We start from the raw sequence: 60,948 nt of genomic DNA on the forward strand, positions 1-60,948 counted from the left end.
GGACTGCATGAGTATGTTCCTTTTGGGCACCAAATGGCTGCCTCTTTGGGACATCTTTCGCTAAATATCCCGCTTTAAATTCAGAGCCATCATGTCTCAAACTGCATCCACCACCCACCCAAACCTGCTCTGTCAGTGCTCCTAAGCTCAGCAAATGTCACCTCACTACTCACATGAGCTTTTTTAAACAAATTCTATTGCTGTTCCCTCTTAAATATCTCCCCAATCCATTTTCTTCTCTGTCTCCATTGTCCAGAAACCAATATCTCTTACTTAAATTACTCTAATAGCCTTTAAAGGACCATCTTATTTCCACTTTTGTCTCTCTCAGTACATTTTCCACACAGAAAACAGATTGCTTTTTCTAAAGTGTGTGTCTGATTATGTTGTTCCTTAGTTTAAATCTCATTTTGTTCTCATCTCAGAGTCATGGAGCTTGTTATTTCCTCTATTTTTATTTATCTTCGTCTAAATCTTTGGGTGGTTGGCACATTTTTATTATTTTGGACTCAATGCAAATTGAAAATTTATTAGAAATTTTTCATTGGTGAAAACTATATAAAAATTAATAAAATACATTCTTGTGGGAAGACTGTTAGATCTGCCTGTTGGTACTATCAGGAGTTCTGCAGGCCCAGATCTCAATTTATACATAAGAGGTTCTAATCCCACAAATCTAACAGCCATGTCAATTTCCCTGGTATAATAAATCCAGTCTCTCCGTCTATACATCTGCAAAGATATTCAACAATAACTCTGAATAGTGGACTCCAAAATTTCTAATTCGTTTGCCTCTGCCTCATCCACAGGGATGTTTCCTTCTCATTGAACCCAGAGTAAAAATAATTCTATTTTCAATAGCGATCTTTTTACACCCCACACCACAAAACTACTGAAAATATCAGTCAAATGCACAACAGTGTTTTGTTTTATGTACTATAAGTCAAGTTTTCTTGGGCCAGGATTTTTATAGGAAGAGTAGATATGTTCAAGCCATGAAAATGCCCAAGTCTTACCTTTGGTATACTCTCTCCACTTGTGGAGACATCTGTCTGTCTTTGACTGTTCATTGTGTGGAAAAGAACTGGTGATGGGTAAGATGCATGAGTTATATATGAACTTGTGGTCATACATAAGGTTATATAGAACTTAGAGTTGAACGTTGCCATAACCTGAGCTAATAAAAAAGTTTTCTAGTAAATCAGTTAATGATTTTCCAGTGGAAAAATGCTCTCATGCCTCTGGCCTCTTTATTCATAATTCAAACCTTAAAAATGGAACTATACCCACCACCTTCCACTCCCACTTAAATAACAGCAACAAATCAATTATTATTTTACACATAAATGATATGGTTCTATTAGTATTATCTAAGAGTGGTTCCTTAATAGACAGCTGGCCTTGCTATCTAGTATTGTCATAGGAGTACAAATCAAATATTTCAAACTGGAAGTTCCCATAATTTAATTACTACTACATATGTGGCAAATTGTGTAACTTGAAATCATGTTGCTCTTTCATAAATAATTAAGTGGAAATTTTCTTATGCTTCTTTTAATATTTCATTGCTGTTAATTTCGAACTTTTTGAGGAACTGAGAAACTGTTTTCCATAGAGACTGCATCATTTTACAATCCTACTCGTAATGTATCAAGATTCCAATTTCTCCATTTTCTCATCAATACTTGTTATTTCCCATTTAAAACAAAAATTACAGCTATGCTAGTGGGTGTGAAACAGAGCAACAAAAAGAGATTGAAAAGTTACTTCCCTTCACTCTCATGCCTAACCAAATTCAAGCTGAGTTCCGGATTCCAGAGGGAATAGCATACATGCAGGTCCAGAAGGAAAAGAGAACATAGGTTGCTTGAAAAACCAAAAGAAGTGCAGGGTAATTGTAACATAAAGAGCATGTAAAGGAATGAGTGAGAGGAGAGGGGAAAGTTGAGTCAGTGGACACCAAGTGATAACTGATTAGATCCAATCTTGCCATAAAAGGCTTTGAAGTTATGTTAAGGTATTCGAGTTTTATTCCAGGCTAAAGGAGTAACTTTTGAATGTTTTAAGTAGAAGATTGACATGATCTAGTTGGAGTTTAGTAAGACCACTCTAGTTTCTGAGCAAACAATGGTTGGGAGATAAAAAAAATTTAGAGGGAGCAAATTCCTAATTGAGGCTGCTGAAAAAATCCAGGAGAGAGAGAAAGTACTGATCATGTTTTAATGTGAAACATGAATGAACTTAAAGGATATTCGGAAGACATAATAGCAAACTAATTTTTAAATAATTAAAAAAAATAAATAAGATAAAGAGAAAGGCTTTGGCTTGGGAAACTAATTGAATTCCATACCATTTAATAAGAGAGAATTCAAGAAAATGGGTGGATTGTGAAGAAAGGAAGAGGAGAACAAGGTAATTTTTTTGCTTCACGTTAATTTTGAAGTTTCAGTGGGATAGTCAAGAGGAATCATCAAATAGAGAGTTGGCTGTGTGAGACAGAGAAAGAATTGAGAATAGAGCTTTAGACTTGGGAACTTTCAACACACCAATAGTTATTGCATTTATGTGCTGAATATGTGCTAAACAAATTTAACCCCACAGCAAGCTTATGAATTAAGTAGTATTTGTTCCTTTATTTTAAAGTGAGGAATTTGAAACAGGATAAAAGGGCCAAAGGAAGAGTAAAACTTTTATGCATTTATGTTCTTGATGGTAGAAAATTAGGATTTTTCATTGGATGCCTATCATTTTCTTGAGACTTGAAAAATCCTTTCATTTCTCTCTCTCTCTTATACTACCAATGCATTCTTTCAACAGAATTAAGATCTTCAAATTTGGAGGCGTTAGATCCATTGTTGGAGGGCTTTCTGCTAGGCATTTACATAAGTAATTCTATTAAATCAAGATGATTACTTGACTTCCCACAATCTCTCTGTCCATGTTCTCATCCCCAGGTCACTGCATCCCTTTAGGAAAGAACAGAAAGATGACCTTCTCCCTGATCTGCTTTGTTTTCACACCATAAATGATGGGATTGAGTGCAGGAGGGATTGCCACATAGAGGTTGGCAAACAAAATGTGAAAAGTGTGAGAGATATTGTGGCCGAAGCGGTGAGCAAGGACAGAGAATATGGCTGGTGTGTAGAATATGAGAATGACACTGACATGAGAACCACAGGTGCTGAGGGCTTTCTGGCGGGCATCTCTGGATGGAAGGTGGAAAACAGCACGAAGGATGAGAGTGTAGGAAATACCAATGAGGATCAGGTCTGAGATAATAGTCATTACAGGCACAGCAAAGCCATACCAGATATTGATGGAAATATCAGCACAGGCAAGCCGGGCCACCCCTATATGCTCACAGTATGTATGAAGGATGATACGTGTCCTGCAGAAAGGCAAACGCTTCACCAGGAAAACAACAGGCAAAATAACACTAAAGCTCCGACCAGCAATGCCCACAATGATCCTGACAATTCTCTTAGGTGTCAAGATGCTCGTGTATCTCAAAGGGGAGCAAATGGCCACGTAACGATCAAATGCCATGCCCAATAAGATGGCTGAGTCCAGGAAAAAGCTGAAGTGGAGAAAGAACAACTGGGTGAGACAGCCAGGAAATGTGATTTCCTGAGCATTCAACCAGAAGATGCCAAGTGTTTTGGGGACACACGTGGTGCATAAGATGAGGTCTGCAGAGGCCAACATTGAGAGGAAGAAGAACATGGGTTCATGGAGGCTGCTGTCCACAGTGATGAGGTAGAGAAGGACACCATTACCTGCAAGGGCCATAAGGTAGATAGCGAAGAAAGGAATGCCAATCCAGATGTGGAAGCGCTCCAGCCCTGGGATCCCCACCAAAATGAAGGAGCCTGGATTGAAACTGGTAAAATTTAATGTGGCCATCATGGTGATTGTCATTCCCTGAGGACAAAACATGATATTTGACTTCTGTCACTAACAGGCCATAAAGTCCCTTCAAGTCTCCTTACAACTAAGATCCCTTGTTTCCATCACACAATAAACATAAGGAAAACACGACCTACCTCTTTCACAACCTCTACAGCATTTACCAAGAGTTGTCAAGAGACCTCAATTAATACAATCATTCCCTACCTGTAGACATGACAATAACCAGATTGTTACTATGGTGGGACTATGTACCAACAGATCGATGACCTGGGAGCATATTGGCCCTTTGTCATCAAGTAATATTCCAAGATTGTCTTGTCCTCACCACGTAACTACATCTGAGATTTCTCAAAGATGCAAGTATTGAATTTCTACCTGGCATAAGTCTCAGGAATATCTTCACCAAGGTATCCATTCAAAGAAATAACAGGGGCATATGTGAATTAGCAAATCTACATTCTCAATGTATTATTTGGATGCTGGGAGACCCAATCTACTTCTCCCTACTTGCTTCCACCTCTTCAAACTCTAGCAGAAAATTTCCACCTAAACATTCCTCTGTCAGTTCATCAAGAATTCTCCAAGATTCATTATCTTCTTCCTTCTATCAGCTTTGTGATCAGCTACCCCACTTCGTCATTACATCATTCTCTCACTGCTGAGGCGTGATGACCTGAGGGTTGACTGTGACTTTTCTTCCTGCTTCAGTCCCTATATCTCATCTGCCAGCTTTTATGATCCTTTCTGGAAATCCCTGTTTTATCTGCCTACTCCATTTCTTCTCCACTTCCTCCCTGACTCAAGCCATCCTAATCACTAATTGGAACCATAGTAGAAGAATTCCTATTCTTCCCAAATCTTGCAAACACTTTCTTCATCTCATGCTGCCAGATTGATCTCTCAAAAATTTGAAATCATCAAGACGCTCACAACCTTGTTTAAAAGCATGTAATTGTAGGTATTATATCAATAAAATATATTTTATTTCCTGTTTTACAGTCAGTACTTTCCCTATATGTGTTAGTTCTACCTATGTGAATGTGTCTTACTTCTTCCCTAAAATGTATGTATATAGGCCTCCACATATTTCTCCATTATTCCTACATCTCGTTGCTTGTATTGCTGCCTTTTCCCTAAATGCAATCTTGTCTTCTCTCAATGTGTCTAAATTTTACTCAGTGCTCTTAATCCTTACAAGTACTACTGTCTCCAGGGAAACGTCTCCAGCATTGCTGAACCATGCAATCTACTCCTCTGCCTATACTATCACAGCTTTAAATCATTTGGACAAAAATCTATCAGATGGTTCCACTGAGCTTTGCATTATTTTACTGCTTATTCTCTTGGATTTGTCTTTCCTAAGTATGTCTATCCTGCCTTGATTATTGGGAGCTCCTCTAAACTACAAATTTTCTGTCTCCATATGTCTCTTCCAGAGTGGAAGAAGACAAGATTTCATACAGAGTAACCATTCCTACAGTCTCAGTAGTAAAACTAATATACCAAGCCTGTCATTTTTTACTAACTTTTCTTCTTTTCACATAAAACCTCTGAGTGTGTCCCATCTGGGCCAGAAAACATGGAAGGTTTATTACATCTTCCTCCATCTTCAAAGCTAGAAACAGTGGATTGAGTCTTCCTCATATCTCATTATTCTGACTTCTGTAACCACATATCTCTTTCTGATTCTGAATTCTTCTATCTCCCTCTTATACTTTCTGATTCTGAATTCTTCTATCTCCCTCTTGTACTTTAAGACCATTACGATTACATTGAAAGCATTCAGATAATCTTCCTATTTGAAAGTCAGCTGATTATCAATCATAAGTCTCCTTTCACATATAAATAACATATGTGCAGATTCCAGGAATTAGGATGTGCATATCTTTGAGGAGCCATTCATTATATTGTTTACTCAAGGAGCTTTAACACTATCTGATCTTTCCCATTCTGCCTCTCCAAGACTCCTACCACCAACACCACCTTTACCACACTCAGATAATACTCACAGGCACCTAATTTTGATGCTAGTGCTGAGTTAAAAAGTCAGATGAGGGCTTGAACACGATAGTTCCAAGGATCAGAACAGAGAGATACAGGAGGGCACACAACACAACTGGAGAGAACATATGAAAAGAAAGAACGGGAGGACACCCAGATGAGAAGTTGAAGCTTGAGAAGAAAGAAATTTATTTCCATCTAGGAAAGACAGACACAGCTGGATCACATAACCTTTTATCTTTTGTTCATTTTTCTCAGGGGATTGAGGAGACTCTGAAAAATGAGGGCTCTAAAATCTAGGGGGCCTCCAGGGACTCCAGTCCCCAGTCAACGATATTAGTATGTAAATGCTTACATTTACATTTTCCTGGCCTGGAATGACATCATATACACATAGGATACGATTCAGGGCTTTGGACAGAGGAGGGAAATCAGGACTTCTGGTATTCTTCAGCGTATGGCCTGCATAAACTGGTCATTTATAGATAGTGAAAATTACCTTTTGAGAGAATAAATGAAGTAAAATAGCTAGGAAGAATGGTGTGATAATGAGCCTTTAAATTCTGGACCCCAGAAGATGTTTATGTGAATGTTTGGAGAAAAGACAGTTGATTGGCTAGGGACACTGGTGAGTTCCAAATGATGTGGTTGTAGCACAGATATGAACGCCAGGCTTTCAATGCCCTCTACATTCAGATGCATTCAGTCTCCCAACCCCAATACTTCTCTTAGGTGAAGGTTTTCCTGGGATATGATGTCATCTTCTATTTCATTGAATGGGACTGTCCGGTGGTCTCTACTTGTAACTGCATTGAAATATTTCTCGGACTGAAGAAACTCAATGACTTCAGAGCAAGATGAGTTACACCTTTACATAAATGACTCTCCAAGTCATTCCATATTTATTGAATGCTTACCATGTAGCTGGAGCTACATTATTAATATCTAGCTGTTTATGGCAGAAACCTAAAAGTTATTCATACCACCACGTTTTCTCTCACTTCCCATATTCTCCTTTTATTTTATTGATTGTCTTAATGTATTGACAAAAAAGAACCACCATAGATCTCAGTGTCTCAGAGAGACTTTTCATACTGGAATTTTCTTGTATAACAGGGTAACATATACAATGCAGAGCAAGCTTTGCATATCACAGAAAGAGCTTAAGGTGCATTGTAATTTTGTGGTGCTAATTATGGTTTCCATTTTACTAAATCAGATATAAATATTAAGTGCAGAATGACTCAAGGGAAAACAGACCCAGAATATTAAAGGCAGTCATATGCTGACTAGCTTGATATACCTAGTTTGGCATATAAAAATGGGTGAAATAACCTCTGCTACACTAAATTTTTTTTTTTGACTCTGGCTGTGTCTTGCAGATCTCTCAGTTTCTTACATGAAATTGGCTTTCTCTCACTTCAACAAGTCAGAATTGGAATTCCATAGCAAAAAATCTAATTGAGCACATGACACCAACCGCATCCATTCCAACAATATAAAAAAAATAGCATTTTTGAATAAAAACACACAACATAGACACACACACGGGAAACTCTTAAAAACCAAAGTACAATATTAATAGATTGAAAACATTTAGAAACTAAACTGTCACATCCAAGAGAAGATTAAGGGGACATGATGACTAAATGTAATGAAATTTCCTAGGGAAGACTCTGGGATAGAAAAAGGATATTGGTTAAAGCTAGGAAAATCTGCTATGGCCGTGTGTGCTAAAGTGTCCTTTGTCTCTGACCAGGACTCTGTCTTCTACCAGTCTCCATGAAACTGCAGAAAGCTAACTTAGCTTGCAAATAGAATAAACTTTCAGAGTCCTCACAGTTCTTGACATAGACAATTGGATATACAGGATAATTATATCATAACTTTGAGCATAAAACTAGGTAAACAAAATGTCCCTAAGAAACAATGAGTAACAAAAATATAAACTATCTTCACTATGGTCTCTTCTCTTTATTAAATCATCAAGATTATAATTTTTTGAACAAATAAATTTAATTATAAAGTGATTTGTTGAAAATGGAGCATATATATTCCATTGAGAATATTGTATCAAAATAGGTAGGTTTAATTATAGTTCTTCCGAACAAACATGACTTATTTCCTGAACTTATGAAACATATAGTAAATGCTCAAAAGATCTTTAACTATTATTATTAGCTATTGCATATAATAAAGAACGTATATGTATACATATTATATTATCTGTTATACCAAAGAAAGTTTGGTATACCATACCCAGTTTATTACCATAAAGTTATTTATCTGTATAAATAATCTTAAAGAATTACACACTAGTATTTCCACTGCAAATATACTGAAAACAGATAAATCTTTCTGATATATAAACTCTATCAGAAATGGACTTTGGTTTTTACACATTTACCTTAATTAATAATAATGGGTGATTCATTCATGGGTAATCAATCAGTTCACTAATTATAACTAATGTACCATACTAATGTAAGATACTAATAATGTCTTATTATTAATTAGAGGAAATCTCAATACTATCTTTGTAAGTTCTCTATATCAGAAACTACTAAGAAAAGAGTTTATTACAGTAACAGTATACAAGATGATGTTTTTAAAAATCATTGACATTTCTCCTGTTACAATAATTCCTAAAAGTATGAGAAAAAAATACTCCTCTCATTATAGTTCCCACTTCTTTTTTTCCATTCTCTCCTGAACACTCTCCAGTCTCTAGCATCCCATGGAACGGTCCCCATCCTGGTTCCCAATGATCTCCATAATGTCTCATCTCAGAGGCAATGTTTAGTCTTCAATTTACTCGACATATCAGCAGCATTTGAAAATTATGAACATTTCCACCTACTTTTATTGTTTCCTATCTTCATGTCTGAGTTTTTCTAACTTCTCCTGTCCCTTCTTCGATTTCATTGGCTGCTCCTTAATTTCTCCTTTTCTGGAGCCTCTGTCTCTTTCCTTTTTCAAACTCTTGTATTATCCCAGTACTCGGTTTTTAGCTCTCTTCTCTTCTCTTTCTAATTTTACTCCCTAGATAACCTGAAACAGTGTGTGTGTTTTAAATAACATTTATTAACTCATAACTCTAAATTTATCCTCCAGATTCATAAATCCAATCCTTTTTCAACATATCTACCTGGATGCTGGATAGGCATTTCAAGCTAAACATATCCAAAATCAGACTCTTACTTCTTCTCCTTAAATCACCTCATCACTGTAAATAACAACCTCATCATTGTAGTTGCTCAGAAAATAGCCTTTGAACCATCCTGCTTTCTTTTACATCACACATGCAAGCATCATTAAATCTTGTTAGCTCTACTATCGAAGTGCATTCAAAATCTGACAGTTTTCAAAACCTCTAATTCTCCCTCCCTAGTCCACATGAGCATAATCTGGAATTTTGCATAGTTTGGAATATTGTAATAGCTTCTTAAATGGTCTCTCTTCAGTTTATTTTCTATGTAAAAGCCAGAAATACTTCAAAACATGTAAATCATAACATATAATTTCTCAATGAAAAATCTTTCTGATGACCCACTATGGACAATAGCTTGGCAGTTCTTTTTAAAACCAAAAAATAAACTTACTGTATAACCCAGGAATTGCACTCTTGAGCATTTATCCCAGAGAAATATATATATTCTCATGCATGAACATTTACAAGGATGTTCATAAAGCTTATAATAGCTAAAAACTGAAAACTACACAAACATTCTTCAAAGGTTGAATGACTAAACAAACTGTGATGTATCTCTTTCATTGAGCAAAACTTGGAAATAAACGCAAACTACTGGGACACTCAACAAATTGGATGAACCTCAAAAAAATTATGCTGAGTGAAACAGTCATTCTCAAGAGAATATATGCTGCATAATTCCATTTAAGAAACATTGGTAAAATAATATAATTATACAGATGGAGAATAGATTAGTGGTTGCCCAAGGTTAGAGAATAGAGAGGGGATGGTTGTGGTTATAAAGGAGCAAAATGAGGGAATCTTGTGGTGATGTTACAGTTGAATAACATGATTTTAGTGGTAGTTATGCAAGACTCCATGTCATAAAATTGCATTGAGCTATACACACAGGCAAAATGAGCACACGTATACATGGGGAAATTGGAATTAGCTCTATAGACTGTACCAATGTCAATTTCTTGGTTTTGATATTGTGCAATAGATACACAATAAGGCAACATTGGAAGACGCTGGAATAAGAGTGCATGAGAACTCTCAATACACTTGTTTGTAAATTCCTTTGGATTTATTATAATTTCAAAATAAAATGTTAAAAAAAAAACTCTTAACATGTTTCTCCAGCTCATTAAGAACAAAATACAATCTATATTTCCTGGCTTACAAGGCCCTGAATGATGTGGCCTCTTCCCCACTCAACCACTTACCCCTACCAATTCTCCAACCACAATATGCCACTTCCTGTTCCTCAAATACATGAAGCAAGCTTATGTCTCTAGGTTCTTGTTCCTAATTTTACCTCTGCCAGGGATGATCTTCAACCAGAACTCTGAATGTTTGGCCTCTGAGTTGGTGCTGATCATATCCTTTAGATGCTCAGAATGTCTGTTAATAGATTTTTCTCTCTGGATTTGTGCCAAAACATATCCCCATGTGCCTTAGACCCTTGTGTTGAACAGAGGCATATTGGCCCAAATGCTGGGGGAGGAATCGGAACTAGAGAATGGAAGGATACACAAAGGGAGGAGAATCCTGCTCCTAGAGGAGAATCATTGCCCCCAAAGGAAAGAAAGGAATAAATACCACATGAGGCAAGGCCCATGATTCAATTCCATATATTAAGGAAGCCTAACCCGTGTATGAAATGTTGAATGGAGAAACTGTGAGTCTGAGAAGGTCGCATCAGGGAGGTAGGTCTAGGTCAGATATTTTCAGGATGGAGAGGAAGTTATTAACATTAGGAATGAATGGGGAATGGGTACCAGATAAGGAGACAGCTTTTTAACAATGTTCAAGGAGAAGCTGAGGGCTGAAGGGAAGAGTGGGATAGGGTAGCTGGAGTGAATTGTGTTCTCCTGGGGAGTGGGATGGGAGAAGAGCGGTTAGGATGGTCGCTTTACAGGTGAGGATGGAGGAGTGATGAGTAAGTGATCCTTGTCCCTAAGCGGGATGCAAGCATCTTAAATGACACATAAACTCTATCCCCAGAATTGAGGAACAATGGAAGGAAACGTTATTGTACTGCATTTGAGGGACATTTATAAAGGATGAAGTTTCAAGATGAAGCAGTCAGGTAAAGGATCCAAAAAGGTGGAAATAGGATTTCACTTAAATGAAGAGATATCTTTTCTGGTATGTTTTTTCAAAGATGACAGAAGCAAGAACTAGAGGGTGAGAGAACTGGGCATATAAGGAGTAGGAGGTCTGAAAATGGGGGCTTCCAGAAACACAACTTTAAGCGGAACTCGGGGATGTTCCCTAGATTGGGGATGCAGCAACATCAGTGGGTGCCTGAATTGGAGTGACAACAGAAGTCACGTGGATGAATGATAGGGACATACTTTAAACAAAAGCTACTTTGGAGGTTGATTATTTAGAAGGAGAACTGACCTTAGAGAAGGAAAACTTATGCAGGTGCTAATGTGACTGACAAAGGTGGGATCATGTAATGGAGGATGAGCAGGAGTGAGGCTGTGCAAAGAGTGAGCACAACAAATGACACAGACTACAGACAAGAAGAGACCATGAGGACAGAAGACGTATGATTACAATCCTGTGGTTTTTTTTGGTATGAATGTGGTTCTTTGACAGTGTGAACTTATGTGGCTGAGTAACTCAGAATTTACCTAGTCCCTCATTTTTTAAATATTCACTACATGTCAACTTTATCCCAGACACGGGTGAATGAGACACAGCCCTGACCCTCAGGGAGCTCACAATATATTGGGGTTGAAAATATTTCAGTGTGATTAGTGCTGCAAAGAGAGGTAGATGATTACAGGGAAGTATCAGAGTACAGGGGAAGCACATTACCCAGCCATGGGGAATGAGAAAAGTCTTCCTGAATGAGAAGTATAAACTGGCTAGATTAAAGGGGAGGATGGAGGTAGAGGAACAGAATGTATAAAAGACTACAGAGAAAGAAGAGCATTTCAGAGACATGCGTTCTGTCCAGTATTAAAAGAGAAAGCAGGGAACATGGATGGGTGAATCTTTCAGGCAATGGGAAATGATGTGTGCTCAAGTAAGTACCATGCTCAAAATTACCTTTTGGAAGTATAACTTTTCTGTGGAGGCTGGTTTAGAGACCTGAAAGACTGCAGGCTAGGAGACCAGTTGGGAAATCTTTGGATAAGTGATCTGGAGTTCTGAAAAGCAACATGGATGGCAAAAAAAATAACTTAAGGGAGCTTTCCATACTTAGATAAGGTAAACTATATTACATCTATAACAAAGGGATCATTGAAATGCATGAGAAACATTAACACCACTTTCTCTGAGACTGGAAGGAACGAGAGGAGGATGGATGCAGAGATAAGATAAATGTACAGGGGCGGAATACTAATATGAGGAGTTGGCCTCTGTTAGAATTGAGGTCTCAGTTATATAGGAGGAAAGTTCAGTTAAAAGAGAGGAACAGGAAGTTCACAGAGGTAAAAGCTGTATATTGTGAAAACAGTTTAACAGGACTGAAGAGTCAAGCGACCTAATATGTAGTAAAGACTATTTGTATGGTTGTGTCATTTTCTTCACATCCTGACTATGTGTACTGAGGAAATCACTGGTTAGATTTAGTGGAATTCTGAGCATTTTCAGGGAAAATCTTGCAGAAACCAGCTGGGACTGAGAAATTATTTGTCCCGGCAGAAGAAGAGATGGATATTTAAAATATAGATAGGGAAATAAGTACAAAGATGTTCTTACACCAGTGATTCACAAACTTTAGCATTCATCAGAATCACCGGTGGCCTTGCCAAACCTAATATTGTTGCCTCCAACCCCAGAGTCTCTGATTTCATGAAGTTTGTTTTGCGGTTCAAGAACTCACAAGTTCCCTGATAGTGTTAATGATGCTAGTCTGGGGACCACACTTTCAGAAGCGTTGTTCCACATCTTCCTTCCTGTCCTGGATGATAGCACCACACTTCAGAGCCAAAGGGGTGATTCAGGAAGCACCACACAGTTTAATAAAGCTTCCAGACATGAAATTTAATTTAATACAACAACAGGACAACAATTATGCTCATTTTAAAGATCAGGAATTTGTTACTCAGAGAAAACACTGACGTCGAAAATCACAGTCACACTGACAGAGCAGATCTCAGAATTAGGTTTTTTTTTCACGCACTGTCCAGTGTTCTTTCCACATGCCACAGCTGCCTTCAATGTCTCCATACTTGTCACAGAGTCTGTGCCTGGGGGAAAGGAGATATAGAGTCTGCAGTACCCACTGCCCTGACCTGTTCCTCCACCTAGTCTGCTAAGCAGAGGCAATTGCCCATTGGTGCAGGACTCCAGCCCTCTGCACAAAGCTGGGGGTTTTGCAGAGCTCATTACGGTTCACATATCCATAGAGATTATCGAGATTGTTTTTGACATTCTAGCTATCCCTGCTCTTTCCAGAACCTGTCACACTGTGTGAGTATGGCAATGCTTTTGAGTCCTGTAGATGCCTGAAAGTCTTGCAGCTATGTGAAGAGCCTCTGAACGAGGACATAGAGCCCATCTGCAGGCTGAGCCTTTCACCGTGCACTTTGTGCAGAGCTCATGTGTGACTGTCTAAAGAGAATATACCCGTGTGCAGAGCCCATAATGTTTGTAGGACCTGTGAGTGCAGACCTTGTGGTTGTTTGCAAAGATTTATGTGCACTCTGCTAACATATATAAAGTCTAACCTACTTTTCAACTATGGCACAGGTAAGGGCTCTGAAGGAAATCATGGCCCTTTTATCTGCTAACAGCACAGCTGCTGTGAACAGCTCTGACACTCGCATGGCAGGCTGCTTGCTCATTGGCATCCCTGGGCTGGAGCACCTACACATCTGGCTCTCCATCCCCTTCTGCACCGTGTATGTAGCTGCCCTGGCAGGCAACAGCATTTTAATTTGCGTCATCCTTTCTCAGCCAAGCCTGCATGAGCCCATGTACATATTCCTGTCCATGTTGGCCAGTGCTGATGTCTTGCTCTCCACTTCCACCATGCCGAAAGCACTAGCCAACTTCTGGCTTGGTTCTAGTCACATTTCCTTTGATGGCTGCCTCACCCAGATGTTCTTCATCCACTTCCTCTTTGTGGCTGACTCTGCAGTCCTGCTAGCCATGGCCTTTGATCGCTATGTGGCCATCTGCTCTCCTCTGCAATATGCTATAATCCTCACAAACACGGTCATTGGGAAGATCATTGCTGCCACCCTGATCCGCAGCTTCATCATCATGTTTCCATCCATCTTTCTTCTCAAGTGCCTGCACTATTGCCAGATCAACATCATCACACATACATTTTGTGAGCACATGGGCATTGCCCGACTGTCCTGTTCTGATATCTCCATCAATGTCTGGTATGGGTTGGCAGCTGCACTCCTCTCCACAGGCCTGGACATCATCCTTATTGCTGTTTCCTATATTCACATTCTCCGAGCTGTCTTCCACCTCCCTTCTCGAGATGCCCGGTCCAAGGCCCTGAGCACCTGCAGCTCCCACGTCTGTGTCATCCTAGTTTTTTACATCCCTGCCCTCTTTTCTGTCTTTGCCTACAGGTTTGGTGAGAGACGCATCCCACGCTATGTCCATATCCTCCTGGCCAACCTCTATGTGGTCGTCCCACCTATGCTCAATCCCATTATTTATGGAATGAGGACCCAGCAGATTTTGGAAGGGGCTAAACAGATGTTTTCAAATCTTGCTAAGAAATCCAGATAAATTCTCCCAACTTGACCTCAACTTAGTCCTTTTCTATACCCGGCAATTGTACTATATTCACTCTATCCTCATCTCTACATCTTCATATTATCCCCATGTTATTCTCATCTCTGTCCCAATTTATTTAAATACATGTTCTCCTCAAATTCACTTTTGATTTCTTTTCTTAGAAATCTACAGTAATACCCATTCCACTTCCTTCTGTCTATTATTCTAATACTTTCTGATACTATATCACCTCAAAAAAAACTAATTAGCAGAAATATGATAACTTATCCAGAATCTACCATCCAAATAGGACTTTTCTAAGTATCCACTTGCATTTTCTCCCTAATGTGTTACCTAATCACTTGTATATTATTTTGACACTTAGCTTTGCCAGTTCAACATCATTATAGCACCAGTTAATTCCCAGAGAGTCTGTTAGATCCTAAAAGCAAAACACTTGGATCCTAAAAACAATATGGATTTATTGACTCCATTGTACAGCAAGAGAGTAGGCTCTAAAACCAAAATTAATTGATACTTAGCCACCTGTCTATTAACCATACTGATGCTTCAATTCCACTCTCCTCATTAATTGTTTTTAATATATGGTATGTGGGCATATTTTTCTGTGTTTTAAATCATGGAGGAAAAGTATACATTGATGCTGAGACCACAATATCACCATCTACTGGCCTCTGGTAATATCAAAGCCTTTTGTACTTGTTCAAGATCCTGACACAGTTCTTCCTTGCTTGGGACAGAAATTTCTTTCTTTTCCTGTTTTCCAATTGGTGCTGTAGCATTCCTGACCAAACTACAGACTGGGAATGACTGGATGAATTTTGAATTTGGCCCTATAGCCGGCTCTTCTGGCCTCCCCTGTCCTTTCAAGATACTTCTCCATCTCCTTCTTTCCTCTGTTAACCCTTCCCACTCCCAAAAGCTTTCCTTACTTTCTGTCCTGATCTGCATATTCAGGTATGGGAGGCGGGAAGCGGAAGCCAGGTGGACTTCACCCTCCCTACAGAAGGTTTCACCTCCCCTACCAGACTTCAGCAGTTGGCTACTGTTGGGTGGAGAAATGTAGGGAATTTTGCAGGTCTAAAGTGTGGCCCAAACTTGGAGAGAGAGCACAGGATAGCTGATCTCAGGCCATAAAGTGGCTGTGTAAAGGTTATTGTCTAGCAGACTCTGAAGCAGGATACTAAATGAGATGCAAGAGACAGCCCTGAAACCTTGGATAAACGGATCAAGCCATCAGATAAGAGGAGATTGAGAGACCAGCAGCCTATATTTCTCTTTCTCTTTCTGCTCCAGATCAACTCAGTTTCTTTCTTTCTTTGTTAGTTTTAAAATTTAAATAAAAGTTTTATTGAAATATAATTCACAAACCATACATTTTACCTATTTTAAGTGTATGCTTCAAAATTTTTTTATTATATTCATAGAGCTGTGCCACTATCAGCATAATCAGTTTTAGAACATTATCATTACCCTTTTTACCCCAACAAAAACTAGTATTTATTTAGCAATCACTCCTCATTTTCTCCCAGCCCACCTCCCAGCCCTAGGCAACCACTAATCTACTTTCTCTCTTTGTAGATTTAACTATTCTGGACATTTCAAATAAATGGAATTGTACAATATATGATCTTTTGTGACTTGTTTCTTTCACTTAGCATACAGTTTTCAAGATTCATCCAAGTTGTTGCATTTATCAGCACCTCATTCTTTTTCTATTGTTGTTACCTCGTTCCTTTTGATGGCTAAATAATATGTCATCGTACAGATATACCACATTTGTTTATCCTTTCATAAATTGATGGACGTTTGAGTTGTTTCTTCTTTTTGGCTGTTATGAATAATGCTGCCATGAACATTCGTGTGCCAGTGTTTGTGTGGAATTAGGCTTTCATTTCTCTTTGGTATATACCTAGCAGTGGAATTGTTGAGTCATGTGGTTATCTGTATTTATCCTTTTGAGGGACCATGAGGCTGTTTTCCAAAGTGACTATACCATATTACATTTCCACTTGCAATGTTTGAAGTTCCCAATTTCCTCATGTATTCAGGAAGTTGTTATCATTTGTCTTTTTCATTCCAGCTCACTCAGTGAGTATGAAATGGCATCTTGTGGTTTAGATTTGCACTTCCCTAATGCCTAATGATGGCAGGCCTGGTTTCCCGCCTGTTCTCAGTTGGCCTTCTTTTATACTCCTGGGAATGGGACTACAAATCCAATGTTAGAAAAGTAAATTAATGAATAAAATATGTTAAAGTCAATCCAATTCATTTAGGATGGTAGATGCCTCATATTTAGACTTCTGCTTTATTTTTCTTGAAGCCCATGCTTCAGCCCCCATCTCTTAAAGAAGATGATAATCTCAGCCCATTTTGTTCCCTGTATTGTCATGAAAATTGAATAACGGCTTGAATGTTTTGGGTGAAATTAAATGTGCTATACAAACCTGAAGAAAGAAAAATGGGAGAGAGTTTGTTAACAGAAGTGGGCTTTCCAGCTACTGACCAGACCAGGCGTTTACACAGCAGAAAGCAATGTCTCTGGGCATGCTGAGTGCAGTCTAGACCTGAAATTGCCATTTCCCTCATGCTTGTTCCAAATAAGTTTTCAGGTCTCCACTTGAGATGTTAGGGGACTACAGGAGAGGATGTGGTTGACTGCCTAAGAGAAAAGATAGCTCCTGGCCCCAGCCTTTTTCCTTGCCTAAAAAGAGATACTCCTTTCTCCTCTATCTGCTAGGTCAGACTTGGTAGACAACTGATAGACTCTAATAGAACACCATTATATCAGATGCCAGTCTGTGATAGTTTTGCTTATTGAAAATAGCTAGTTTTGCTATTGCTTATTGAATAAGTAATAGACATAATAAGAATAATGGAACAGAATAAATGTAGAACATCTTGCTGAAGTGCAGTGCAGCTCTCATGTCCTACAGTTCAAGTTGCCTTGGGTCTTTCCTGCAGTCCAGAGGAACATAGATTCTTTGCCTGCTGAACTAAAGTCAAGGCTTCAGAGAGGACAAATTGCCCTGCCATTCAGGTGAGTATGGGAAGAGCTAAAAGCAGCTACAGAAGGACCATTTAATTAAAGTGACCTCAATGCCACAGGAAAGGCTTTTATCGTGAGTGACTAAGCATGGAAAAACTCTAGAAATTCCACCATCTAGGGTACGGGTCTTGTATGGCCTGAGGACAAGACTTGGGTTCTTCCTTCTACAATGACAGACAGCATGGGTCATAATGCTACAACTCCCAGGACTGATTCAGAATTTGAAGAGGTAAAGGAGTCAGAGTGCTCCCAATGATGAGATCAACAAGCAGATTATGGCTCAGACTGCAGTTTATGTTGCCCAAGAACGAAGTTTGAAGTAATAAAAAATAATGTGAGGATACAGGAATCGGGGAGAATCGCCCATCCCAAGGCTCCTTTTACTTCACATTCCCCAATAATTTTGACAACTTGCCAAATTCTCTTGCCATAGACACTTGTCCATTCCTGCTGATCATGAATCTTGAAGACTCAGATCAGTGCCCCGTATCTGCTAACGGTTCACTATCTCATCTTCTGTGACCTATGATTCTCGTAATGGCTCATACCACACTTCACAAGACAAAGTGACTGACACTCCCCACCCCAACCCTATCCATGTATTTCTTTCCAGTACACTTTGTACCTCCTGTGGGAGAAAAGGTAAACAGGTTAAGTCCAGAAATCACAGAACACTGCCCCCTTTCAGAAAGGTTTAGTCCTGAGGTCATAAAAGCAAGATTAGGGCCCAGGCAGATTATCCTAGAGAGCCAACAGGGGGTCATGAAAAGATGCAAAAATAAGATCTTCAGGATTTTGAGCCTGAGAGTCTCGTGGGAGGCAAAAAGACGTCTATATTACCTTCTTTAGATGATCTGGTCCCTGAAAAGGAAGTCATATCCTTCCTTTCTTCCTCCTTCCCTTCCTTCCTTCCACAAGACAACTCTGAATAACTAGTATGTTCTGTATATTGTTCTACACTCTAGATATACACATTTAAACACAGAAATGATCCCTGACCTTGAGTCCAGTGTACTGTATCCCATGATTTTAACTCTCACATATTATGTTGACTCACAAATCTAAAAGGCTAGTGGCTAGACTTTAATTGGAATTGAATATTTATTAATCTCATATGAATGGTATCCAGGAAATGCTAACTTGATTTTAAAAACAACAACAAATAGGCATTTTCTGCAGCAGATTGCTTCACCTCCATAATTCGCTACCTTGATGAAGGGCCTTACCATCCTCCCAATAGCTTAAAGCAAAACCTGTCTTAGATTCCCCCTTCTTCCTCCCTCCAATATGCTGCTGTCACTGAACCTAATCATTCCACCTTAGCAACTTGTTTCATCAGTTTCTCCATATTTTCACTCTCCTGCCTTAGTTCCGTTTCATCTAGACTGTTTCAATAGTCTGTGGACTGATCACCATGATTTCAGCATTGTGCACCTCCAAGCTCCCATCTACCCAGCCACCCAACAGATTTATCCAAAATACAAATAATTACATTTTCCATTGTCTATATGGTAATAAAATCAAACCCCATAGAATAGAGATTTATTGAATGGAAAGTAGAGTTGCAGATACATTACAGGATAACATCTATTCAGTACGTGATCTGCCAGTTAACTTTAGGCAAACAAATGTAAATTGAGTTTCTTAGAGTTTCATTGTAAAGCAGATATGCCATCCTTTCACTATCTTCTCTGTGAGAAGCCGAATTTCAAGTGCAAAAATGGAATCTTTAAAAGCAAATGAGGGGTGAGGGTGGGTGGATTGGGCTTCAATGAAGTAGGGGTTCAACATTGTGGAGTGGGCAAGGAAATAAGAGAGACCAAGCAAAACCTTTTAGGAGAACTTGAATTGATTTGAAAGATAAAAACACATTTAAGTGGCCAGCCTGGTGGCGCAGTGGTTAAGTGCGCACATTCTGCTTTGATGGCCCAGAATTCGCTGGTTTGGATCTCGGGTGCAGACATGGTACCGCTTGTCAAGCCATGCTGTGGTAGGCATCCCACATATAAAGTAGAGGAAGATGAACACGGATGTTAGCTCAGGGCCAGTCTTCCTCAGCAAAAAGAGGATTGGCAGCAGATGTTAGCTCAGGTATAATCTTCCTCAAAAAAAAAATTAAGAAAACAGCAAATACAGTGTGACATTTGACTTGAAATTTTGAAGTAGCTGGTCTCTTAAAAGAAATACAAATCAGAAAAAGAAATGCAAGTTGTACTGAATGGAATCAATTATCAACTGTTTGACTTATTCATCCTCAGGTTAAAAAAAGCTTTTGATGAAATGAGTTTTGAGCTAATGCCTATGTTGACACTATCCTTCTTTTGAATATTCTCCTTCCCAGACCCAGATGCCAGCCTTCCTTATCATCAGGACTCCCTTGAGCTTTGTCCTTGGCCCTTTGCTCTGTTCCTTCAAGGTGTTTTCCCAGGAAATATGTTTCTTCATCACGCCCCCTTGAATATCACCTCACATTTCTCTTCTTCCTTACTTGCATTCTTCATCTCTTACTCACTGGTCTTTTAATGTCCTTCATTAAGATGTGAGTGGGAAACTTGTATGTACATCTGGAGTTACTCATTCTTAATCCCCATCTACGTGTTGTTACCAAATTGCATATAGAGAAAACTAATTATTTCACAAATCCATTCTCTTTTATCTATACTCAATAGCAACTAGTTAAGCACTTATCCCTCCGTACTAAAGCAATAGCTAGAAGTTTACTGTCCCTGGATTTAGCCATTTTTGTTGCAACCATCCTTCTTTAGCCTGCTTACTGATGCCAGGTGATCTTTTCTTAGATAACATTTAGACACTCAAAACATGTCATTCCCTACCTGCCCCCTGCCATCATTCACACGTACACCTATATGCACACACACCTGACTAAAACTCATTAGTGGCTTGACGATAATGTCAGGGCCATTCAATGGTGAAAGAATATGGTCCTGGGGCAATAGATATACACATGCAAAAGAATAACATTGGACCTCTATCTCACACGATAAAAAATAACTCAAAATAGATCACAGACCTAAGCATATGAGCTAAATTATAAAACTTTTAGAAAACAATCCAAGGTATTCATGACCTTGGATTAGGCAAATCCTTCATAGATATGATACCAAAAGTACAAGTGACCAAAAATACTGGATTTTATCAAAACTAAAAACTTGTTCTTCAAAGGATGCAATCAGGACAATGAAAAGACAACCTCTAGGAGAAAATATTTACAAATCATAGAACTCATAAAGGTCTTGTATCTAGAATATATAAAGATCTCTTACTTAATAATAAAAAGACAAATAACCCAATTAAAAAATAGGCAAAGGATCTGAATAGATATGTCTCCAAAGAAAATACACAAATAGATAGTAAATTGTATGAAAAGATGCTTGACACCATTAGTCCTTAGGGAAATGCAAATTAAAATACCAATGAGATACCACTTCACACCACTAAGATGATTATAATAGAAAAGACGTAATAACAAATATTGGCAAGATGTGGAGAAATTGGAACCCTCTTATACTGCTGATGGGGATGTAAAATGGGACAGTCACTTTAGAAAACAGTCTGGAAGATCCTGAAAAGAGCAAATACATGATCTAGCAATTCAGTTCTTAGGTCTATATACCCAAGAGAAATAAAAAGTCTATGTTTACCAAAAAAAAAAACTTGTACAAGAAGATTCATAACCACATTATTTATAATAACCAAAAAGTAGAAACAATTCAAATGTCTAAAAATTGATGAATAAACAAAATGTGGAAAATTCATACAATGGAGTATTATTCACTCATCAAAGGAATAAAGCACTCATACATGATACAACATGGAGGAACCTTAAAAATATTATGCTAAGTGGAAGAAGCCATGCTGCCCAACCTTCTGTTCTGACTTTTATCTGGGCATCCTGGTCCCTCTAGGCCCCCCCTCCTCTAATCCACCTTCCCAGACCAGGTCACACTCAACATCTCAGTCCCCTTGGAGCAGGAAGTTTGGCCTTTCTTTTCTTCTCAGAATTGCTGTGCCATTGAAACCCTATAGTTACAGTTCCCAGGCTTTAGAAGCTTTGCATGTATTCATAAGGACCTAAAAACAAACATTTATGCTCTCAGCTACATAGGTTAAAATTACAGATATAATTGTAAATTTTATCTATAATTTCAGATTGATAATTTTTAACGATCTTTTTGCAAAATACGCCATTATGATGCCAAGTGGTTATCTTTATTCACTTGTATAACTTTAGATATTTTTCTTTATTTACACATTTTAATTAACATATTAATATAGAATACAGGTGTGTTATTAAACAGACGATATCAGAAAACTAAAGCGAAGACACTTTACAAAGGCAATTTCTGGGCTTCAAGTGGCCCCCAAGGCCTCAGAATTTGCTGTTCATCAGGTAAGCGGTACAGCTCCCAACTGCCTGACCCGGCACTGGCGACCACACCCCTGGAGCGCCGGACCTAAGCTGCACTGGACAAATTGGGCCTATCGGCCGTATCTCCTCCTCCCCTCGCCCCGCCTCTTTGCCCTGGAGTCTCTCGGCTTTGGTAGAGGCGGGGGCAGCTGCAATCCTCGGCTCTGATCCAGGCCGCCGCTCCAGGTGAGTGAGCAAATCCATTTTCTGGCGGGCCATCGCTGTCGCGCACTAGTACTGAGAGTTTGACCCTCCCTACCAGTTGGAATGTGGGGTTCGCGAGTGAAGGAAGAGTGAGGGAGACCTCTGGAGTTTTGAGTTGACTCAAGTTTGGGAAGGGAGCACAGAAGGGGCACTTTTGGAGCTAGGAGTAGTTTGTGTAAAGGGCAATGGTAGTTAAACCCTGAATCTGGGAGCTAAAGGATGTAGGGGAGGCAGCTCCGGAAGTTTTGTTGAGGAATGACGGCAAACCACGAGACTGGCCTGGATTCAGAGGTCAGTGACCCCCTCCCCCCCCAGCTCCAGCCTTTCCGCTCCAGGAAGTGAGCACCGTTTATCCTCCACCCCAGGAGGCCTGATTCCTCCCAGGGACGGTTGGGAGATGAGCCTTGTGCGGTCAGCCGGACCTGCTGCGTCTCTTCCAAGGCCGGGGCTGGCTGAGGAGCCCTGCCTTTTGGGAAGAGAGGGAGAGTTCGGAAAAAGATCAACGAGGGAGCGCCCGCTCTTCCTTAGAATCTGTTTAAAACTCCTTGGTTTCCTCTAGACGGCTTTGAGCACCCGATGCTGTCACATTTGGAGCTGCTCTGGCTTCTGGTTACTTCTCTGTGCCTGTCACAGAGAGAAGTCTGCCGTTCTATGAGTGAGCCACTTGTCACTTTTGGCAGAGGCGACAGGGCAAGAGATGAAGTCCCAACTCTTTCTCAGAGCTTATGGTATGGATTATTTTATCTTTATTTCTTTTTCATCCTCACCGCAAATGAGCTCAGTGAGATTAGGGACAATGCTTAATCAGTCAGTTCATCAAGACAGAAACGTGTGGTTAAGGGCAAGTAGCTGCCGCCAGCCTGCCTGTGTTCAAAGTCTGGCTGTGACCCTTGGAGGCTGTGTGACCCCCACTTGTACTTGACCTCTTTGAACTTCAGTTTCTTCTATCTATAAAATCGACAGAGTAATGTTTATATCCTAGAGTTTGGGTGAGGATTAAGTGACACAGAGGTTTAAACACACGGGAGAGTGCCTGACACATAGTAAATACTCAAAATTTTTAAATTGTTGTTATTGACAGACTCAATGCCTCGCTTAAAAAAATGCAGAATCAACACAATTTTTGAAAGAATAGAGTAAGGAATAAAATATGTTAATGCGCTGTGATAAAGGGGAATAGGACTACTTCTGACGTCTAAACAAGTTAAAAATACAATAGTTTTAAAATTAGGAATTACAAATGTAATATCACAACTTGAGAGAACAACCAAAAATGATAAGAATTTTATGATCTGTCCTAAAAAAAAATCCTCAGTTAATGGATTATCTAACACTCAGGGAGAAAAATATCTGTGCAGGACAATATTTTAATTAATTTGCGAAGTTATTAAATCATTAGTTTTGAATTCATGGGGTAGTGATTCTTTTTGAAGTGAAATTTGAAAAATACTTGAAGCTGATCATGTTCCAATTTGACTATTTATTGACTGCATCCTATTAGATAAACGATTCTAGACAATAAAGTAGAATATAACCCTACTCAAAGGCAAAAAATATTATTTCGAAAGCACAAGAAGCCCAACTCACTTATGAATGCACTTGCTACCTATTTAGGTTTTTACTCCATTTTCACTAGAGCTCCCAGCTGGGGGGCAGTCCTGCCCATGTTTTCTCACATTCATTCTGATCCCCCAGCCTGGACCAGCCTTTAATATCCCCTGCCCAGTCGGTGACGTTTATTCTGAAAGCTGTTTGGATATTGAGTCGTGAGCTTCCATTCTAATACAGTCATATGCCTAAGACGGTCTAATTCTAATACCTGTAGATGCTACAGATCTAAATATCAGTCCATTCTCTGCCTCCTCTCCCCACACTTTCTAGCTATTTTGCACTCTAAATTGCGTCCTCTTGGGAAGAAAGCTCCCTTATTGAAAGCAGTGCTTCTGAAGCCCTACTGTGCATACATATCAGTTGGAGATCTTGTTAAAGTGTAGATACTGAACTTGTCCTGGTAAGAGCAAGACATTGTGCATAAAGAGCTCCATTGGATGCCCATGCTGCTAGTTAGAAGACCACATGACCCTCTTTATTCAGGCATTCACTTCTGATTTAACTGTTCCCACCTGGCCATGAATTTGGCTTCTTTCATTTGCTAATTTTATCCACAAGGCTCTAGGACCTCAGGCTCTGGGAGCTGCACTCCACACAGCCAGACTGGCATCTCTTAGCCTATCCACACTGTTCTTGAGACATGGCCTCAGTCGGAGACTCAGTCGGCCTTCTATGTCTCCTCTGGGCTATGCTCAGCAGCAGCAGCCGATGGTCAAGGGCCTGCTGGTACCTGGGCAAGGGTTACTCAAACTCTTGCTAACTGTCTGTTCCCCTTCACAATTTCTTCCTTTCTCCAGGCTTATCTTTATACCCTTTGACAAGAGACATTAACTTTTACATAATGTTTTCTGTTCCAGAATCTTTCTCTGTCTTGAATATGTAAAGTAGTGCAGTAAATGGAAAAGAAATATAGAGATATAATGGGGCCACGTAGATAATTTTAAATTTTCTAGTGGCTTCATTAAAAGTTAGAAGAAACAGGTGAAATTGATTTTAATATATTTTATTTAACTAGCATCCAAAATATTATTAGAACGTGCAATCAGTATAAAAAAACTATTAATGAGATATTTCAGATTATTTTTTCTTATTAAATCTTTGAAATCTGGTGTGTATTTTATACTTAAAACATCTTTTCTTTTTTCAAATTTTATTTATTTATTTATTTATTTATTTATTTATTTATTTATGAGGAAGTTTGGCCCTGAGCTAACATCTGTTCCTAATCTTCCTCTTTTTGCTTGAGGAAGATTGTCACTGAGCTAATATCTGTGCCAGTCTTCTTCTATTTTATGTGGTATGCCTCCACAGTGTGGCTTGACTAGCAGTGCTAGGTCCACACCAGGGATCTGAACCCATGATTCCCAGGCTGTCAAAGTGAAGTGTGCACACTTAACCACTATACCACCATGCTGTCCGCTAACACATCTTATTTTCAACTAGCCAAATTTCAGGTGCTCAATAACCACATGAAGCTGCCATATTTGACAACACAGTTCTAATCTGTGCTTGGAAGAAGATCAGAAAGCCCTGACTTCGATTTTCCTCATTGCATTTCTTCTTTGTTTTGATTTTGTCAGCTCTAATGAGTTATAATTTATATCTAGTAAGTCATCAATTTTAAGCATATAATTCTGAGTTTTGACATGTATACAGATGTGTAACCACCAGCACAATCATGATATATAAAGGGCATTTCTATCACCCCCAAAATTTCCTTGACCCTTTGTAATTCATCTTCTCACAGCCCAGGTCCTGGGATCCACTAATCAGCTTTCAAATAGAAATTTTCAAATTTCTATATTTCAAATAAACCAAGTGTAGCTTTGTCTTTTCTAGGATTTCATATAAATGGAATCATATAGTAACTTATCTTTTCTGTCTGGCTTCTTTCACCTTGCATAACGCTTTTGGGATTTATTTTGAGATTTATCTTGTGTGTTGTATGTATCAGTAGTTACATTTTATTATTTGGTAATGTGCTATTGTTTGGATATACCACGCTGTGCTTGTTCATTTGCCAGTTAATGGTTTTTATGGATTATTTCCAGTTTTTGACTATTAACAAAGGTTATCAATCATTGGTCCAATTTCTTAAAAAAAACAGGCTCATCAGGGTGTCTATTTCTTCTGGTGTGAGTTTTGGTAAATTGTACCTTTTAAGAATTGGTCCATTTCATCTAGGTTATCAAATTTATGGGCAGAGTTGTTCATAGTAGTCCTTTATTATACCTTTAATGTCCGTGGGATCTGTAGTGATGCTCCCCTTCCATTTCTGATATTAGTAATTTGAGTCTTTTCTCTTTTATTCTTAGTTAGCCTGACTAGAGGTTTATAGGTTTTATTGATCTTTTCAAATTCAATTATTTTTAACCTTAATAATTTCATAAAATAGCACATTTGTTTCCATTGTGATGCCCCAGTGCCAACATTAAGTTTATAAGCTCAGCAGTAAGTTATAATTTTAATTCCACTGTGAAGTTAATTGCTCATCTTTTGTGTTAGGTGCAGTGCTGGGCTCTGGGATACATGGAAAATCAGGAGAGACTGGGCCTCTGCCCTCAGAAGCCTAATTTCACACAGGTAATAGACACTCATAGTATAGTGTGCTAAGTGAGGTTATGTAGGTGTGTTAGGAGATGTTAGCAAATCAACTAAGTGCGCATTTCCCATAGGTGTGATTAATTTGGTTAAATGCCAGTGTCTCAGATGATAAGTAAATACTTTTGTAATACCAAGTAGTTGCTCAGTTTTCATTAATTGTTAACAATGTTATTCTGTACCCTTTATGGAGAAGAGGAATATATTCAAATCCTGGATCTACCACTTGGACCAATTACCTAACCTCTCTGGCCCTCAGTTTATACAATTATAAAATGGAGTAGAAGGGGCACTCAGTATTGTTATAAAGAATTACTGAGTTGTTGCATGCAGAATAATTAGATTATTGCCCGGTACGTAGCAGGCTTTCAAGAAATACTTAGTGTTAACATTGCTGTTATGGAACAGGGCAAAGCTGATGAATGTGTCCAGTACATGCAAAAGCACCAGAGTGCACTAGGTGGCAGCACTGAGGTCCCATTTTTCAGCTCTAAATCTCTAGCAATGCTCTATATTCGCCCTGTTCAGCTGTGCTGTGTCTCACAGAGCATTTTTTCTTAGTTTTGGACACTTTCTCACCCTTTCTTCTGAAAGGCCCTATTGTTACTGACAGGCATTTGATGTTTTTTATCCTATCAGGCCCTCAAGAAGGGAAAATTGGTGCAAATTACAGGACTTTGTGTTCTTAAATTATGCCCACACTGACGGTGTTGAACATCAGTGTACATCTGCCTTTACTGGAGGACAAGTCAAAGAAAAATTATGGAATTACACCTTCTCTCAGCTGCCCTGTGGCCTATCCTACACGTGAAGGTCATAACTCTGACCAGGGCTAGTGTGCCTTCAATTAGGCAGTGCATCTGTGAGCTGGCTCATGTTTAGTGGCCCTAATAAGACTCCAGCTAAGCAAGCAAAGCGAATGGCTTCCAATGAAAGTGATTCAATGTTGGAACAGTAAAAATAAATAAATAAATAATAGAAAATGTCTAAAAAAATTCTCAGTGTGATTTAAGGCAACAGTAATATAATTTAACAACTGAAAACTTCCAAGAATAAGAATAAAGATGTTTTTCAATAAGGACATCTATTTTAATTCAGCACAGAAAAAAGTAAAGTTAGAGTAAGTCCCAGCATCTCTAGTTGTCTAGTTAGAGAAGCTCCGAGCTTTCTTAACTGGCCCTTGAGCCAGGCACACGGAAACTACTGGGTCAGGTCCAGCTTTCTCACATTGTCCTTAAATGCCATCATATTAAATCTTGTTATGAATTGAGATAGTGGGTTTTTCTCATAGGTCTAAAAGAAGAAGATATGAAAAGGGGTGAGAAAGTGATTCATTCATTCTTAAAACTAATATTTATATAGAGCTCTCCATCTACCAGACCTCGGTCTATCCCCAGTAAAAATACTGAAGAGGCCCACTTCCTCATGGTGAGTGGGAAGAGCACTGAAGATCGAAAGGAGTAACAGTGTAAGTGTAGTGATAACTAGTTTTTATTGAGAATATTTTACACATTGGCACGGATAATTATTGCAACTGCACTATGAGCGAGGAATTGATTTCAGTACACACAAAAGATTAGACCATATCTCAGATCGGGAATTACTGCAGTGTTCCAGAACAAGAGACTGGTAAATTCACGATTAAGAACTGGGTCTACATTACTCTAGAGCCACTGCCGTCTCTTCTGCCCCACACTGCCAGGGAAAAGGGGCAGCCTGAGTCCCTGGGATGTGCCGCCTGGAATGAAGCAGAATTAGACTGCAGAAGGAGCCTGCAGATAACTTAGGAGGAGCTGTAGGATATCTTTAAATGCGGAGAAGGAGGAGAATGCCGTGCTGAATCAGTACAGCCAAAACATGAGACAAGCACCAGTCAGGATCTGGATAGAAAGAAGCTGAGCCACTTTGTGACCTGAGTGCCTTGCAGGTGGCGTGGGTGACATGAAGAAAACATTCTCTCCCTTTAAGAACCAGATGGGCCACTGTATTAGGGTGGTTAACAACCTGAGATTTGGAATTGCATAAAACTAGATTAGAATCTTCACTTTGTCACTTATTTACTCTGAGACTTTTGGTAATTAAATATCTTAAGAAATACACTTTTCATATTTGTAAAATAGGTGTTATTAAACTTACCTGATAGAATTACTGTAGGATTAGATTATATAATGCCTGTAAGAGATCAGCATTGCCTAGCACATGACTATCATAAAACGGCATCTATGATGATTTTCTGCCTTCCTTCCACTATTCCTTGAAACAAATACCTTCCTGCAGACATGTATGTTTGCATTAATAATCGTTGTCTTTGGCTATGTCTTCAAAAATGAATTTGTTTCCTATTGGGAGTCTAAATGGTACCTTGAAGAGTATTTATTTCATTCATCATTGTCTCCCCATACCAACTATAGCACTATGCTTAACTCTGAGATCCTCCCCCATAGCATGCCTTGTGTGAAAGCTGTGAGGTTGAGAGCACCCTGAATTAGAAGTCACAAGGTAGCCTCCCTCTCTTCTTTTGTCCCTCTTATACAATTTTGTTTATTGATGTATAGTTCACATACCATAAAATTCACCCTTTAAAGGTATAGAGTTTAATGTTTTTCTTGGTATAATCACAAAGCCATTCAGCCAGCATCACTATCTAATTCCAGCATATTTTCATCAACCCCAAAGGAAACCTCAAACGCATTAGCAATTTCTCCCCATTCTCTCTCCCACCAGCCCCCGGCAACTGCTGATCTACTTCCTGTATCTATAGATTTACCTACTCTGCACATTTCTATGAATGGAATTATATAGTGTGTGTTTTTGTGTGTCTGGCTTCATTCACTTAGCATAGTGTTTTCAAGGTTGGTGCGTGTTGTAGCATGTATTGATACTTCATTCCTCCCTTCCCCTCATTTTTATCCTTTTCTCCCATTAGTTATTCCAAAATACTTTCCCTAAATGCTGTAAGATCTCTTTGGTCCAGCCACCCCATCTGCCTACCTCTTCCTCAGGTCTTTTCTCTCTGGACTATCCTATCTCTAGAATATGTGTGGCCTCAACCACGCCACCTGTCTCCTCTCTCACTGACACAGGAGCCCCCTAAAGCTCCAGTCAAAGTTTATTAGGTAAAATTTTTTCATCAAATGGGAACTTTCCCATTTCCATATCCCAAAGCACTGAGTCTGTGCCTGACGTTTACCAGCCTTACCACTGACTATCTTTTGTTAAAGTTATGAGGTTGAGGACAGAGCTTTAAACAATGACCCTGGACATATTCAGTTATGCCAACTCTATGACTTAGGAGATGTGTGTTTTTCTAAAGTCACTTAGTGTCTTTATTTCTTTATTAAAGGACCCAAAATTCTTATTTATTCAGTTTTCCTTCAGGGATAAGGAAAGCAGGTGAATGTGACATCTAAATCACAATTGGTTTCATAAAAGTGTTAGTTGTGAAACTCTTACCTTGCGTCATTGTGGTTGATGTTGTATCTTTGGGTTTTTCTGGGAAGGTGACCATGAGCGATGAAAGGGCTCTGTGTGGAGCAGAGCTGTTAGAAGGTGGAAGTTTCTTCACAATAAATGATGCCTCGGATCTTGGAGATTAGATACTGGAGAGCAACACCAGAGTGATGGCAAAGAGATGAACAAGCTCATGAGAAAGGTCTAATCATTTATAGAGGGCTGAGGAGGTTCTAGATTTTTATTCCTGAGGAGTTGAGGACCTGTGTGTTGGGTACTGTGCTAGATTCTGAGGGTATGGTAACAAAGAAAATGGGTCTCTGATCTCATGGAGCTTATATTCTAGTGGGAGGATTAAGACAATTAAATATACATATTAGGTGGTGATAAGAAAAGCAGGTAAGTATACAGAGAGTGATTGTATGGGTGGCCATGCTTTAGTTAGGCTCGACAGCAGACCCTTCTGATAAGGGAACATGCAAGGAGAGAGTTGAATGAAGTCAGAGAGTCATGCAGATATCAGGATGAAGGGTCTTCCTTGCAGCAGGAACAGCAAGTGCAAAAATACCAAGGCAGCAGTGTATTTTGGTGCTTTTAACATTGAGGCTGTGTTTTGGTGGGCTGGGAAAAGGTCAAATAGATGGTGGTGCAAATAGGCCACTCCTCTCCAGGGCCTCAGTTTGTCCCTGCATCTAATAGGAGTAAAAGGAAATCATAATCATTGTACTAATGCAAGTGCAAATTGATGTCTGCTATGAGCTGGGGTAAAGAATGTGTTTGAAGTTAGAATGAGCAGCCCTGTTACCTCAGGGGTCTCCCCTCTTTATTCAGGACAATCAGCCTCCCAGCTTTCTCCCTCATTTCTTACCCTGATCCTTTTTTGTTTGCCCGTCTACCCAGGATTCTGTAAGCAGAGAGCACCTTAGCAGTCAGGGCTGGGTGGGCAGGAGCCAGAAGAATGGCCACAATGACTTCAGCAGTACTGGTGGACATACGAGATGAGGTGACCTGCCCCATCTGCCTGGAGCTCCTGACAGAACCTGCGAGCATAGACTGTGGCCATAGCTTTTGCCAAGCCTGCATCACAAGGATCAGCAAGGAATCGATGATCAGCCAAGAAGGGGAGAGCAGCTGTCCTGTGTGCCAGAGCAGCTACCAGCCTGGGAATCTGCGGCCTAATCGGCACCTGGCCAACATAGCAGAGAGGGTCAGAGAGGTGGTGTTGGGCTCTGGGAAGCAGCTGAAGGTGAATCTTTGTGCACATCATGAAGAAAAACTCCAGCTCTTCTGTAAGGAGGATGGGAAGCTAATTTGCTGGCTCTGTGAGCGCTCTCAGGAGCACCGTGGTCACCACACGTTCCTCATGGAGGAGGTTGCCCAGGAGTACCAGGTAAAAGACCAGGAAGAAGGGAAGGCAGGGAGGAGGAGACTTCCTCCCTTAGCAGGAGATTTCAACTTCATGCTCTAATCTAATTTCTTGGTAATCCTCCCATTTAGCTAGAGGAATGAACCTAGAAAATGCCTCCCTGGCCAAGAGTAGAGACTTCGTCCCTTTCTGGCTGCTCAAATCAGCTCTACATGGCCTTATGAGTAGAGGATACCACTGGGGGCAAATAATGGGCTTGGTGGATTGGGTGTGGGGGATATGTTGGCAATGAGGGTAAAGGAGTTAAAGTGCTACATGACTAGGTTCTTTCCCCAAAGGAAAGAGAATCAGCCTGTTCCCATTGGTGTCAATTCTCCATATATTAAAGATACTTTGGCCTCTCAGTTTTTCATCCCAGGGTAGGACAGGCTTCTGAGGTCAGCATAATCTCTACCCTATTCATTCTACGTCTAGGCACTGAAATAATTTAACACTTTGCCTTGCTTGACTTGATGTGTTTCTTCCAGGAGAAGTTCCAAGAGTCTCTGAAGAAGCTGAGGCAAGAGCAGCAGGAAGCTGAGAAACTAAAAGCTGTTATTAGAGAGAAGAGGGTATCCTGGAAGGTAAGAGAGATTCTCCCTGAAGGTGTCCTGGGACAGGAATCAGGGCAGGGTATGGGAGCCAAGCGCAAAGGAGACCTGGTCTTCTCTGTTCCCTGATTTGGCCAGAAGAGCTTCCCTTTGCCTAGTCCTTCACTGCAACCCTTCCAGACAAGGGTATTGTTCTGGTGTAGGATGAGGGACAAAGAAAGGGGAGTTAGAAAATGAACATATCAAAAGAGAATCCAGGTTTTTGAAGACAACCACTTAGGAGAGGAACGACGACCATTGGCATCCCCTAATTCCTGATTCTGGACCTTATTCTGCAGTTCAAGATCTGAATCTTCCTAGAAAGACAGGTTAGGCCAGGCCAATCATTCCTACCTCAATACTTAAAACTGGAATGGGAGGCTGATGCAGAGGCATGAGAAGCCAAGAGGCTGCCTGGAATCTAAACCTCACCCAGGAATCATGATCTCTATCTAGGAAGACTAGATAAGGCAGCCTGGGGCTCATGGTCTGGGAAGAGCTGAAGGGAAAATAGAAGAGGGAAAGAACAGGTTCTGTAGGACTTACTCCCCCATTTACTCCCCCTCTCCCATTGAGACCAGGCCGGAAAAGCAGTGCTGAGCCTGTCTCCCCCATCCCTTATAGAGGAGACCCTCAGCTCAACCAACTAGCAGCCTCTTTCTCTTCCGTGTTCCTGAAGAATCAGATGGAACCCGAGAGACACAGGATTCAGTCACAGTTTAATCAATTGAGAAGCATCCTGGACAAAGAGGAGCAGCGGCAACTGAAAAAGCTGGAGGAGGAGGGGAGGAAGGGGCTGAGTATTATAGAAGAGGCTGAGGATGAGCTGGTCCACCAGAGCCAGTCGCTGAGAGAGCTCATTTCCGATCTTGAGCGTCGGTGTCAGGGGTCAACAATGGAACTGCTACAGGTGAGACTCTTGCAGGAGCCCCCAGTCGGAGAGTCAAGGCAAAGAGAGACTAACGTTTTTTCCCTTCTGATATGGGGCTGATATCGTGATGGGGGCAAGAATAATTCTTTGACCGTGTAGTGCCTCTTCCTTATTAAACTGTGTGGAGGTCACAGGTAAAGCATGGGATAATTAAAAGTACAAATGCTAAGGGGATGTCTCATTTTTTATTTATTATTTATAAAGGATGGTCCAAAAGTTCGTTTGGTACTTTGGAGAAGATTTATTGCATCCAATGATGCTCTATAGCAGCGTTTCTCGATCTTAGCACTATTGACATTTTAGGCTGGAAAATTCTTTGGTCCGAGGGCCTGCCATGTACATTGTAGTCTGTCAGCAGCATTCCTGGCTTCTACCTAATAGATGCTAGTAGCACTCCCTAACTATGACAACCAAAAATCCTCCAGACATTGCCAAATGTCACTGGAGGGAACATATCCTTTCTTCTCCTCTTGAGCATCACTGGCCATTAGGCCTTTTGTCTCTGATGCCTTGTTGGGATTTGACAGGTACTTTTCACCTAGTTGGTCACAGGCAAACATACCAAGCTCAAGTTCTTAGAGATTCGTTATGTAATCACCAGCCCTTCTTTGCTTTCACTCTTCTCTGGGGCAGAAACATTTAAAATGTTGTAGTAGAAGTTTGAACAGACCTTTTGAGGCACAAAGAAGACTGGGCTCTGGTCTATGGAGTGTGTGTGTTTAGGTTTGGAGAGTGCAGGGTGTCAAGTCTAGAGAGATTTGATGGAGGAGCTTGAACTGAGGTTGAAATCTGAGCAGTGGTTTTCTCTGTAGAGTGAGTAGTGTGACCATGAAGTGGAAGCAGGATGTACCTTATGACATCCTATAACTTTCAGGCTGTTTCTTATTTTCTGTTTATCTTCTTGCTTTCTTCTTGCTCCCCCTTTACCATTGGAATAATCACTTCTTTATTCTTGGGCCCTAGTGTTAGGGGCATGTTGTAGTTACTTTCCACCTGTTGGAGCTTTTCCTCATTCACTGCTTCTGGTTTCACATCTTCATTTTACTCTTCTTAACCTTGTTCCTCATCTTTGATTTGGATTACCCTAACCTTTTCTCCTTCCCTTTCTTCTTCTAGCCCCTCCACAGGCTCCTTGAACTGTAAAAATTGCTCCATAAGTGCAAAAGGATCATCAATTTATATCACTAGTCCAGGCACCTGCCTAAACTCTCACACTTGTTAGTATGCTGCCCAAGGGACATTTTAACTTAGTGTTATCTCAGAGCCAATTTTTCCAGAACTTGCCTATCATAGACACATTCTTTCTTCTCTTTTCCGTATCTGTATGACATTGTTGCCCATTAAGATTGGATAGCTGGATGCAAGCCCACAGCTTTCAAATTTCAAAATGTGAACCCTGAGAATAAAGCTAACATAAGAGAAAAATAGCCATGAAATAGCATCCTAATTTCATCTTTTGAGTTCCTCAGTACAGCTATGCCTTAAGATTGATATAATCTTGGATATTTGGTGTAAGTTGATACATCCACCAACTCTATCACTTTCAGTATTCAAGCCAGTTTGATTTGTGTTTCTGTCAAATGCATCCAAAAATAGTCCCAACACAGAGAAAATAGTCATTCCTGTATTATATCTATCGGACCATCAGCCTTTCCTCAGAGTCATTGAGGCATATAGAGCAGAAGTTAGGGAGATGAAATAGGAGGCCGTAAGGCAGTTCTACTCAAATGAGGCAGGCAGTGGCAGTAATGGCAGTGAACAGCAAGTGGCTAAAAGAAGTCAAGGGTGTGAAATGGATGGGCTTGGACTAAGTTGAGACAGCAGGGTGAATATAAGGTAGTTTTTAGGACAGTACTTTGTCTAAATTTGGTGATGAATGGATGCTTGTTTCATTGAGGAAGGTGGAAGATAACAGAGGACACCTCATGGCTGCATGAAAGGTAAGTTTTCTTTTCAACATCTTGAGTCAGTGGGGCCTGTAGCTCATTTGCTGGGGTATATATGAGAGCTCTCAGCAGAAGTACAGATTTGGGAATCATCAACGCGTGTGCATTAAAATCAAGAAAAATAGATGAAGTCAGTAAAGGTAGCTTAGAGGGTTGGAGGAGGTAAGGTTTGAGAAACAACCATATTTAAGGCCCTTGTATCCTCAGCATCAGAGAATGTAAGCAGCTCTAGGACAGGAATTATGACTTAATCATGTGAGATTCTCTAGGGCCAGGCACAATGCCTAGCAAATAATAGATGATGTGCGTATATAACGTTATATATACATGCTTGACTGTAAAAACAAAGGTATTGTGAATGAATTAATCATCTCCCGACATCTCTAAATGATATCTTAGGGACAGTCTGCTCTGACTTCTTATCTCTACTTTATGGTCTCCATACTGGGGCCATCTTTATTCCCATGATATCACAGGGTGGTTGGGATGGGTTGAGGAACATGGTTGAGGCTGTATTAGAGGACAAGGCCTATTACTCCTTGGTTTAACCTGTCTCTTTCCTCCCTAGGATGCGAGTGAAGTCACAGAAAGGTATGTGTAGGAGAATACAAAGTGATTTCCTTGGATTTACAAAAGATTCCTACACCCGTAGAGTTATCTTATGGTCAGTGGGGAAGGGAAAAAATGTCACGAGGCAGTGAAGATTTAGGACTGTGGTGTCTTGAGTTGCTCATCATGAGAACTTTTGGGTGCCCTCAAATAGAAGGACTGGCTTGGTTTCTATGGCAGGAGAATTTGGGTGGTGGAAGGCCCCAAATTGCAGAATAAAATTAAGATTAAAGAGTTGCAGTATCATTGATGCCCCCAGTGCTCCGTGATGGAACTCCTTTTCCACAAACCTCTGTACCTGCTTCCATCCCTGATTCCAGTAGTTTTTTGTCTGCCTCAAAATATACAGGGATTTTCTTTGCCCTGTGTATTTTATCAGAAGGAAATTTCCCATCTGCATCATTTGCTGATGTCCAAGAATCAGTTCCTGGGACATCTGCCTTAAATTTCCCTTTTTCTCTTGGCTTTGAAACAGTCCATGGCTTGCTACTTAATTCTCCTCAGACTTCCATTTTTCTCAATTCCAGTAAAAACATAGACCTGAGGTCTTGAGAAGAGTGGTTTTGGCCCTGGCACAAAACATGTTCTCTTCTGGATCACGTACTCTGGGATCTCATACAGCAAGGAAGCATCTAAAGTTGCCCACACACCTGGTACCTTCAAGCACATAACAGACACATGAAATGTGAAGCCTTTTGTCCCTTCTTAAGTCTTCACTCTCGGTTTGGAGGTGAGGACGTCTCCTTTCTCCAGCTAACGTAATATTCCCAGAGACAGTGAATCATAAGATGCTAGTCTGAAGGCCTTTCTCCCTAGGACTCTGGGAGACCCTAAATCCTAAATTCACAGACTCTTCAGAAAAGACATCTTCACTTGATAGTCTCAAAGGCCCAGCAACAGGGTCCTAATGATCTGCCTGTCAACACAGACAGCTCTAGCCCCTCCTGGTAGCCACTCTAAGATGGCACTGACGTTTTAAGTATTTTGTATCTTTTTTAGAGGTAGCAAAGAATTTCCCAGCCATTATTTTATTTGAGTTTATACAATCTCTAGAAAGTAGAGGAAGAAGGGAAAATTATTGGATTTTACAAAAAATAACAAAACAAACAAACAAAAATGAGGCTTTGGGGGATTAAATCTTATCAAAATTTACACAGATGGTGAGAAGGTAGTGTTTAGTCCAGGTCTTCTGGCTCTAGTGTCAGGACTGTTTGCAGAATTGTGCTAGTTTTCTTCAGGAGAGTGTGTTGAAATTCATCAATGGGCTTGGGAGACGAAGGGGACAGAGGTGTTGGAGGAATCCAAGGTCAGCAGTATAGGAGATTCATAAGGTCTGTCATCTCTAGGAGTGAGTTCTGGACCCTGAAGAAGCCAGAAGCTCTCCCCACCAAGCTGAAGAGTGTGTTTCGGGCCCCAGATCTGAAAAAGATGCTGCGAGTGTTTAGAGGTGAGAGGATTCAGGGGACAGAGTTTGGATACAGGATTATTGTATGAGTAAGCAATAAGTAGAATAGAAGGTATAGTTGGTGTTTGGGAATAGTGGCAAAGAGAGAGATCAGAGGGGGTGGGACATAATGTGCTGAAGAAGGTGCAGTTCATATCTAAGGGGGAATGAAATGACCAGCTCATATCCTCGCAGAATTCCCTGCACACCACTTAGTGAGGTAAGGGGAGAGATATCAGACCTGAGACTGTTGGTTCTATGCATCCTGATTGACTCTTTCTATCAATGCAGAGCTGACAGATGTCCAAAGCTACTGGGGTAAGTAGAAACCATGGCTTCTTTGAGCTGACACATTCTTATCCTCTTTCACATGCTCCTCTCCAAACATACCCACACATAATCTCAGGTAGGGAGATGTTGATACCTACCCCCATCTCTCCAACACATAGTTCCAGTTCCTCCCACACTTCTGTTTGTTCTCTTCTCAGTGTCATAAGACCCATGTACCCATTCTCATCTGCTGACATCGTACCTTTTTTCACAGTGGATGTGACTCTGAATCCACACACAGCTAATTTAAATCTCGTCCTATCCAAAAACCGGAGACAGGTGAGATTTGTGGGTGCTCAGCTGTCTGGGTCCCGTCTGAAAGAGCACTATGACTGTGGTATCCTGGGCTCTCAACACTTCTCCTCAGGAAAACATTACTGGGAGGTAGATGTGGCCAAGAAGACTGACTGGATCCTGGGGGTGTGCAGTAATACAGAAGGACCTCCATTCTCTTTCAACCAGTTCATAAACAATCAGAACGTTTACTCCAGATATCAACCTCAAAGTGGATACTGGGTGATTGGGTTACATCATAAACATGAATATAGAGCCTATGAGGAATCTTCTGCTTCCCTGCTCCTCTCCATGATGGTGCCCCCTCGCCGCATTGGGATTTTCTTAGATTATGAGGCTGGCACCGTCTCCTTTTTTAATGTCACAAACCATGGCTTCCCCATCTACACCTTCTCTAAATATTACTTTCCTACTACCCTTTGTCCATATTTTAATCCTTGTAACTGTGTAGTCCCGATGACCCTGCGTCGCCCAAGCTCTTAAACGTTCTGTTCTCACCCACATCTGAGCAGTATCCTTTATTCTGAGACTTATCTGCACCTCAATCTCTCTCTTTTGCCCTTCTCTTTTTCTGCATTCTTACTTCTTTCCCTGTGAACATTTACTCATTGCTAGAGTGCACCCAGTGGTGATGGTGAGCATCCTTGATGAATTAATTACATATCTTGAAATGAGTAGGGGATAGTTTTCAACATTTTACCATTAAACGTGGTATTTGATAAAGATTTGTTTTGTTGATGCATGGGATCATTTTAGGAAGTTCTCCTCTATTAATTTGCTGTAAGTTTTTGTAGTGAATGGAAAACTGAATTTCAAGAGATATTGTCTCTGTAATTATTGAAATAATCGTGTCATTTTTCTTCTGTTATTGGAGTACATTCATTTGTTTTAATTTTTAAATCTAACACAAATTCTTGAAATAAATCACTAGTTTTCCCCAAATGCAATACTGGATTTGTTTTTGCTAATACACTGTTTAGGATTTGTTTTCATCTCTGTTTATGAAGGAAGTTGACCTGTAATTTTACATCATTGTAACATTGTTGTCAGGCTTTTATAAAATGCAATTAATGAGCAAAAAATCCTGTATTTTTGTATAAGTGTACATACAAGATTGAGTGCTAAATACTATTATACTGCTAATTTTGGTGACTTTAAATTCAAATTAAAGAAAGAGATTGGAACTTCAGTTTTCACTACAGCCTTCATAGATCTTAAAAATTTAAGGGTAGTAATTGAAAAAGTAAAACAAAAAATCTTCCAAATGCATTGAAGTGAAAAAAGGTGAAATGAAGAAAATGATCAATAAAGACTTTTCTCCCAGAATGGGAGGAAAATGTTAAGAGGAAATAATTAATATAAAGCACTTTTAGGTAGAGAATGATTTTTTCCAGCTTCTTCACTCCCCTTTTTCTTTATTATACTCTAACATGAACAGCTAGTGAATGAGTGTCTATCACTGATAGAAAGGTGCTGTATGCTTTTGGAGCCAACTGTAAAAGATGTTATGAGGTGGATGTGAGGGTGGAAGTGAATATCAAGGAGTTGACTAGAGATGGCCATCTGGCATGGTAGCCAAGAGCCACCAGTGGCTATTGAGCATTTCAAATATTACTATTCTGAATTGACATGTGCTGTAAGTGTAAAATGCACACCAGATTTTGAAGATTTAGTTCAAAAAATAATGTAAAATCTCTTATTAATAACTTTTATATTGTAGATTGCAATGATAATATTTTGAATATATTGGATTAAATAAAATATATATGAACTTCACGTGTTTTATTTCACTTTTTTATGTATATAGTAGAAATTTTAAAATTATATATGTGACTCACATTATATTTCTATTGGACAGCTCTTCTTGTAATGCAATTCCATCCCCAAGCGGGCCCTATTGTAAGGCAAGTATGTTCATCTCTACACAGACCCCTTACCCCTCTGAGGCATTTTTATAGATGGTAATGGCAGAGAGAAGAGGATCTCAGCATATCTAGAAATTTACAACTTGGAAGATCACAGAAAGGGATCATGGTTAGATAATGACTCTGCCTAGTCCTGCCTTTAGCCCTCAGTCTGTTTGACACTTGAAGTTTCTTCATGGTTTGAGGAAATACAGAAGTCTCCCCTTCCTTATCTGCAGTTTCACATTGCGCAGTTTCAGTTACCCACGGTGAACTAAGGTCGGGAAATATTGAATGAAATATTCCAGAAATAAACAATTCATGAGCTTTAAATTGCATGTCTTTCTGAGTAGTGTGATGAACTCTTATGCTGTCCTGCTCCATTCAGCCCAGGGTGTCAGTCATCCCTTTATCCAGGATAAGCATGCTGCATATGCTACCCACCCATTAAGCTCCTTAGGAAAAAACACAGTATATAAAGGATTCCGTACTATCACCAGTTTCAGAAAGGCCTCCACTGAGGGTCTCAGGACATATCCCCCTGCATATGAGGGAGAAGTACTGTACTAGTTTATCCTCAGGGCTCAGCTCTTGTATCTGGTGAGATGAAGTGCAGGTTACAGTAAAAGCCCACCACTGTTTTGCTCTAGGGTATGGTTTCATCTGGGAGATCAAATTTGTTGGAGAACAGAGGCCAAATGCACAATCCTCATCATGATCTGCACTTCAATTGGAAGAAATAGGAAAGGAGACATAGCAGGCAAACTGATGCCCATGGAGCTGGTGTAAGTTGGAGGATAGGAGATGATTGTAAAAGAGAATCTGAGTAATTGCCCCCCTTCCCACTTATTTTCCCATGTAGTAAGTTCCAGGAAAAAGGAGTTAGCCCAGCTACTCTCTACCTGTGGAGGTATCCAGTGAATGACCTTGGTTAATAAGGAAAGCCAAAATATTTGCTGAGATTCTGTAGGTGAGATTTGTGGAAGATTGCACAATCCAAGATTTGGGGAGAACTATTAGAACCCTTGGAATGAGTTTGCACTCCTTTCTTCTGGGGTGGGGGGTCTGGGCACAAGCCTACTGGCCTTTACATTTTTGGTGTGAGGCAGTAAGCTAAACAGCTATGAATAATGTGTAATGGATCAAATACTAAAGAGAAATTTCTCATTCATGTAAAAATCTAGCATAAGCATAACCAATGGGTGAGTGACACTGTTCCATTTGGGATTCGGGACCAAGCTTTCTTCCATCTGTGGTTCTGCCATCCCCTGGGGCACTATTGTCATCAGCATCAAGCCAGCTGAAGGGAAAGGAAACTGGGGACACAATTTGCTTCGTAAAACCTTAATTCATATGAGGGATTCATAATTTCTGCTCACTTTCTGTTGCTGAGAATAGCCATATGGCCACACATAACTGCAGGAAGCTTGTAAAAATGTCTAGCCACATTCAGTTATGTATAATCATATTTCGAGGGAAGGAAAATGCAGATTTTGGTGGAGACCCAGTGGTCTGTGACACGGGACACTAAAAGGAGTGCCTGGAACCTTAAACAATAACTCTTCCTCATTACAGAAGCCCCAGGATCTCAGCGTTTTTTCTGTGGCTTGCTATGTTTATTTCATTCCATAGCCTAAAGTTCATAAAGAAAAGAGGGGAAGAGTAATGCTGTCACCAGAGTTATAGGCAAGTGTTATAATTATCCTAACATTTCCCAACAAGTCTGTGCTTGCTAGAGCTGGCATTTACATTTGATTCTAATTTAAAGGGAATTTTTGGGACAGGGGATTTTTTTTAGCATGTTTATTGTGATACAATTGACATAGAGTAAACTGCGCATATTTAAAGTGTGCAATTTGATACATTTTGACTTGTGAAACTGTTATCCCCATCAAGATAGCTACCCACCTCAGAAGTTTCCTCCTTCCCCTTTGTAATCCCTCCTTTTTTGTCCCAGCCCACCCCCCCACCCCACCCCTATCCTCTAGCAACCACTGCTCTGCTTTTTGTCACTATAGTTTGCATTTTCTAGAATTTTGTATAAATACAATCGTTCAGTATTATTTTCTGGTTTCTTACATTCTCCAACTTGTTGCTTATATCAATAATCCATTCCTTTTTTGTTGCCAAGTAGTATTCCATTGAATGGCTATGCAACAACTTATCCATTCACCTGTTGATGGAAATTTGAGTTGTTTCCAGTTTTGGGCTATTGCAAATATGGCTGTTATAAACGTTTCTTGTAAAAGTCTCCCAATAAACATATGCTTTCGTTTCTTGGGTAAATACCTAGTAGTAGTGAAATAGCTGGGCTATATAGTAAGTATACAGTTAGTTTTTTTTTGAAAGTGCCAAACTATTGTCTAAAGTGATCATACCATTTTATATCTTCCCTATCCATGTTTGAGACTTCAGTTGCTCTACAATCCTCGCCATGACTTGGCTTGGTTTGTCTTTAATGTTAGACATTCTAATAGATGTGTAGTGAGGAATCTCATTGTCTTTAATTTGTGTTTCTCTAATACCTAGGGATGTTGAGCATCTTCTTGTGTGTTTTTTGTCTTCTGCATATCTTCTTTATCTCTCTTCAAATCTTTTGCTTATCTTTTTACTGGGTTGACTCTTTTCCTGTTATTGAGTTTTGAGAATTCTTTATACATTCTTGACACAAGTTCTTCATTAGATATATGATTTGCAAATATCTTCTCCCAGTATGTGGCTTACCTTTTTATTCTCTTAATCTTTAAAAGAAGAGAAGTTCTTAATTTTGATGGCATCCAACTTAGCATTGTTTTTGTTTTTTTATGTATCATGCTTTTGGTGTTTTACCTAAGAAATCTTTCCTAACCGAGGTTCACAAAGAATTTCTCTTTAGTTTTCTTGTCGAAATTTTATAATTTTAGGTTTTACATTAAGTCTGTAATCCACTTTGAGATCATTTTTTAAATGGTGCAAAGGATGGATCAAAAGCCCATCTCTTTGTATATTTGGATCCGATTGTTCTGTCACCATTTTTGAAAAGATTCTTTTTCTCCATTGAATTGGCTTTGTACCTTTGTTGTGTCTCAGTTGGTCGTATATGTGTAAGTCTATTTCTGGACTCTCTATTCTTTTCCATTCATCTACTTCTCTATCTTGGCACCAATACTATATGTGTTGATTACTGTGGTTTCATAATAAGTCTTGAAATAAGGTAGTAAAGTTTTCTAACTTCATTATTCTTTCTCAAATTTGCTTTGCCTCTTCTAAATCTTTTGCCTCTGTATATAAGAATGAGTTTATCACTTTCTAAATAATAGTCTGCTATAATTTTGATTGGAATTACAGTGAACCTATAGATCAATTTTGGTGAGAATTGGCATCTTATCAATATTTAGTCTTTGATCCATGTACCGTGTATGTTTTTCTACTTATTTGTTTGTTTTTCCTTTTAAGAGTAATTTGTACTTTTTAATGTGTGGGTCTTGTCATGTTTATCCCTATTTCATATTTTGATGCTATTGTAAATCATATTTTTTTCAGTTTCCCATTATTCATTTCAATTTTATAGAAACACATTTAAATCTGTATCCTGATGTTGTATACTGACATCATGGTAAACTCATTTATAGTCTATTAATATGGTGCATTACATTACTTGATTTTCAAATGTTAAACCAACGTTGTGTCCGTCAGATAAACCCCATTTAGTCATGATGTGTTATCCTTTCTATATATTATTGGATTTAATTGCTAAAGTTTTGCTAACTTTTTTTTCCCATCCATATTCATGAGACATATTCTGTAGTTTTTGTTGGTCTTTTTCTTGTAATGCCTTTATCTGAATTTGGTATCAGAATAATACTGGTCTTGTAGAATGAGTTGTTCAGTATTCTCTCCTCTTAAATTTTGTGGAAGAGTTTGTATATATTTGGCATTATTTCTTCCTAAGTGTTTTGCCAAATTCCCCAAAGAAACCATCTGGACTTGAAGTTTTGTTGTAGGAAGACTTTTAATGTACTAACTCAATTTCTTTGACAGTTATCAGGCTTTTCAGGTTATCTGCTCTTCTTGAGTGAATTTTGGTGGCTTGTACCTTTCAAGGAATTTCCCATTTTTTATCTAAGTCAGATATCAGCAAATTTTTTCTGAAAGGATCAGATAGTATTTTAGGCTTTGTGGGCCATGCAGTCTCTCTGTTGCAACTACTCAACTCTACCATTGTGTCGTGAAAGCAGTCATCGACAAAAGGTAAACAAGTGTGACTTTGCTCAAATAAAATCTTATTTACAAAAGTAAGCGGCAAGCAAGATTTGGTATGCATAACATAGTTTTCCAGCCTCTGATCTAAGTTGTCAGATTTAGTAGCATAACATTATTTATAATATTCATTATTCTTTTAATATCTGTAGAAATTAAAATATCATCTATATCAATCTTAATATTGATAATTTGTATATATTCTCTTTTTTCTTAGTCTGACTAGAAGTTATTTAATTTAATTGGTCTTAAAGAATCTATTTTTTTCAGGCTGACCCAGTGGTGCAGCAGTTAAGTTCACACATTCTGCTTCAGTGACCCAGAGTCCACTGGTTTGGGTCCCTGGTGTGCATCTATGCACTGCTTGTCAAGCCATGCTGTGGCAGGTGTCCCACATAAAACGGTGGAAGATGGGCATGGATGTTAGCTCAGGGCCAGTCATCCTCAGCAAAAAGAGGAGGATTGGCAGCAGATGTTACCTCAGGGCTAATCTTCCTCAAAAAAACAACAAAAGAAAAGAATCTGCTTTTGGTTTTACTGATTTTCTCAATTGTTTTCTGTCTCCTCTTTCACTGATTTCTGCTTTTTATTATTTTCTTCTGCTTACTTTCTATTTCACTTGCTCTTCTTGTAACTTCTTTTTTCTTTGTGGTAGAAGATAAGGTTTTCATTTGAGGTCTTCTTTTCTAAAATAACACTTACAGCTGTATATTTCATTCTACTACTTTGACTATTTCTTACAATTTTGGTATGTTTTCATTTTCATTCATTTCAAGACACTTCCTAATTCCTTTTTTGACTTCTTCTTTGACAATTGGATTATTTAAGTTTGTATTATTTTGTTTCTAAATATTTGAGGACTTTCCTTATATCTTTTTGTTATTCTAATTTAATTCTGTTATGATTCTAGTACATACTTTATATACTTGGAATCTTTGTGAAGTTTATTGAGACTTGTTTTATGGTCCAGGATGTGAACTATATTGGAAAATATTTCATTTACACTTGAAAAGAATGTATATTCTGTAGTTGTGGGGTGACGTGATCAATCAATATCGTGTTGGTTGATTACATTGTTCAAGTTTTCTGTATCCTGCATGATGTTCTGTCTACTTGGTCTATCAATTACTGAGAAGTGTGTCAAAGTCTCCAACCATATTTGGGATTTGTCTGTTTTTTTCTTGCAATTCTATTGGGTTTTGCTTCCTATCTTTTGACGCTCTGTTGTAAGGTACAGATACATTTAGGATATTTATGTCATTTTAATGAATTGACCCCTATATTATTATGGAATGACCCTCTTTATCACTAATAATACTATTTTCTCTGAAATCTACTTTGTCAGATATTAATTAGCCACTCCAACTCTCTTTTGATTGTTGTTGCCGCAGTTTATCTTTTTCCATCTTTTACTTTTAACTGATTTGTGTGTTTAGATTTAAAGGCAGTGTGTAGTTAGTATAAGTAGATGATATAGTTATCTTCATCTTCCCCAATAAATAGGTGCTACAGTGGCATTTTCACTCGGTTTTAGTTGAAATTTAAACCTTTTGCTGCTTCATCATCAGAAATGATCTTGATTCTGGTGAGGCTCTTTCAGCTTTCCAAACATTTCCTTTGTACCTGCTTTGTGCATACAATCTAGCCTTTGTCTTCACAGACACTCAGTCTAGTGGTAGGTGGAAAAAAAAAACATGTTCTGTGCAAGGCTTGTTTTAACCATTTTCTAGAAAAGAGACAAATTAGGAGGTCTAGATTTGAAACATTACATTTGATTGGTGAAGGGTGAGTTCTCAGGTCTTTATGGGGAGGTGACATTTAAGGCCAAGAACACCCTATTCTTTTTGATTCAAACTTAGTCACAGGCCCATATCAAATAAGGAATCATCTAAGGAATCAAATGTTGATTCATTCTGATCTATCTTGAAAACATACTAGTATTTAGATAGCAAATGGTGGGGATTGAGATATAGAAAAAAATCAGGGAAACACATGGGGTCCATTTTGGAATTTTTAAAAAGAATGGTAGGAAAGAAATGAAGATGGGGATGTAAGTTTATGGTATTAGTGTCCACCTCAGCTGAGCGTTGGCCTTTATTTCCATAGACCAAAGGAAATCCTGCAAGTTTTTGAACTGAAGGCCAACATATTCAATTGAATCCATCATCCACCTGACAATAAAAGCAGCTGTGTGAAGACAATAGCAACTAAGTTTTATATACACTTCCTACATGTCAGTCACGCTTCCACACACTTTATATATATGAACTCAGTCTTTATAGCAGTCCTTTGAGGATAAGTACTAATATTATCCCTTTTTTTAAAATGGGAAAATGGAGGCACAGTAGATGAGGTGATTTACTCTAAGTTGGACAGATGTTAAGTAGCAGAACCAACCTTCAAACGAAGGCAGCAAAATTCAGCGGCCTCATTTTTGTCTGTTTCTCTCCACCAGGGGTGAGCAGATGTCAGCCTGTGGGCCAAATCTTACGTGCCACCTATATTTGTAAATATGGTTTATTGGAACACAGCCATGTTCATTTATATCTGGTGTATGACTTCTTTCATGGCTGCAATGGCATAGTTGACTAGTTGCACAGGAGACTGCTTGATCTGCAAACCCTAAAATATTTATCATTTGAGCTTTTACAAAAAAAAGGTTGCTGATTACTCTATACTGCTTTGTTGTATTACAAAGATGAGCCAGTGGTATGAAAATAAAGAATAAATGAGAGAGGCTCTGGCTTAGAGTAGAAACTTGGGGATGGAGAGAGAGAGAAATAATGGAGAGACATTGGAAAGAACACAATTAAATTGAGCTATATTATAGATTCATTTAATACACATCCACATTTCACTATGTAATTCAGGCAAGAGAGGATAGGGTTAGGGTTCAGGAGAGCTGGCCGGTATCAAGTCTGCAGAAAATATTATATGTAATATGAGCACTACCTGATGCCAACAATCCTTACTGCAAAGCTCTTCTTTTTGATTTAAATTTAGGACATGATAAGGATGCTCTGTCCTTTGGCAGGAGGTGTTTTGCTGTCATACACATGGGTATGGACAAAGTAACAGAACCCTCTTTTTTTGATTAAGGTCAAGCTAAAATCAAATGATCGTATAATTGGTCAAGCTAAGATCAAATGATCATATAATTGTAAGTTAAAGGAGATAGAGCAAGATGAATGGAACTGGTGGAGAGTGTATCAGCAGTTTTAGGAGGGTAGGGGGATAACCAAATCTGGAACGTATGCTCTGTGATCTGATTAGGCTGACTCCTGTGACAGATTGAATTCTGTCTCATCTTGTTGCTGCTGCCAGGAAAGACCTCTGTATAGATTGAAGTACTAGTGAGAGCTGAGCAAAAGGGATAGGAGTTATGGATCTATGTAAAGACACACAATATTCAAGACACCAGAGAGGAAGAAACATGGGTGGATGACAAAGTGATTTGCTTAAGTAGGAAATAGAGGTGCATTTAGTTACTGAATAATGGAGTTAAAGGGGGAAGATGTAGATGTTAGATAATTACCAGGAGCTGAATGTCAATAAACTACTGACCTGGTTATTGAAAAGAAATAAGAGATAGCCTGAGCTATCTCTGCCTTTCCTTAGGTTGTTGATATGATAATTCCATATCACAAGAAGGGGTACAGAGTATTTGTTCACCAATTACCATAGAATGGTTGATAGGAGGGGAACAAACTTACAACACTGGTAAAACTACTGTAACAGAAGATGATATCAGGAGATGTTCTTTTCTTTCTTTTTTTTTTTTTTTTTTGTTAAGGAAGATTAGCCCTGAGCTAACTACTGCCAGTCCTCCTCTTTTTGCTGAGGAAGCCTGGCCCTGAGCTAACATCCATGCCCATATTCCTCTACTTTGTATGTGGGACACCTGCCACAGAATGGCGTGCCAAGAAATGCCATGTCTGCACCTGGGTTCCGAACTGGCGAACCCCGGGCCGCCGGGAAGCAGAATGTGCGAACTTAACCACTGTGCCACTGGACCAGCCCCAGGTGATGTTCCTGATAGAAAAATCTGGTAGTAAGTTTTGTTGATAAACATTCCCAAGGAAAAGCCATACATACAATATTTAAACAATCAAACAATGCATGATTATTTTAACTCTTGGGCCTTGGTTATGGATAACATTGAATCTGCTGGACTCTGGGCAAAAAAGAATTTAAATGCAGCTTTCAGCTTTGTGTAGTTATGGCACTGTAAATCTGGGCAATTGGAGAAAAGATGGCAGTCAAAGTATATTTGCCCAGAATACAAATTAAGAATCTTTGATATAATCTATGAGTAAATAGTCAGCTGTGATGAGTTAAGAAACTGGAAAAAATTGGGGATATATTAACCTGGCAGCTGAGTGGAGTGTAGTTTGGGAAGGAGAAATGCAGCAAAAACCGGGATATCAGGACACTGAAATGTTTATGCTAGCAATGTAAATTAATGTCTTGAAAGATTACTATCACAGTGAAATAGATAGGATCAGGAAAACAATCCTTTTTAGCTCAATGAGAAACATTGATGTAAAAATGCTACCTATGTCACTCCTAAAGTCTTCTAACAACACTGGGAGTAGGGTATGGTAATCACCAATTTTCCAAAGTAGGACTTTGAGGCTCAAGAACCTTGTTACACTTCTAAAGCATGTAGCTGGAATTTGAAGCTTTTTAAAATATTACTACACATATTTTCATCTTCTCTGAATGGATTAAATGACAAAGACCCTTCTGAACTGAATGAAATTAAGAAGATCCTATGACTACTGGTAGGAGGTCAGGGGAAGAGCAAAACAAAGGCAACCTTTCCTGAGAAGACAGCTATGTCCTAGCCTTTTTGCTACAGAAAGAAGAGTAGGGGTGATATAATATGGGTTTTTAAACAATTTGTGTTTGAAGCCCCACCAATATTTGATGTGTTCCCTTGTCAGTATCTCTTCAGGCAAAAACGATAAAATTCTGGTAAAGACCTAAACATTTGTGACCATGCCTCCAGGCCAGCTGAAGGCTGAGAAGTTCATGAATAGATCTGTTATCTATAGTACTACAGAAGGAGAAGGGCCTGGTGCTGACATGGACGGGATGGCAAGTGGGCACAAACTCTAAGATGAAGACAGCAGGGAAAAAAAAGAAGCAAAGTCATTTAGATTCCAGAATGAATGCAGGAGATGTATTAGCCAGGGGGCTCATTATTCCCTGAAGCAGCCAGTACCATTATTTGTAAAAAGAACAATTTTATACTATCCAGGCCAAACTCTAGGGCTTACCCTCTTCCATGTCCTCTCTGACTGTGTGTTGAATTTCACATCCCCATCTCCATTCTCAGGAGGTGAGCTTGGTGCAGGACTCAGGTAGTGAGAAGCTCGGAGATCCAAGATATGGTGAAGTACACAGATAAACAACTGTCAGCATCTCTACATTAATCAGTGTCTGACTCAGAACTGAGCACACAGTCAGGACACATAAACATAATTGCCTCCCCCTCCAGGTTCTGTTCTCCTCACTTCTGCATTTTATTTCTGGAGTAGGAAAACCCACTCCTATTTTTGTCCCTAGATTACTCTCTAAGTAATGGTGAAACTGTACTGAAATTAAATGACATGAAAAATGTGCCAGTAGAGGCTTGTGAGGACATGCCTGCGGAGGACAACTACCACCAGGTCAATCTGTGGCCATACAACCCCTTTGCATACACATATGCCTGAGGAAAGCCATCTTCCAGGAGGAGATGGAAGAAATAAAAATAGATGTGGTAATGCCATTGAGGTTTGATGGCCAGCTGTTCATACCGTGCTGATGAAAAACTAGCAGAAGGAGATTAATAGGAAGAAAAATAAGAACCTGAAGAGGACCAGCGTTCAGATGATGATATTTATTGGATACTTTCATAGAGGCAAAGAGGATTTTTCTACTGTGAGGCAGAAAATAGAGGCTGAGGGGCTCGGAAATTGGGGTCTGGACTATAGGTGAAGTAGCATAGCCTAGAGAGGTTGATTGTCTAGCCCAGGGTCACTGTAAGATAATTTCTCAAATGCCTCAAGAGGACTTCAGTAGCCTTGATCCAGCTGCTTTCATAATCCTGGACAGTTCACCTCCGTCTCCCCACTTTGTGCTGCTGGGAGAAGTATCCTTATTCAAGGCACTTATCATCTGCTCAATGTCAGGAATGTGCTTACTAATACATCTTCCCATGAACCACTCCTTTCCCTCTGCTTTCACAAGGCATCTAATCATCTGAAAACCTTTCTCATATAGGAGTATATCTGATTACCAATGTTCCTCCAATTACTCGTGAATTTTCTGAGGTCTGAGTATTATCTTTTTTCCTTTGTGCATTTCCAGAACCTAACATGCTGAAGCACAGTGTAAGTCCTCAAAATGTTTAACAAAACAAGCAAATGGCAAATATTGGATGGGTGAAATGAAGGATCAGGGCAAGGGAATCATGAATAAACTGCTTGAAATGCCTTGAATGTTTACAGTTTTGATTAGGAGCCAAAATAGAACCTTATCTGGAGGGGATCAGGGGTCTTTGGTGCACTGGGATGTAAAGAAGTTCCTCATGCCCAGAATATCCTCACTCTGCCTCACAGACAATGCTTCCCACTCTACTTGGACAGCCCTTATTTGTGAGTCTGGTACAGTGGTGAGCTGGTAAACCAGCTCACCAGTAAATAAATAAGTAAATAGACAATGGATAGATAGATAAATAGAAACAAAGCCCTGATTTGCAGTATTTATCAATTTTCCTGATGCATATTCTCCTGCCATGGCCAATTTCAAGTGACCAACATAATGTCGCTGAATGTTGACTTGTAAGAAATGCACACAAATGACTTTGCTAGCCAGTGAATATGGCTCCTGCATAAAACTGCTCTAGTCTTTCCAACTCTCTCTACTTCACTCTAGACAATGGTCCTAATATTTTTACCCATCTACCTTAGATCCAAAAACATCTAGTCTGGATAGGATCTTCCACCCTGAAATTACACCCCACAGCAATAAAATACTGCTCACCTGCTTCAAACGGAGTTCTTGTGGGCTAGAAAGGCATGAGTCACAGCAGGAATCTCAGAGTGATGGGTACCAAGAGCTGAGAGTTTACGTATTTCCCTTAAGGTCTTGGGGGCAGTTATTACCTCAGGAAGCCCAGACTTAGAACTGTCTTTTTAATATCTCCCCCTCTAACCAACACACAGAAGTCATGTATTTATGGCTCTCCAAGGCTGTGCATCCCCTCCTCCGCAGCACTGTCGCTGAATTAGGTGTGCACATGTGTTATTTTCAATAACTGAATTGTTAGCATACTGCACCAAATATTCTTGTTTCCTTTTTTTTTTTTTTTTTACCAAGGAAGATTTACCCGGAGGTAACATCTGTTGCCAATTTTCCTTTTTTTTGCTGAGGAAGATTAGCCCTGAGCTAACATCTGTTGTTAATCTTCCTCTATTTTGTGTGTGGGCCACTACCACAGCCTGGCCCCTGACAAATGATATAGGTCCACACCTGGGAACCGAACCCAGGCTGCTGAAGCAGAATGCACTGAACTTAACCATTAGGCCACCAGGGTTCACCCTCTTGTTTCCATTTCAATGGGAATTAGGAAATATTAAATAAGCACAAATAATTTGAAAATTAATATATATTTAAAACACATTATAAAAATGTATTCATTCATAATTTAGAAGAATTGAACTTAAATATATACCTATTAATCAAATACTTTCAACTTTGGCATTTGTAATAATGTTTTAATATTTACAGGGAATGTGTACATTTCTTCTTATCTATTTACACTACCAATGTAAGTCAAGGTTAATAGGATGGCTGCTACCAAAACAAAACAAAACAATACAGGAAATAAGTGTTGAAGAGATTGTGGAGACAACGTAACTGTTGTGCACTGCTGGTAGAAATGTAAAATGGTTCAGCTGCCATAGAATACAGTATGATGGTTCTTTAAAAAGTTAGTAATAGAATTACCATACAATCCAGCAAATCCACTTCTGGTTATGTATCCAAAAGAATTTAAAGTAGGATCTCAAAAAGATATTTGTACCCCCTTGTTCATAGCAGGATTATTCATAATGGCCAAAAGGTGGAAACAACCCAGATATCCATGGATGGATGAATGGATAAACGAACTGTGGCGTATACATACAATAGAATAATATTCAACCTTAAAAAGGAAGGAAATTCTGACACATGGACAACAGGGATGAACTTCAAGGACATTCTGATAAATGAAAGAAGCCAGTCACAAGACAAACACTGTATAATTTCACTTATATGAGACACTTAGAGTAGCCAAATTCATAGAGACAGAAAGTACTGTGGCAGTTGCCAGTGGCTGGTGAGGGTGGAGGGGGCGGGTGGAATGGGAAGTTGTTTAATGGGTATAGAGTTTCAGTTTTACAAGGTGAAAAGTTCTGGAGATTGGTTGTGCAACAATGTGAGTATACTTAACACTACTGAACAGCACACTTAAAAATGTCCAGATGGTAAATTTTACGTAATATATATTTTACTACAATTAAAAGTTATTAAAAATTTGAAAAATAGGGGCCGACCTGGTGGCGCTGTGTTTAAGTTTGCATGTTTCGCTTTGGTGGCCCAGGGTTCGCCAGCTTGGATCCCACTTGTAGACATGGCACCACTTGTCAAGCCATGTTGTGGTAGGCGTCCCGCATATTAAGTAGAGGAAGATGGGCACGGATCTTAGCTCAGGGCCAGGCTTCCTCAGCAAAAAGAGGAGGATTGGCAGCGGTTAGTTCAGGGCTAATCTTTCTCAAAAAAAAAATTAAAAATAATAATAATGAAATGGATAGGTAAATTATGATTCTCCCATAAATTAGCATATTTTCCAGACAGCAAATTTTGTTTGCAATATAATAAGTATTTTAACTCTCTGTATGAGGAATGTGAATATGTTATGTTCTCATAAAGACAGTGTCAGTTTAAACTACTTAGTGTGGAAGATAGTTATAGTACGCTCCATGAAGGAGCTAAGCTTCCAGTTGGTTCTTGAGATCTGAGTACAAGGTCACCAATCAGTCAAAGAAATAGAATATTCCTGGCAGGAAAGTCAACAAGGATAAGAGCTCTAAAGTAGTAGAAGAGCATGGCATGAGAACAGAGGGGTGAAGAATTAATTATGTACTGTGTCTGAGGGACACTATGAAAGATGAAATGGGAAAAATTGCTGGAAAGGTAGCCTGCCACAAAGTGCCTATCTGCCTTAGTTACCATGCTGAGGTGGACGTTCTTGAGAAACTCCTCCCTGAAACTGAATAGTGAGAGGCTTGCAAATCCCATCCCTTGACATCATCCAACACCAATCAAACATTTGGAAACTACCAGACTCACCCTGATTGGGGAATCACCAGGCTTCAGGGTACCTCAAGCATCTTAAAAGTTACACCCAGCAATTGAAGTCATTCATATATCAATTTATTCATTCAATCATATTTCATTCAATAAATATTAACTGTGTGCCTACAGTATGCCAAGAACAGTCCAGAGTTAGGCTATAAAGAAGTGAAGAAAGCAAAACACTTGTCTTCATGTTTGTCAGCTGTTGTGATTTGATTGACCTCATTGTGATCTCTCTCCACATAGTCTTTTATTCTTCTGTCTAAGCTAAGCTTTTTAAATGGCTATAGGCCACCAAGAGGGGAAAATGGAAGTTGCAAGGTCCATATACTCTGGAATTCACACAGTATCACTTCACTTGTATTCTATTAGTCAAAGGAAGTCATAAGGCCATCTGATAGTCAAAGGGCTGGAGAAAAGATTGTACCTCATGACATAGGGAATGGCATGTGTGTACAGCAGAGGGAAGTATTATTGGCTACCATTTTTGCAGATGGTCAACCACACAAACTGTTAGATTGACAAATGTTCAAAAGCTTGACAACAGATTCTGCTGGCAAGATTATGAGGGAGAAAAGCACTCACACATTGCTAGTGGCAATGAAAAATGGTACAACCACTGTGGAGGGAATCTTCAATATCTAACAAATCTGCAAATGCATTTACCCTTTGACCATGGTAATCATACTTCTAGTATTTAACCATAAGATTTATGAATAGAATTATTCAATAAAAGAAAAGAGAGAAGAAGAATAGAAAAAAAAAATTGAAGAGACCCTCAGGTGCTGGTGGAACAACATCAAAGGATCTAAATTTTTATAGCTGGGGTCCCAAAATGAAATGAGAGAAAATGGGACAGAAAAAAATGTGGATGTAATAATTACTGAAATTTTCCAAATTGGGTAAGAATCATAAATTTACAGATTCCAAAAGCTCAGTGAAACTTAAAGAGGATAAAAAGAAATAAAGTTGTGCCTGGGTGCATCACAATCAAATTAAAAATTAAGGTAAAGTGAAAAATCTTAAATGCAGCCAAAAGAGGCAGAGAAATAAAATACAAGTGTCCACTGGAATCAAGACTCACACCTCGTCTACTAACTTTTAAGCATGTTAAGGGATATAAGTGTTTACATACCCTTAGGAAATAGTTAAACATCATTAACCGTGACTGAAATTTGAAACTTATGAAAAACCAGGAATAAATATAGCTTCGATGTAATCCTTTCCACGAAGAACAAAACTTTATGAATCATTGGTACATATTAATCATTTATATTCCTGTTAAAAATGAGACATCATCCATTAAAATGGGCCTGTAGCAAGAAGAGATTAGAGGAAAAAGCTTTCATATCACAGCATCTTGAGGGAAGCAAGAGAGAAGAGGGTCAGAAGGAACGGAGGGAGAGGGGAAATGGTTTTAGAGACTCAGCCCGTTTGGGAGAACGGAGAGGGTGGTGGAGACAGCTCGATCCCTGGAGACCCCAGTGTAAGTGCTTCCCTCAAGAGTTCCAAAGGAGAGGATAAACAGCTCAACCCCTGACCCTTCACAAGCTGGATTTTATTACAGATCTTGTGTCTGTCTGTTCCAGACGACTCAACCTAAGGCTGGTGAGAATTAGACATCTGGGGGTAGGGATGTTCCAGGATCAAGGTAAGGACTGGGCTAGTGTTATCTCTCAGGTCAGAGGGGACAGGATTCTTCAAGGCCATTGATATGGGTGGAAAAAGAATGGTGAAGACCAGAGGCACCAATCTGATTGGTTATAGCGGAGGTGGAGAGTGAGGTCTGGAAAGGGAGGTTGAGACTATATGGGCTGGATGGAGGTTACAGAAGGGTGGTAAATAAAGAGAAGGCATCCAATAAATGGCAAGTGCCCTAATCAGACTAGAGATGAGAAAACAGAAACCATATTTACTTAGACTACAGACCATTCTTTGAAAAACACAAAAGGAGCCCTAAGAATGACAGGGAACTGTGGTCACCTGCCCCGGACCAGACACTAGAGAGGGCTTTGGGGAGGCAGCCAGGGCATTTCAGCAGATGTGAGAAGTAGGAGCCAGTTTTCCTCCCCAGAAAGAAAAATCAGTGGCACCAAGAGGGTGACTGGAGTGGAAGAAAGAATATGAGCATAAGATACATCTCAGCCACTGAGCTAGATACATTAAGATACCCCTTCACTTAATATCCTCAGGAACCCATTGAAGAGGGTATTTTATAATCTGGCTCCATCTCTTCATTCCGATGAAAATGGGGTTGGACATGCCTGTCTTCTCAGAAGCTGCCCTCTGAGCCCATTATACTTGGAACATTTTATGAAACTCATCTGCTTACATATCCACCATTCTCCCAAACCCCAAGCCTAGTTAGGCCTCAGGCACATGGCGCGATGCCTGAAAAATAGTCACTACTCAAAATATGCTTGTGAATGATTAAGCGAATGAATGAAGAAGAGTATATTAGGAAGTAAATGATGAAATCACATGTAAATTCTGTCAACAGAAGAATCTTCCAAATATCAAGTAGTGCAACACCCCTCTCAGTGATAATGTCTTTCTTTTTCCAATTCCAGTCATTTCTAGCTTAGCTCCCTAACTGAGAGCATAAGGAGTGCCTTACCACTGGCACACAAATCCTATCTATGTTACCTCTGAAAGGTCTCTTGACCCTTTCACAGGTAGCAAGTGGTGTGTGGTAAAGTCAGAGATTTCAAATTAGTTTCTGTCAATTGTTGCTTTTGAAATTTGGCAAATGATTCCTATTCTCTGAATTTCACTTTCCTTGGGTAAATGGAGATAATATCCACTTCCTAGAGTGAATGTCTACTCCCTACATGAAGTATATATAAAATGCCACAAGCAATGTGCATATCACAGTCCCTGCAATAATACAGTGCTTAATAAATACTAGTTTAATTCACTGTGACTGTATTACGTTTAGATCCATTCTATTTCTGGAATATGACTGGCCTTTTAGCATCCTGTCTCTTCAGTCAATTACTGCTCCAATAAAACTCCACAGGTAATCTTTCTAAACTAGAGTAACTGTTCTAAACTACTGGCTTCAAGACATCTGCTGGTTGCCTCCTGTGTAAAGGATGGAGTCTAAGTATGAAATTATGATGAAGGCCCTTCACAATTAGGAAAATATGCCTGTACAACCCCCTAGGCACCTGTCAACCTACCCTGGAAACGACTCATGAACATACTATGCATTGATCTGTATATTCATCTTTTCTTATGCTGCTTCCCTTCGCTTTTCATTCTTCACTTTATGATAAACTAGTCAACTTCAGGGTCAAGTTCAAGTGTTATCTTGCTACAGCCTTCCCAGACATACATAATGATTTCCTCTGTGTATTCACAATCCTCTGTTTGAAAGTGAAATACTTACAATAATATCTCTTACTTTAATTAGTTGGAGGTAAGTATAATTGGCTGTCACTCATGGGGGTAAAGACCATATCCTTTCATCTTTGCATATTTTCTATTATTTGCATATTCAGAAAAGATGGAGAGTATTAAATATTCCAAAAGCTCCTGATGTCTTCACAAAGAACATTAGTTCCTCTTAAGAATCTACTTAAAAGAATATGTATTTTCCTCTCTCTGTGAACAGAAAGTTAGGTCCAAGGTCATCTGCTTCCAATATATCTTCCTTAAACCACACTGGTGTTAGCCACACAGTCTTTTACTTGCTTGGCATGCCAAGCCTAGAGGACCAGCACGTGTGGATTTCCATTCCCTACTTCATTTCCTATGTCATTGCCCTGCTTGGGAACAGCCTGCTCCTTTTCATTATCCTCACAAGGCGCAGCCTCCGTGAACCCATGTACCCCTTCATCTGCATGCTGGCTGGAGCAGATGTTGTCCTCTCCACGTGCACAGTACCTCAGGCCTTGGCCATCTTCTGGTTCCAGGCTGGAGAGATCTCCCTGGATCGCTGCATCATTCAGTTCTTTATCATCCACTACACTTTTATGTCTGAGTCTGGCATCTTGCTGGTGATGGCATTTGACCACTACATTGCCATATGTTACCCACCGAGATACACCACTATTCTTACACATGCACTGATTGGGAAAATTGGCGTGACTATCTTTCTGAGAAGTTATTATATGCTTTTCCCCATAATATTTCTTTTGAAAAGATTGACTTTCTGCCACAATAATATTATTCCGCATACGTTTTGTGAACACATTGGCTTGGCCAAATATGCTTGTAATGACATTCGAGTGAACATCTGGTACGGGTTTTCCATCCTAATGTTAACAGTAGTTTTAGATGTTGTGCTAATTTTTTTTTCCTATGTGTTGATTCTCCGTGCTGTCTTCCACATGCCTTCTCTAGACGCTCGCTATAAAGCTCTCAACACGTGTGGCTCCCATGTCTGCGTCATCATCCTCTTTTATGGGCCTGGAATCTTCACAATCCTTACTCAGCGGTTTGGACGCCACATTCCACCTCATATCCATATTTTATTGTCTAATGTCTGCATGCTTGCTCCACCTATGCTGAATCCCATCATTTATGGGATAAAGACCAAGCAAATCCAAGAGCAGATGGTTCAGATATTGTTTACAAAGCAGAAATCGCTTTGATATAAGAATCGAGCTTTCAGAATCTCTAGCTATCTGTGAAGTGGTCTATGGCAGTGGTGGGTGGGAAGAGTCAGCTGGAACACTAGGAAATAGTTCAGCGAATTGTGTCTCTGGAGCAATTTCATCAGGGAGGTTGCAGAACTGATTCTTCCTTTGTCAAAACGGCCTGAGAAAGCAGTGCTATGTTTGACAGAGAAAGCTACCTTCTACAAAGAGCCTGGGACAGGATGAAGTGATTTTCACAAGTCATATATCTTTAATGACACTAGCATGATCTTTAGAAATAGAGGAAGTGAGAATTGCTCTGGCCTAGGAATATGTTCAGCTCCTCTTCACTGAGTTTCCCACTCTCTGAGACATCTTGTGGTATGTTTAGAAAATCACTTACAAACCTCTATTCCTTAGTGTCTTTCATTCTAGCTAAATGACATTCTTAGCATCAGTGGTTCCTAGGTTTTGCAGTTATTCCTATTATATTTTAACTTATGTCCTATCAACATGCATGTGTGTAATAAGGAAATGTAATGAATTGTGTGTTTCATATTCTGCAGAACAACCCTTGAGGAGACTGAGGGATTGAGACTGTCACTCCTGTGATGTCAAAATATTAATGTGGTTTCTGATGAGGTGATGTGTACTGAGAGAAGGCCGAGGAACGGAAATTCCTCCAATCTCAAGGTCAAGCCCTGTTCTTCAATGATTTCCTCCTCAGTGGAGTGTTCAAGGTCTTTAATGACCTGATTCCTGAACTTTTTTACAGGAATACTTCCCATATCACTTTCAAAGTAGCCCGAATTTCAGACACACCAGGCCATTAGCCCACCTTCTCAGGGTGTTCATGTCTCTGCTTTGTCTTGAAATAACCACGATTGACTTGTTAGGAAACACTTATTCCTCCTTTAATACCCAATTCTCATCTTGTCTCCTCTGTGATGCTTTCTGTAACCACAACTCTTTCCCAATGTATTATTTCGTTGATAATACCTCTACGAGAAAAATAGCATATTTTCTTTTTTCAATGCCTGCTTGATTAAAAATCTAGATTCCTTGTAGAATTTATTAGAAATTATGAAAAAAGACAAACATGAAATGGAATTCATAAATCCATAAACATACAGCTTTCAAGCAATTTTACTGTTAAAATTTTGTTTTCTGTAACTATACATCTCTATCTATATACTTATATATCTATATCTACATCTGTCTCTGACTCTGTGTCTGTATTTTATCTCCATCTGTATCTCTAGCTTTATCTATTCCTATATCTACCTGAAAAATATTATAATATAATACATATATAGAGTATTTACCATACTATATATATGGTCTGTAACCTACTTTTCTTTTCTAGCATACATTGTTGACAGTGTTCATTTATAATATATGCGAATTTATATAATCAATTACTATGTCTATATACTATTTCATTGCAAGATTTTACTATGACATTTAACTAAGCATTCTTCTAAATCCTTTTTATATGACATTGTGACCATATATTCACAAATTTAAGGCTCAATTCTACTTGTTTCTTAGATACACAGCCAAGATACGTTCTTAATAAATTATTTTTAAGTATTGTCTTTTAATGTAAGATGCAAATGCTGAATGTAATACAATTAGAAAACAACAAAAATATAAAGAAAATTCCTAGTCAGGGGAAACCCACTAATAGCATTTTGGTATACTGCCTTACATTTCTTGTTCTGTGCATATGTGTTTTCATTAATTTTCAATCTTACTAGGCATTTGGAGTTTTCCTTTTCTAACCACATAAACAAAGCTTCTCCAAACATCTTATACATAGAACTTACTCTGATCTTTCAATTTCTATTTTAAGGATAGAGTTCTAAAGTGCTATTGCAGATTTAATCCTATAAAATTGCATTCAGAAAGGATGCATAATATATCTCTCTGAACCAACAAGGTATTATTTTCATTTTTTAAAATTTTTGCCATTCATAAGGACAAAAATGATATCACAGTGCAAATTTTACTTATATTTTTATTGCTACTGAGGTGAAACATTTATTGGATAGTCATAGTTCATCTTATGAAGTAGTGGTAACTACCATTTGTTGAGTACTTATCATGTTAGAGCCCCAGTCTGAGCATTTTACATGCATTACCTTAGATCTTCTTCATCTGAGCTCCATAACATAAGTATTGCAGATGAGGAAATGGAAACTCTACCAAGGAAAATGGCAGAGGCAGGAACAAATCAATTTCTTTTTTATTTGTCAAGTTTCTGCTCTTGACTACTGAAGCTCTTAGATGATTCTGGCTATTCTTGCTTTTGCCCATTTAACTCTTGAAAATTCTATGTTGTCCTTATCTCTTTTCGGTATTTTAAAAAAATTATCAATAACAATACATGTTCTCACTCTCATATTTAAGTATTTGTCCTTTATTCTTAGTATTTTTAAAAATGATTTAAGTATTAATAACTATATGTATATCTTTTCTTTTGTGTCTTTTTCCATTGGTTAACCATAGAAGATTCTTCTTAAGCTAGTATTTGAGTATTATTCACATCCAATTCTCTATTTTCATTTTATCATGTCTAAATTAGTATTATTTTATCACCATAATAGAGTTCTTATGAGGACTAAATGGGTTAATATATTTAAAGAGCTTAGAATGGCATCAGGCCAAAAGATACACATATTTGCTATAATAATAATAATTATTACTTATTTATGTTTGTCTTAAGATATCTTTATTTAACATTCAACAATTTTTAAAAAACTTTTTGTTTTGAAATAATTATAGATTCACAAGAAGTTGCAAAAGAATAATGTACTGGAAGGTCCTGTTTACCTTTCATCCAGTTTTCCCCTATAGTAACATCCTGCATAACTGTAGTACAATATCAAAACTGTAAAGTTGATGTTGGTACAAACCACAGAACTTATTAGATTTCATCAGTTTTATATGCATTGCTTGTGTGTGTGCTTGCATCTGTGTGTGTATACTTCTAAGTAATTACATGACATTATAGATTCATGGAACCACCACCATAATTAAGATACAGAATTGCTCCATCATCACTTATGATTTCGTTTTGTAGCTTCACTCACATCCCTCTCTTTCCATACCT

General features: G+C 39.1%; 4 protein-coding genes across 5 annotated transcripts; 3 read left to right on the forward strand and 1 right to left on the reverse strand.

The window, feature by feature from the left end:
• Positions 1–2,955: 2,955 nt before the first annotated feature.
• LOC106830176 (olfactory receptor 52H1-like) lies at positions 2,956–3,903 on the reverse strand. Its single transcript, XM_014839596.3, has one exon. It carries the CDS (start codon positions 3,901–3,903, stop codon positions 2,956–2,958), a length of 948 nt encoding a protein of 315 aa, XP_014695082.3.
• A 9,904-nt stretch (positions 3,904–13,807) lies between these two features.
• Positions 13,808–14,818, forward strand: OR52B6 (olfactory receptor family 52 subfamily B member 6). The gene has a single exon (XM_014839967.3). It carries the CDS (start codon positions 13,808–13,810, stop codon positions 14,816–14,818), a length of 1,011 nt encoding a protein of 336 aa, XP_014695453.1.
• An 8,058-nt stretch (positions 14,819–22,876) lies between these two features.
• On the forward strand, positions 22,877–39,495 carry TRIM6 (tripartite motif containing 6). 2 transcript variants are annotated; one of them, XM_014839654.3, is made up of 10 exons: positions 22,877–23,237; positions 25,564–25,726; positions 26,626–26,703; positions 31,072–31,561; positions 32,065–32,160; positions 32,846–33,076; positions 35,612–35,634; positions 36,999–37,099; positions 37,388–37,414; positions 37,641–39,495. In XM_014839654.3, exons 4-10 carry the CDS (start codon positions 31,130–31,132, stop codon positions 38,201–38,203), a joined length of 1,473 nt encoding a protein of 490 aa, XP_014695140.1. In that variant the 5' UTR covers positions 22,877–23,237; positions 25,564–25,726; positions 26,626–26,703; positions 31,072–31,129; the 3' UTR covers positions 38,204–39,495. The 2 variants fall into 2 exon arrangements, with proteins under 2 accessions (XP_014695140.1, XP_070346977.1); XM_070490876.1 differs by lacking the exons at positions 25,564–25,726; positions 26,626–26,703.
• Positions 39,496–56,840: 17,345 nt separating this feature from the next.
• On the forward strand, positions 56,841–57,848 carry LOC106830177 (olfactory receptor 52B4-like). Its single transcript, XM_014839597.1, has one exon. It carries the CDS (start codon positions 56,841–56,843, stop codon positions 57,846–57,848), a length of 1,008 nt encoding a protein of 335 aa, XP_014695083.1.
• The last annotated feature ends 3,100 nt before the right edge of the window (positions 57,849–60,948 follow it).

This window comes from Equus asinus, chromosome 20 (assembly GCF_041296235.1).
Source record: "Equus asinus isolate D_3611 breed Donkey chromosome 20, EquAss-T2T_v2, whole genome shotgun sequence".
NCBI lineage: Eukaryota > Metazoa > Chordata > Mammalia > Perissodactyla > Equidae > Equus > Equus asinus.

Excerpts from the sequence above, each read along its gene's own strand:
- OR52B6 (XM_014839967.3), top strand. The coding sequence starts at position 13,808 with ATGGCACAGGTAAGGGCTCTGAAGGAAATCATGGCCCTTTTATCTGCT.
- LOC106830176 (XM_014839596.3), bottom strand. The coding sequence starts at position 3,903 with ATGGCCACATTAAATTTTACCAGTTTCAATCCAGGCTCCTTCATTTTG.
- LOC106830177 (XM_014839597.1), top strand. The coding sequence starts at position 56,841 with ATGTATTTTCCTCTCTCTGTGAACAGAAAGTTAGGTCCAAGGTCATCT.
- TRIM6 (XM_014839654.3), top strand. The coding sequence starts at position 31,130 with ATGGCCACAATGACTTCAGCAGTACTGGTGGACATACGAGATGAGGTG. Across the intron at positions 32,161-32,845 it reads AGAAGAGGGTATCCTGGAAG|AATCAGATGGAACCCGAGAG; the intron begins GTAAGAGAGATT and ends GTGTTCCTGAAG. Across the intron at positions 37,415-37,640 it reads AGATGTCCAAAGCTACTGGG|TGGATGTGACTCTGAATCCA; the intron begins GTAAGTAGAAAC and ends CTTTTTTCACAG.